This window comes from Lycium barbarum, chromosome 8, assembly GCF_019175385.1.
Source record: "Lycium barbarum isolate Lr01 chromosome 8, ASM1917538v2, whole genome shotgun sequence".
NCBI lineage: Eukaryota > Viridiplantae > Streptophyta > Magnoliopsida > Solanales > Solanaceae > Lycium > Lycium barbarum.
Window position 1 is genome coordinate 84696772 of NC_083344.1, and position 69748 is coordinate 84766519.

Below are 69748 nucleotides of genomic sequence, written 5' to 3' on the forward strand. Positions count from 1 at the left end.
CGTCAGTGAAATACTTGGCCTGGTAAATGGAAAGGCGTTAAGTTAACGTGTCTGTCATTGTTGGGTTCTTTGATGACTCTTTAATGTTGCTGAATCACTTTATTCCGGGGTTTGAACTGTTATTTTCATTAATATCATTTTATTGATCTTATTCATTATATCTTGTTTTGTTAACTATTGCCCCTTAGGCACTCACTGAGTACCCAGTACTCAGGCATACCATTGTTGTTTTGGATGGTATGTCAGGTATTATTGAGGAGCAGGTTCGCGATATGCCTATGACTTAAGAGAACTTGATGCTTTCGAGACTATTCGGTGAACCCACATGATTGTTCGTGGGCCACCATTCTGTCTTTACTTTTTATATTTCAGTTTTGGGCTGCATCCCGATGTTTTTAGACAGTCTTTATTATTTTAGAAGCTCCATAGACAGTTGTCATATTGTGGGAAGTGTGTTGGAGCCTTGTGTTACCCGTTGGGCATTTTACCACGTTTATTTACTAAATTTTTGATTTGACTTCCGCTGGATCATCTCAAAGTATGATCGTTCTTTTATTCAATTTATTAATGACTAGTTTTCGTATCTACTAAAAGATTATCAAAAGAGATTATATGTTTATTGATTTTATAAGGTGCTTCCAGTGTTGTTCATAGCATCGGATGCCTGTTACGCCTAGGGTGGTGTTACACCCCGAAAATTTTCCCGTTAAGTGCACAGTGAATAGGCTAACAAGGATATAGTGTATACGATGTTGTGGAGATGAGTGGTAACGTTCATTTGATTGGTATTGAGGTGTTGAACAATTGTTAAGAAGGTCCCGTAAGGATCGGAGATTAAACGAAGTGACAAAATAAGACTCAGTGAACTGGCGAATTATACGGTAGATTATACGGACCGTATAATGGTTTTACGGCCGTATAACGAACCGTTAAAGTGTCACAGAAAGAAGTTGAAGGAAAGTGAGTTTTACGGTAGATTATACGGACCGTATAAAATTATACGGCCCGTCAAATGAACCGTCAAGTTGACACAGAAAGGGGTGATCACTGAGTCAGTTTTACGGTCAATTATACGGACCATATAAATTTTGTATACGGAGGTGCCTACGATGATTCTTTTGTATACAGTTGTAGATGTCATCTCTTAGAGGCTCGTAGATACTCGACGTGGGTCGTGTGGTTTCATGGCATGGTCATTATTTATATATGAATATGTGTGTATATTATTTTTCTAGCCTAAGGGCTCGTATGTAAAAAAGCATTTCGTTCTAAATGAAAATGAATTTTATTATATATTAAGCATGAATCGGATAAATGCCTGCTAAATAAGCTTAATAAGTGATGGCACGAGCGGTGCTCGGTGGTTAGCCCCGGGTACCCGTCACGGCCCCTAGCTGAGTCGTGACAAAAGTGGTATCAGAGCAGTCCGGTCCTAGGAAGTGTCTACGAGCCGTGTCTAGTAGAGTCTTGTTTATGGTGTGTTGCGCGCTACATCAATAAACAGGGCTACAGGGCATTTAGAAAAAATGACCATTTTTCTTCTATGAGATCGTGCGATAGAGCCGTGTATACAATGTTATCCTCCCTAATAGTGTGTTATGATTTCAGAATGCCGCAAAAGGGAAAAGCTACCGCCGCCCAGAAGGGCAAGATTACGACAAAGAGGCGGGTAGAAAGAGAGCCTCCAGTGAATGTAGAGGAAGGCGAATCACACAACGAGGCCTTGTCAAATACTTCTTCTACCCCGCCCGATGTGGGAGAGCAAGGAGGAGCCCCAGCTCCGATCCCTTCACCGGTTGCTTCGGGTCAACAAATGACCGAGGCTATTCAGTTATTGACCCAGTTGGTTGCCGCACAAGCACAACGACAAAATGTGGGTTCCAGTGACCCGGCAGCAAGTACAAAGGTGTTATATCCCGTGTTTTCACACGTTTGGAAAAATTCGATAAATATTGGATTCTTGAGATATAAGGTCAAATTTGATAGTTTGTTGAACATAAGAGTTATGTATGAGAGAATAAAGTCATGAAAGAGCGGGACAAGGCTAAGGGTAATTTTGAAATTTTGGAAATTAGTTTCGGGAATTACAAAATGCGATCCATAACCAATTGGGCTCAAAAAAAAAATGAAACATGAATGAGGAATTAAGGCCCAAAAACGATGGGGTGGCCGGCCAAGGCCTAGCCCAAATCCATGACTTAGTCATGTGACTAAGTCATGTGATCAACTATTATAAAGGGACCAAATATTCATTAGGTTCTCTAGAAATTTCAAGACATAGTGAGAAAGAGAAAAACAAAAGAAAACAAGAAGAACAAGAGAGGAAGGGTTCGGCCTAGTCCAAGAAAAAAACCAACCTTCAAAACCTTGATCCCAAAATTATTTTCTTGTGATTTTCATACCAATTCAAGGTCCCTTAACAACTTGGTGCAATTGGTTTGGAAGAATAAGCATTGATTTCTTCAATTCAACACTTGAGACAAGTGAAGAAGTTGGAAGGAAAAGGTAAGAATTCATCCCTTCTATTTATATTATGAAGGTTTGTTTGTGTTGTAGGGTATGTAAATGAGTAGAATATATGGTAATATGGAAGTTTGCATGGTGGTAGGGTAAGAGTGCATGTGGCCGTGTGTGTGCCTTAATGTGTAGTGTGGTTATGTTGAATTTTATGTGGTATTATGGTTGTAGTTGTTGTGGAATTCACATTGGGAATGAAAGTTGAATGAAAATGGAATGTAGTTGGAATTTGGCCTATGGCCGTGTGGTATATGGTAGGAGGAAACATGTCGAATTTATTTTGTTTAATGTGTTAGTTGCGTCGTCATAATCGTTACAATGTAAAGGGAGCATGTATAGGTTAAGAGTCCATGAAAATGAGATGTAGAGAATTATGTCGCATTGCGGTGATTTTATGATATTAAGATAATGAGGTTGCTTGAGTGTAGATTATTGTTGTTGGTAATGAATTAGTGTGTAGAAAATGTGTCGGAAGGATTTGGTTGCATATATAAGAAGTTTAGATAGGATATAGAGGTATTGAATATTGGATTGTAAGATTTGAAATGTTCTTGGTTTGTGTTTGAATGATTGTAAATTAGTATGTGTGTATGGAAATATTGATATTGATTTGGAATTGTGAAGTCGGAATGGAAACCGTCGCATTATGTCGGAAAGTAAACTAGTTGTGTTATGTTGTGGCTTGTGGTGAATGCTGATGTTTTTGGTGTGGTTGTTGGGTTGTTGTTAGCTGTATTGAGCCGAGTTGAATCTCGGGGGTGTCATATTTATAGGGGAAGTGCTGCCAAAATTTCGGTAGCTAAATAGTAACCAAAGATTAAAATGTCAACTTGCATGAATAGTAACTGGTAAGGGTGACCATTTGCAGATTTCTGACGAAACGGGAAGTGAGTTTGGAAAGGCGTAAAGAGCTTGAAAGGTATGTAAAGCTACCCCGATCCTTCTTTTGGCATGTCTAAGTGTTTTAGGATCGGATTCGGGCCTCAAAAGACCTTTTTGGCCATCGGAATCCGCAAGAAAAAATCTCAGTTTTTCCTTCAGTAGAATTGAACCATTTTGATATGATTTTCCTGAAATTATGTAAACTTTCTCTAAACTCCTTGAAAAGCTATAGAATGTCCGTAGAACCCCTACAGGTGACCCCATAAGCTTAAAGGGCGTAATTTGAGCCCACCGCCTTGCTTGTTCCGAGGTGGGCCCGCTATTCCCGGTTTTGCCCTTAATGTACTAAAGTCCCCTTTTTGAACGATTTTTGAAAGAAACGTTTCGACTACCCTTTTAATTACCTAACTAATATGGTTTTAAATATTCCATTAAGTCTGATAAATTGTTTTGATACTCGAAACTCATTTACTATGATTCCTTCCGACTTCATCGGATCGGTTTGTCTTTGATATGCCTCATCGAGTCTCTGGAAACATTCATGATATTTTACTTGCATTAGTTTCTCACGACTCTATTCGTGGATGCCCCAATGTTTCCCACACTGAGCCCGGGCCAGGATATGTTGTCAAGCGTAATCCCCTGCATTGTTCGCCGTGCCTCGATGTGAGGGGGCAGGTATATGCGTACATAGGTTTGTGGAGTATGCTGTGCCATGTACGTTTGTTCTGATATGATTTACTATGGCCATCTGATATGACATATTATGTTACGGGGTTATGCCCCTATTTTGATTCTTCTGTGTTGTGGCACCAGCGTCGGGAGGGTGGCCACGTTCTGTCTGCCGAGTCCCTTGGCAGGGGCCGGATTTGATATGACATATGTTCTGTACACACTCTGCATGTTTACGAAATATGTATCTGATACTTTGGATCTTCCGTTTACTTTCTGTATGTTCTGCACCAGTTATGATTTTGTTTCTGTAACTCAGGCTTTGCATATTCAGTACATATTTCGTACTGACCCCCTTTCCCCGGGGGCTGCGTTTTCATGCCGCGCAGGTACCGACGACAGGTTTGCTGATCCGTCCGCTTAGGATCCCATTCTGCTATTTTTGGAGCGCTCTTTTATTCAGAGCCATCTTTTGGTATAGTCTGTCACTTCTATATATGTATATTCTCGTTCATGGGTACGGCGGGGCCCTGTCCCGTCATATGATTCTGTCGGTCTGTTTAGAGGTCTGTGGACATGTTTGTGGGTTGGGGTCTTTCTGTACAAATATGTGTATGTGTTGTGTTTGGGCGATCCCATTCGCCGCGGCGGCCGGTCCGCATATATTTAAATGTTGCTCTGTTGGCCCTGTGTGGCCTTTGTTGGTATTTTCTGCGTGCAGGGTATTTGGGATAGTCCGTAAAACAAAGGAAACTCTGCCAAAATTTTTCTGGAAATTATCTAAATTTAGAATAAAGCCTTGTCGGCTTCTGCCATATACTAGAATGCGTTTGAGTGCCCAGATCGGGCACTAGTCACGGCCTACGGGGTTGGGTCATGACAAAAGTGGTATCAGAGAGGTTCGTCCTCGGAATGTCTACAGACCGTGTCTAGTAGAGTCTTGTTTATCGGTGTGTCGTGCACCACACCTATAAACAGGAGGCTACAGGGCATTTAGGATACTACCCTTCTTTCTGTCTTAGATCGTGCGATAGAGCTGTGTTATCAGGATGATTCCTCCCTAACGAATTGTTACATTTGCAGTTATGCCTCCAAAAAAGGCGACAGCGGCCCAAAAGGCCAAGGCAGCAGCTGTGGGAGAGACTAGTCGGGCCCAGAGGGTTACCAGGGCCCATGCTCATATTGCTCCTGATATTTTGCCCCCGGCAGAGGGCTCTTCCACACCGCCACACGTAGAGGATATTGGAGCAGCAGCAGCTGCAGGTCGAGGGGAGGCTCCACCGCCAGCTCCCGAGATTCCAGTACCTGAGCCTCCAGCTCCACGGCCAGGGACTGAGGATCAGACTATGAGAGAGGCAGTCCAGCTATTGACCAGACTTGTGGCGGGACAGGTTCAGGGGCACGGATTGGGAGGTGACCGAGCATATAGGCGTGACAGTTCGAGAGCTCGTGAGTTCTTGACTTGTGGCCCTCCAGAGTTCTTCGGGACAAAGCCCGAGGAGGATCCTGAGGAGTTTATCAGGAAGATGCGGCGCACCTTACAGTTTATTAATGCTTCCGCGACAGAGTCAGTCACATTGGCTTCTTACCGGTTGTATGATATAGCGGCAAATTGGTACGAGTCATGGGAGTTATCCAGAGGCGACGGCGCTCCCCCAGCAGTTTGGGATGATTTTTCTCAGGCTTTTCTTAGTCATTTTCTGCCTCCGGAGTTACGGCGGGCCAAGGCTGACAGATTCTTATTGCTGAGACAGAGGGGTCACAGTGTTCGAGAGTACAGTATGGAGTTTGACTCATTGGCCCGATACGCACCTGCTGTGGTAGCTACTATGGCTGACAGGATGCACAGGTATATTATGGGGCTGGACCGTTATTTGGTCGACAACTGTTTGGTATTGGCTGCTCAGCCCGGCATGGATATTGCCCGGATTCAGGCCCATGCCCAGGGCATGGAGGACCGGCATAGGGAGCGTCAGCCTGATAGGAGCCAGGATCGGAGACAGCCCAAGAGGGCCAGATCATCTGGGTATTCTGGAGATTTTCGGGGCAGGCAGCCTCAGCAGCCGCAGCAGCCTAGCAGACATCTATCCCAGCCGGTACAGAGCGCACCTCCACAGCCTACAGGTCGCAGATTTGATAGCCCAGGCTATTCAGGAGCAGGTCAGAGCTCCAGGGCTTCAGGTTCGCGGACAGACAGAGGTTCTGGTCAGACGAGGCCACCTAGGCCTCAGTGTTCTTACTGTGGCCGATACCATCCTGGGGAGTGCTACAGAGCCACCGGTGCATGTTTTTCTTGTGGCCGTCAGGGCCATTCTGTGAGAGATTGCCCGTATAAGGGTAGTTCGGGTGGTGCAACGCAGCCTACCAGATCAGCCGCCGGGTCTTCATCTTTATCAGTGGCTATGCGCCCTACGGGGCCGAGTACTTCAGCACCAGCGGGTCGCGGCAGAGGCCGTGGTGGAGCTTCTAGTACTAGCGGTCCTTCGAACCGCATTTATGCTCTGTCCAGCCGCCAGGATCAGGAGGCATCGCCTAATGTCGTTACAGGTACATTATCGGTTTTCTCTCGGTCTGTGTATGCATTGATTGATCCAGGTTCGACCTTGTCATATATTTCGCCTCTGGTTGCTTGTAAAATTGGTATAACATCTGAACCTATAGAGCCGTTTGAGGTAGCCACACCGATTGGGGACTTTATTGTAGCAAAACAGGTATATAAGAACTGTTCCGTAATTGTATGTGGCCGTGACACTAAGGCAGATCTGGTGGAGTTAGATATGGTCGAGTTCGATGTTATTATGGGAATGGACTGGCTAGCCTCCTGTTATGCTAATGTTGATTGCCAAAATAAGGTAGTTCGTTTCCAGTTTCCTAGGGAGTCAGTTATAGAATGGGCCGGTAATACAGCATCGCCGAAAGGTAAGTTTATTTCATACCTTAAGGCAAAGAAAATGATCAGAAAGGGTTATTTTTATCATCTGGTTCGGGTACAAGACTTGACAGCAGAAACGCCGACTCTTCAGTCAGTTCCCGTGGTTAATGAATTTCCAGATGTGTTCCCAGAAGAGCTTCCAGGCCCAGGCCTTCCTCCAGAGCGGGAGATAGATTTTACTATTGATTTGCTTCCAGATACTCAGTCGATATCTATTCCCCCGTACAGAATGGCACCGGCAGAATTGAAAGAACTGAAAGAGCAGTTGAAGGATCTGTTAGAAAAAGGCTTCATTAGACCCAGCACTTCGCCTTGGGGAGCCCCGGTATTATTTGTGCGTAAGAAAGATGGGTCGTTGCGTATGTGTATTGATTACCGACAGCTGAATAAGGTAACCATAAAGAATAAATACCCCCTCCCCAGAATTGACGATTTGTTTGATCAGTTGCAGGGCGCCAAGTATTTTTCGAAGATAGATCTTTGGTCTGGCTATCATCAGGTACGGGTACGGGAGGCCGATATTCCTAAGACAGCATTCCGGACCAGATATGGGCATTATGAATTCAGAGTTATGTCTTTTGGGCTGACTAATGCTCCTACGGTATTCATGGATTTAATGAACCGGGTATTCAGGCCATTCTTAGACATGTTCGTGATTGTATTTATCGATGATATCCTGGTTTATTCTCGGTCCGAGGCAGAGCACGCAGATCATCTGAGAGAGGTATTAGGGGTACTTCGGCATCAGAAATTATATGCAAAATTTTCTAAATGTGAATTCTGGCTGGCTTCAGTGGCATTCCTGGGGCATATTATTGCAGCTGATGGTGTTCGGGTGGATACACAGAAGATTGATGCCGTGAAAAATTGGCCCAGACCCACGACGCCCACAGTGGTACGTAGTTTTCTGGGGTTAGCAGGCTATTACAGAAGATTTGTGGAAAAGTTTGCTTCGATTTCAGCGCCTTTGACAAGGCTAACTCAGAAGGGAGCCAAGTTCCAGTGGACTGATGCTTGTGAACGAAGCTTCCAGTTGCTGAAAGAGAAGCTGACTACAGCCCCAGTTCTGACTCTTCCAGAGGGACCCGATGGATATGTTATTTATTGTGACGCTTCTGGTGTGGGATTGGGCTGTGTATTGATGCAGCACGGCAGAGTTATAGCTTATGCTTCTCGGCAATTGAAAAAACATGAAAAGAATTATCCTACTCACGATCTGGAGCTTGCAGCAGTGATCCATGCCCTGAAGATATGGAGACATTATTTATATGGCGTTCATGTTGATATCTATACAGATCATAAGAGTCTCCAGTATATTTTCATACAGAAAGAGCTTAATTTGCGGCAACGGAGGTGGCTGGAGCTCCTGAAAGACTATGATGTGGATATTCGGTATCATCCGGGCAAGGCTAATGTTGTTGCAGATGCGCTTAGCCGGAAATCTATGGGCAGCTTGGTAGATTTACAGCCAGACAGGAGAGAAATAGTACGTGACATTTATCAGTTGGCTAATCTTGGGGTTCGTCTGGCCGATTCTGGAGGTACGCGGATTTCTGAATCATCTATTAAGGAAGATATGAAACGGCATCAATATGAAGATCCTGTTTTGGCACAGTACAGAGACACAGCCTATGATAAGGAGAAGACTCCGTTCGAGTTCACTCCGGACGGGACTTTATTATTCAGGGGCAGGTTGTGTGTACCTGATATTGCAGGTCTTCGGCAGCAGGTTATGAGCGAGGCACATTATGCTCGCTATTCGGTCCATCCTGGGTCTACGAAGATGTACCATGATCTCCGATGCTTATACTGGTGGGATGGCATGAAACGGGATATCGCAGAATTCGTCGCCCAGTGTCCCAATTGTCAACAGGTCAAAATTGAACACCAGAAACCGGGTGGACTGTTGCAGGAAATGAAAATCCCGACGTGGAAGTGGGAGATCATTAATATGGACTTCATTACAGGATTGCCTCGCACTCCATGGAAGTATGATTCCATCTGGGTTATTGTTGATAGGCTGACAAAATCAACCCATTTTCTCCCCGTCAGGACTACTTATTCCGCCGAGGATTATGCCAGGCTTTATATTAAAGAAATAGTGAAGCTTCATGGAGTTCCTATATGTATTATCACTGACAGAGGTGCTCAGTTCACGGCGAACTTCTGGAGATCTTTTCAGGAAGGATTAGGGACTCAGCTGAGCCTGAGCATAGCTTTCCATCCTCAGAGTGACGGACAGGCCGAGCGCGCTATCCAGACGCTTGAAGATATGTTGCGAGCCTGTGTTATTGGTTTCAGAGGTAGCTGGGAGGATCACTTGCCATTGATTGAATTTTCTTATAATAACAGCTACCATTCCAGCATCCAGATGGCTCCGTACGAGGCTTTATATGGTAGGAAATGCAGGTCACCTATTGGCTGGTTTGATAATTGCGAGATGGAATTAATCGGCCCAGATATGATCCAGCAGGCAGTTGATAAGGTGAAACTTATCCGGGAGCGACTATTGGCAGCCCAGAGTCGACAGAAATCATACGCTGATAAACGGCGTCGTCCTTTGGAATTCCAGGTTGGTGATTGGGTATTTCTGAAGGTATCGCCTATGAAAGGCGTGATGCGGTTCGGCAGAAAGGGGAAACTTAGTCCGCGTTATATTGGGCCTTATTTGATTGTGCGGAAAATTGGGAATGTCGCCTATGAGTTAGATTTGCCATCTGATTTGGGAGCAGTACATCCGGTATTCCATGTGTCTATGCTCCGCAAATGCATTGGTGACCCCTCCAGAATATTTCCTGCGGATGATATTCAGGTGACGGAGCAGTTATCTTATGAGGAGCAGCCCGTAGCTATTTTGGACCGTCAGGTACGGAGGCTCCGTAATAAGGATGTAGCCTTTGTTAAGGTACTGTGGCGGAACGAGAATAGGGAAGAAATGACATGGGAGGCCGAAGAGGAAATGAAGAAGAAATACCCTCATCTGTTCCCTATGCCCACAGGTAACCTTGAATCCCTACTTAATTTCATTTTAATACCAATCGTATGTCATATGTGTTGTCCATAATTAGAAACTCCCCCAAGGTATTTTCCAACCCTATAAGATTAATTTTACATTCGAGGACGAATGTTCTAAAGGGGGGGAGGATGTTATATCCCGTGTTTTCACACGTTTGGAAAAATTCGATAAATATTGGATTCTTGAGATATAAGGTCAAATTTGATAGTTTGTTGAACATAAGAGTTATGTATGAGAGAATAAAGTCATGAAAGAGCGGGACAAGGCTAAGGGTAATTTTGGAATTTTGGAAATTAGTTTCGGGAATTACAAAATGCGATCCATAACCAATTGGGCTAAAAAAAAAATGAAAAATGAATGAGGAATTAAGGCCCAAAAGAGATGGGGTGGCCGGCCAAGGCCTAGCCCAAATCCATGACTTAGTCATGTGACTAAGTCATGTGATCAACTATTATAAAGGGACCAAATATTCATTAGGTTCTCTAGAAATTTCAAGACATAGTGAGAAAGAGAAAAACAAAAGAAAACAAGAAGAACAAGAGAGGAAGGGTTCGGCCTAGTCCAAGAAAAAAACCAACCTTCAAAACCTTGATCCCAAAATTATTTTCTTGTGATTTTCATACCAATTCAAGGTCCCTTAACAACTTGGTGCAATTGGTTTGGAAGAATAAGCATTGATTTCTTCAATTCAACACTTGAGACAAGTGAAGAAGTTGGAAGGAAAAGGTAAGAATTCATCCCTTCTATTTATATTATGAAGGTTTGTTTGTGTTGTAGGGTATGTAAATGAGTAGAATATATGGTAATATGGAAGTTTGCATGGTGGTAGGGTAAGAGTGCATGTGGCCGTGTGTGTGCCTTAATGTGTAGTGTGGTTATGTTGAATTTTATGTGGTATTATGGTTGTAGTTGTTGTGGAATTCACATTGGGAATGAAAGTTGAATGAAAATGGAATGTAGTTGGAATTTGGCCTATGGCCGTGTGGTATATGGTAGGAGGAAACATGTCGAATTTATTTTGTTTAATGTGTTAGTTGCGTCGTCATAATCGTTACAATGTAAAGGGAGCATGTATAGGTTAAGAGTCCATGAAAATGAGATGTAGAGAATTATGTCGCATTGCGGTGATTTTATGATATTAAGATAATGAGGTTGCTTGAGTGTAGATTATTGTTGTTGGTAATGAATTAGTGTGTAGAAAATGTGTCGGAAGGATTTGGTTGCATATATAAGAAGTTTAGATAGGATATAGAGGTATTGAATATTGGATTGTAAGATTTGAAATGTTCTTAGTTTGTGTTAGAATGATTGTAAATTAGTATGTGTGTATGGAAATATTGATATTGATTTGGAATTGTGAAGTCGGAATGGAAACCGTCGCATTATGTCGGAAAGTAAACTAGTTGTGTTATGTTGTGGCTTGTGGTGAATGCTGATGTTTTTGATGTGGTTGTTGGGTTGTTGTTAGCTGTATTGAGCCGAGTTGAATCTCGGGGGTGTCATATTTATAGGGGAAGTGCTGCCAAAATTTCGGTAGCTAAATAGTAACCAAAGATTAAAATGTCAACTTGCATGAATAGTAACTGGTAAGGGTGACCATTTGCAGATTTCTGACGAAACGGGAAGTGAGTTTGGAAAGGCGTAAAGAGCTTGAAAGGTATGTAAAGCTACCCCGATCCTTCTTTTGGCATGTCTAAGTGTTTTAGGATCGGATTCGAGCCTCAAAAGACCTTTTTGGCCATCGGAATCCGCAAGAGAAAATCTCAGTTTTTCCTTCAGTAGAATTGAACCATTTTGATATGATTTTCCTGAAATTATGTAAACTTTCTCTAAACTCCTTGAAAAGCTATAGAATGTCCGTAGAACCCCTACAGGTGACCCCATAAGCTTAAAGGGCATAATTTGAGCCCACCGCCTTGCTTGTTCCGAGGTGGGCCCGCTATTCCCGGTTTTGCCCTTAATGTACTAAAGTCCCCTTTTTGAACGATTTTTGAAAGAAACGTTTCGACTACCCTTTTAATTACCTAACTAATATGGTTTTAAATATTCCATTAATTCTGATAAATTGTTTTGATACTCGAAACTCATTTACTATGATTCCTTCCGACTTCATCGGATCGGTTTGTCTTTGATATGCCTCATCGAGTCTCTGGAAGCATTCATGATATTTTACTTGCATTAGTTTCTCACGACTCTATTCGTGGATGCCCCAATGTTTCCCACACTGAGCCCGGGCCAGGATATGTTGTCAAGCGTAATCCCCTGCATTGTTCGCCGTGCCTCGATGTGAGGGGGCAGGTATATGCTTACATGGGTTTGTGGAGTATGCTGTGCCATGTACGTTTGTTCTGATATGATTTACTATGGCCATCTGATATGACATATTATGTTACGGGGTTATGCCCCTATTTTGATTCTTCTGTGTTGTGGCACCAGCGTCGGGAGGGTGGCCACGTTCTGTCTGCCGAGTCCCTTGGCAGGGGCCGGATTTGATATGACATATGTTCTGTACACACTCTGCATGTTTACGAAATATGTATCTGATACTTTGGATCTTCCGTTTACTTCATGTATGTTCTGCACCAGTTATGATTTTGTTTCTGTAACTCAGGCTTTGCATATTCAGTACATATTTCGTACTGACCCCCTTTCCCGGGGGCTGCGTTTTCATGCCGCGCAGGTACCGACGACAGGTTTGCTGATCCGTCCGCTTAGGATCCCATTCTGCTATTTTTGGAGCGCTCTTTTATTCAGAGCCATCTTTTGGTATAGTCTGTCACTTCTATATATGTATATTCTCGTTCATGGGTACGGCGGGGCCCTGTCCCGTCATATGATTCTGTCGGTCTGTTTAGAGGTCTGTGGACATGTTTGTGGGTTGGGGTCTTTCTGTACAGATATGTGTATGTGTTGTGTTTGGGCGATCCCATTCGCCGCGGCGGCCGGTCCGCATATATTTAAATGTTGCTCTGTTGGCCCTGTGTGGCCTTTGTTGGTATTTTCTGCGTGCAGGGTATTTGGGATAGTCCGTAAAACAAAGGAAACTCTGCCAAAATTTTTCTGGAAATTATCTAAATTTAGAATAAAGCCTTGTCGGCTTCTGCCATATACTAGAATGCGTTTGAGTGCCCAGATCGGGCACTAGTCACGGCCTACGGGGTTGGGTCGTGACAAAAGGCCCGTGATTTTATGAGTCTAAATCCCCCGGAATTCTTCGGGTCAAAGCCGGAGGAAGACCCCCAAAGTTATATTGATGAAATATTGAGGACGTTGATGATTGTCCATGCCTCCGAAACCGAATCCGTGGAGTTGGCATCCTATAGGCTCCGGGATGTGGCGGTGTTGTGGTACAACAATTGGTTATTATCAAAAGGAGAGAACGCGCCTCCTCCGGTTTGACAAGAGTTCGTAGATGCTTTCATTCGCCACTATTTACCACCCGAGGTCCGCCGGGCGAGAGCGGATAGATTTCTAAATTTGAGGCAAGGAAATATGAGTGCCCGGGAGTATAGCATGCAGTTCAATTCCTTGGCTAGATATGCTCCGACTATGGTGGCCGACTTCTCAGATGACAGCAGGCCGAGGCAGAGGCCGAGGGGCAGCATCTACCTCGGGTGCCACTCAGCCCCATGTATACGCTTTAGCGGGATGACAGGATCTCGAGTCCTCTCCGGATGTAGTCACAGGTATATTGTCTATATTCTCCCGTGATGTGTATGTGTTGATAGATCCGAGTTCTATATTTTCTTATATTTCTCCATATGTTGCTTGTTGTATCGGGGTAAAACCCGAGTCAATTAAACCCTTTGAGGTACTCACTCCAGTTGGTGATCCTGTGATAGCAAGACAAGTGTACAAAAATTGTGTTATTGTGATATGCGATCGTCAGACCCAAGCTGATTTGATTGAGTTAGAAATGGAAGATTTCGATGTAATCATGGGTATGGATTGGTTCGCCTCGTGTTATGCAAATGTTGATTGTCGCACAAAAGTGGTTCGATTCCAATTTCAAGGAGAGCCCGTGCTCGAATGGCAGGGTAATACAGCATCCCCGAAGGGTAGGTTTATTTCCTACCTCAAGGCAAGGAAGATGATAGCCAAGGGCTATATTTATCACTTAGTTCGGGTTCATGATACGAGGCAAAGCCACCAATTTTCCAGTCAGTTCCGGTGGTGAATGAGTTTCCAGACGTATTTACAGATGAACTTCCAGGTCTTCCACCAGAAAGGGAAATTGATTTCGCTATTGACGTATTGCCAGACACAAAGCCTATTTCTATTCCCCCTTATCGAATGGCTCGGATAGAATTAAAAGAGCTAAAGGCGCAGCTGAAAGACTTGCTCGAGAAGGGATTCATTAGACCCAGTTCATCACCGTGGGGAGCACCGGTCGGGTTTTTTTTTTAAAAAAAAAGACGGATCTCTACGAATGTGTATCGACTACAAGCAATTGAACAAAGTGACGATAAAGAACAGATATCCTCTCCCAAGGATTGATGATTTATTCGATCAATTGCAAGGTGCCAAGTGGTTTTCAAAAATATATTTGAGGTCGGGCTACCATCAAGTGAGGATTAGAGAAGCGAATATTCCAAAAATAGCCTTCAGAACGAGGTACGGCCACTATAAATTTCGAGTGATGTCATTCGGACTGACTAATGCTCCGGTTGTATTTATGAATTTGATGAACAACGTATTCAGGCCTCTCTTGGACTTGTTTGTGATAGTGTTTATTGACGATATCCTGGTGTACTCTCGCACAGAATCAGAACATGCAGATCATTTGAGAATCGTTCTTGGTATTCTTCGAGCTCGGGAGCTGTATGTAAAATTTTCAAAATGTGAATTTTGGCTGAACTCAGTGACATTCTTCGTCCATGTTATTTCCAATGACGGTATTCGAGTCGACACTCAGAAAATTGAAGCAGTGAAGACTTGGCCAAGGCCTACGACACCTACGGAAGTTCGTAGTTTTCTGGGTTTAGCAGGCTATTATATAAGGTTTGTAGAGGGTTTCTCATCCATTTCAGCCCCATTAACGAGCTAACCCAGAAGCCGGCAAAATTCCAATGGAGTGATGCTTGTGAACGTAGCTTTCAAGAGTTGAAAGACAGATTAACTTCAGCTCCAGTGTTGACACTTCCAGAAGGGCCAGATGGCTACGTTGTGTATTGTGATGCTTCCAGTGTGGGATTAGGATGCGTGTTGATGCAGCATGGTAAAGTTATTGTAAATGCTTCGCGACAATTGCGTAAACATGAAAAAAACTATCCGACGCATGATCTTGAATTGGCTGCGGTTATTCATGCCCTGAAAATGTGGAGGCATTATTTGTCTGGTGTGCATGTTGATATCTATACAGATCACAAGAGCCTCCAGTACATCCTCAAGCAAAGGGAGTTGAACCTGCGGCAGAGGCGGTGGTTAGAATTATTAAAAGATTATGATGTTAACATTTTATACCACCCCGGGAAGGCGAATGTAGTAGCCGATGGGCAGTTTATGTGAAATCCCTCCGGAAAGGAAAGAGATGATTCAAGAACTTCATCGATTGGATAATCTTGGAGTGCGTGTAATCGATTCAGGTAATACGGGTATTAGTATCAAAGATTCCGCAATTTCGTCCTTGGATATGGAAGTGAAAGAACGGCAGTGTGAAGATCCTCAGTTATGTCATTATAGAGACACATCTCATGAGAAAGAAAAGTCTCCGTTTGGAATTTCTATTGATGGAATTCTTAGATACCAAGGTAGGTTATGTGTACCAAAGGTGGCGGAATTGCGCCAACGAATCCTAGAAGAAGCGCATTGTTCCCGGTATTCTATTCATCCAGGTGCAACCAAAATGTATCATGATCTCAAGATGATGTATTGGTGGGATGGCATGAAAAGAGATATAACAAAATTCGTAGCACAATTCCCAAATTGCCAACAAGTAAAAGCAGAACATCAAAAGCCAGGAGGCTTGTTGCAAGCGATAGAAATACCCACTTGGAAATGGGAAGTGATTAACACATTTCATCGTGGGATTACCTCGTTCTCGGGGTAAATATGATTCTATATGGGTGACCGTGGATAGATTGACAAAAGCAGCCCATTTCCTTCCAGTTAGAACCACGTACTCAGCAGAAGACTATGCAAGGCTATACCTTAAGGAAATTGTGCGACTCCATGGTATTCCATTGTCTATTATCACAGATAGAGGAGCACAGTTTACAACTAAGTTCTGGAAGTCTTTTCAAGAAGGTTTGGGCACGCAAGTGAAGTTTAGCACGACATTTCATCCACAAACTGACGGGCAAGCCGAGCGTACCATTCAAACCTTAGATGATATGTTACGGGCGTGTGTGTTGGATTTCGGTGGTAGTTGGGATGATCATTTGCCACTAATTGAGTTCGCATATAACAATAGCTATCATTCCGGCATTCAGATGGCTCCATATGAGGCTTTATATGGAAGGAAGTGGAGATCTCCAATTGGATGGTTTGAAACAGGAGAAGCACAATTGATAGGCCCCGAATTGATTCAACAAGCGGTGGAAAAAGTTAAGGTGATCCGAGATCGATTACTAACAGCTCAAAGCCGCCAAAAGTCTTATGCAGACAATCGCCGACGAGACCTGGAATTTCAAGCTGGCGATTGGGTGTTTCTGAAAGTATCACCGATGAAAGGGGCGATGAGATTTTGGCAAGAAAGGGAAGCTAAGCCCTAGATACATCGGACCCTATGAAATCATTAATAAGGTGGGTCAGGCAGCTTATGAATTGAAACTGCCTTCGGAGCTTGAATCAGTCCATCCAGTATTCCATGTTTCGATGCTCCGTAAGTGTATCGGAGATCCCACAAAGATTGTCCCGATAGAGGATGTGCAAGTGACAGAGAAGCTAATATCTGAAGAGGTGCCTATTGCTATTCCAGATAGGCAAGTGCGAAGGCTTCAGAATAAAGTGGTAGCATCAGTCAAAGTTCTATGGCGGAACAACAATCGGGAAGAGATGACTTGGGAAGCGGAAAAGAAAATGAGATCCAAGTACCCCCATTTGTTCCAATCCCCGGAAGAGATTCAAGATGAAACGTCGACGATATAAGGTATGTATGCTTTATTTTTATGTTTTTGGTCGTGTGTGGCCATACATGTATTGATATTGTGATGTAGCCCTGTGAGGCGATGATATTATGGGTTGCTGTGACAGGTCAGTAGTGCCAGATTACAGGGGAAACTCTGGCGAAATTTTTATAGAATCCCGAGTGTTTAACATTCGAGGACGAATGTTCCAAAAGGGGAGAAGAATGTTACACCCCGGAAATTTTCCCGTTAAGCGCACAGTGAATAGGCTAACAAGGATATAGTGTATACGATGTTGTGGAGATGAGTGGTAACGTTCATTTGATTGGTATCGAGGTGTTGAACAATTGTTAAGAAGGTCCCGTAAGGATCGGAGATTAAACGAAGTGACAAAATAAGACTCAGTGAACTGGCGAATTATACAGTAGATTATACGGACCGTATAATTGTTTTACGACCGTATAATGAACCGTTAAAGTGTCACAGAAAGAAGTTGAAGAAAAGTGGGTTTTACGGTAGATTATACGGACCGTATAACATTATACGGCCCGTCAAATGAACCGTCAAGTTGACACAGAAAGGGGTGATCACTGAGTCAGTTTTACGGTCAATTATACGGACCATATAATAGACCGTATAATGGCATCGGGACTGGTTTTGTATTTATAAAAATATGATCCAAGTTCATTTTTATTATTTCTCCTTCTCACTACACGACCCAATCTCTCTCTAGAAACATCCAAACACTTCCAAACCAAGAATGCAAGTAAAAATCTAGATCAATAACTCCCAAATTCATGAAATCAAGAGTGTGAAACTCCTCGTAGTTCATCTAAGTCAAGGAATTCCAAAGAAGGTGGAACTAGGGTTTTGTCTAAGTGAAGTATTTCAACTCAAGACTTGTTCAACCATCATCCAAGGTAAGTTTCATGATCATTTCATGTTGTTTAAGGTATTGGAAGGCTTAGACACTTGAAATGTAGAAAAACATAGAAAGTGGGTCATTACTGAGTGAATAGTGACATAATTGAATGATAGTGGAATTGAATCATGAAAGTTGAAGAGTTGTGATTATGAATACATTATAATGATGTTTATATCACGAAACAAGTATTAAATGCGTGAAAACACAGAGACGAGTTATAAGGAGAAATATGGGAAAATTGGAGGAAAATGGTGGATTTTGCTAAATATACATAAATGATGATTGTTGATTGTGATATTGTGAGTAGTATTGTGAATGTTGGGAGTTGATATAGAACATGGGAAAAGTAGTATAAACAAAGGAAGTGCTGCCAAAATTTTCCTAGAATTAACGATGCGTTCTTGTAGTCAATTAACTAATGTTAATTCGAATTCTCTCATGAAGGTAGCGACCTGATATCGTAGGAGAACAAGTGAGAGATAGCTTAGTTAAACGACCAAGGTATGTGAGGCTTAACTCTTCTTTCAAAAGGCATGAATCCTTCAATCTTTTCATAAATTCTTCTATAAGATGAAGCTTAAGAGCCCTTCCATATATTAAATCCTCTATGAGCATGATAGTGATGACAATGAGCTAGAGTATAGAGATTCAAGAAATTGTGGCATGTTGTTCCTACAATGCTAATGATGTTATTACTGTAAACACTCGCCTTATGTTTTATTTCCTTCAAGGCGAGGCATGATACTCATAAATGTCCATAATACAATCGGGGGTTCACGACCTTACGTCACCCCGACATAGTATGGTTGTCTTAAAGCTTAATGAATGCTCTTAATGCTAATGTATGTTATGACAATAAGATGACAATTAATGCTAACTTGTAACACTATGGGGTACATGGGACACTAAGAAATGATAACATGATGCTATGGCTTGAGATGTATAATAATGACGTGTTATGATTGATGTTATGATGATATGATTCCACCGCGCCTATATGGCCGGGCATGTCACCGCTAATGCGGGCTGCGATGTTTACACCGAGCCGAGAGGGACGGGCATGATCACCACTAGTGGGCGGCATATGAGGGTTACCCGGACGCGGGTAACGATACAGATTATGATGTGATGAGGTATATAATGACGTACGTGATGATGTATGGGATGTGATAACATGGGTACTATGATTGTGTAAACTGTGAAATATGATAATAATACGATTGCCTATGATATGTGTGTAGGTTATATCTTTGTCCCATGACTCATGATCTTTCTATTATGTTTGTTTATTTCATTCCTTCCTTACATACTCAGTATAATATTCGTACTGACGTCCTTTTTCTATGGATGCTGTGTTCATGCCCGCAGGTAGACAGGGATGAGATCTTGCTCCGGATTCTTAGAGGCTGCTAGCTGACTGAAAGCCCTCCATTGTCCCGGAGGTGCCTATGATGATTCTTTTGTATACAGTTGTAGATGTCATCTCTTAGAGGCTCGTAGATACTCAACGTGGGTCTTGTGGTTTCATGGCATGGTCATTATGTATATATGTATATGTGTGTATATTATTTTGCTAGTCTAAGGGCTCGTATGTATAAAAGCATTTCGTTCTAAATGAAAATGGATTTTATTATATATTAAGCATGAATCGGATAAATGCCTGCTAAATAAGCTTAATAAGTGATGGCACGAGCGGTGCTCGGTGGTTAGCCCCGGGTACTCGTCACGGCCCCTAGCTGGGTCGTGACAGGTGGGTTTTGGGGCGTGACACTAATCGACACTGGCCCCAATGTAACTTCCCGCACTAAGAATATCGTGGTATGGGTGGCCTTGCCTGGCTTGAGTCACCTCTGTAGTGCGAACTTGAAGCTCTAAAACTCTGACTTGTCCCGGAGTGAATAGATCTATCAAATCTTTGGCCCGTAAACCGTGGAGGCGCACTAGTCATGGAATGGCTTGAATGCCTATAAAAATGCTGTCTTTGCCCTCCTCTAAACTCACTAGTCGGACCCGAAGATCTAGCCTTCTTGCTATACCCTCTATTATACTCACCTTCACTTCTTTGTTGTTGTTGGATTTCCTCCAAATTCCGGGCATGGGCTTGAATGCGAGAAATGTCCATATCATCTTGAAGTGATGCAGTCAAGCACTTATCCGTCAGGTATGGCCCTAAGCCACTCACAAACCGGTGCACTCGGTCACCCATATCCGCTGCCATAGCCGGAGCATACCTAGCCAAGGAATTGAAGCGGAGGCTATACTCTAGCGCACTCATGCTTCCTTGCCTAAGATTCAAGAACTTATCGGCTCTAGCCTGCCGAACCTCTAGAGGCAAGTAATGTCGAAAGAAAGCATCAACGAATTCTTGCCATACCAAGGCAGGTGCATTGACTCCCCTAGAAGACATCCAAACCGTATACCAATGAACCACAACATCTCGTAGTGTATATGAAGCCAATTCTACCGATTCGACATCCGAATCATGCATTAACCGAAGTGTCCTCAACATTCCATCAATAAAGCTCTCAGAGTTCTCATCCTGTTTCGACCGGAAGAATTTTGGAGGGTTCAAGCTAATAAAATCACGGGCTCTTGCACTAACCACCCTATCACCATGACCCATACCCTGCCGCTGGGCTTGAGCGGTTACCAATTGAATCAGCAAATGAATGGCCTCTTTCACATCTTGGCCCGAAGCATCTGGTGGAGGAGCTGGGGCCGAGGCTCCCTCAAGCTCCTCTGAAATAGGCAATGAATGATAGGACCGAGATGGAACCTCGTTCTGGGACTTGCCCTCCTCTATAATTGTCGGCGGTACTCTCTCAGTCCGCCTTTCTGTCACTGTCTTGTCCTTTTGGGCTGCTGTAGCTTTTCTCTTTACAGGCATCTCTGAAATACATAACACACGGTTAGGGAAAGAGAAATCCTTATATCATGGCTCTATTGGACGATCTATGAAGAAAGAAGGTCATTCATTCCTAATTGCCCACAACCTCCTGTTTATAAATGTGGCACGCAACACACCCATTGACAAGACTCAACTGGACATGGCTTGTAGACACACCCTTGGACGGAACTGCTCTGATACCACTTTTTTCACGACCCAACCGGAGGGCCATGACGGGCACCCGGAGTTAACCCGCCCAGGAACCTCTCATCATACTTTCACAAACATAACTAGGTGAGCCATAAGTCCAACTTGCAATTCATGTGCATCAATAATGCAAATCTTATCGAGCAAGAGCACTTTTATATCAACATCACCAACTACGCCCATATACATATACATAAGCTGATGAGGCTAACAAAATAATATACAAAATATTAGCCGACAAGGATAAGAGATATCTAGTTATACATAACTGTCTACGAGCCTCTAGAAAGAGTATGTAACATCATAAAGACGGGATAGGGCCCCGCCATGCCCATATGTATATACTCAAAAGAATAGTACCAACAGTTGCAGCTCTGGATCAAATGGAGCTCCTCTAAGCAGTCTCTAGATAGGCATCCTAAGGATTAAGTCTATCTCCCTGTCCACATGCGGGCATGACGCAGCGTCCACAAAATAAAAGACGTCAGTACGAACAATGCACTGAGTATGTAAGGCGTAATCAATAACATAATAAAAGCTTAAAGGATAACACAAGATATAAGAGTCATGGGATAGTACAACCAGTTATACCTCTAGAGACGTTCATCATATTTACTTACCTTTTTTCAAATGGGAGCTTTCTATTACATACACATACATATATAGTAGTACTATACCTGACCATGTAGGTTCGGTGTCATACATACTCGGCCATAACAAGGCTCGGTCTTATACGTACCTAACTGTAGTGGTGTGCGCGCAATAGATATCATACCCGGCCATGTAAGCTCGGTATTTCCAAATAGCCATACGCACATATATATATATATATATATATATATATATATATATATATATATATATACATAGCAGTACATAAGTATCATCAACATCATCATCACTATATCTTTCCTTAGAAGGCCAACTATCGTAGGCTGAGATCAACAATATCATAAGAGTATTAAGACTTAGGAGCTTTAACACTTCTATAAATGGGGGCGTCATGGAAGATATGGTGAATTTCATGAATAGGTGCACAACAATGGAATCATGCCTTAAGAAGGAAGGGTTAGCCTTACATACCTTTATATATTTTTAACTACTTAGCGTTCACCTCCAAAGCTTGAGAAATCTACATTTAAAAGGATTCATACCAAGGTTAAGTCTTAATGACACTCTTAAGTTCAAACTAGAACAATTCTTGAGCTAGCGAAAATCGGGCAGCATTTTCCCCTATTTCATCTGCTTTTACCAATTTCCAAAACAACTCCCAACAACAGCGACATTATCAACAATACCATAATCAAGAGGCTTCATTCAAGTTAAGCATCACTCAATCCCCAAAACTCCTTTTCATGATCATGCATAACAATAGCTACAACACAACACCATATATATACTTACATACAATGCTTCCCTAACATCATTAGTATCACCCACATCAAGATTATACTCATAATATGCCAAGATTTACAATTCAAGTTAACCTATAGCTCATGATATCCTCAAGTTCACTTGAACTCTATTTCCACTTTTCTTCCTTTACCCACATGGCATAACAATGAAACAACCATAACCATATGTAAAAGATGTGAAATCTTACCTTAATCACTCAAGAACAAGTCTTGGATCAACTTACTCCACTAAAGTGAAGTCTCCAACATCAACACCATAGGAAATCTTGAGTTCCACAAACCGTAGCAAGCTTCTTAGCACTTGAATCTCTTGATTCTCTTAGATTAGTTTATGGACTTGGAGAGAGGTTTGGAGAGCCCTAAGATTTATTTTGGGGAAATAATGAGCTCAAATGAGGTGAAATGAAATATATAAAACGTGAATTAAAATCCTGTCGGACAATTCTACGCTCACTTTGACGGACCGTCAAAAAGCTCCGTCAAACTTTCTAGCTAAACATGGCTCACTGTGACTGTTTTACGCTGGGAAAATACCATTTGATGGGCCGCAGAAATTTCTGCGGTCCATCAAACTGATCCGTCAAAATGTTCTGCCCTAGCAGTTTGTCTTAAAACACCCATAAATTTTACTCCGATGGCACATTGACGAACGGTTCGTTGTGTTGGAAACTAGACTCAATGAACTTCAATTTGGACAAAAGAAACACACCAAAACTCCTAATATTCTAGGAGATATACCTGTCTCAAGTTGGGCTAAAATCGTGTCCAAAATTTTGCCAAGTTTTCCCGAAGTTCCGACAAACTTAATTTCCTTAATTCGCTTGTTCTGAAATCCTTCCATAGCTTATTTCATGAACTTAAACCCCCCATAACCATAAGATAGGAACATATAATCTCATATATCCTAGAAGATAACTCCAGTTTCCACAATTAGGACAAGCAACACCTAACGAATTTCAACATACAAAATACGAGGTGTAACGGATTCATACTAAGGTTAAGTCTTGAAAACAGTCTTAAATTCAAACTAGAGTAACTAATGGGCTAGCAGAATTTGGGCAGCAGTTCCCCTATTTTATTGACTTCCACCAAAATCCAGAACAAATCCCAAACAACCATAACGACATCAACAATTCCATATTTAAGAAATTATATACAATTTTACACATAAAACAATCCAAAACTTCCTTCCAAATTCCATTCATAAACAACAACTACAACACAATGTCTCATAACTTTTCCTAGCACAGCTTCCTTCACTTTTATGACTTACTAATCGCCAGATCAACTCAATATAAGAAATAAAGCGAGAACATACCTTAATCTTGAAGAACCCTAACTCTCCCAACCTTTTTTGCAACCCAAACTATTACAACTTTAACTAAGGACAAGGATTATCACCATCTATGAGCTTGCTTAGGGTTTTAAAAGCTTGATTCTTACTTGATTTAGCTTAGGATGTGTATGGATAGCTAGGGAGAGTAGAGAGATCTTGAAGAGTCTAGAGAGTTCTGATTTTTTGGTGTAAAAACGATCCAAGTCGTGGCCCTTTTAATTTATAAGAGAGAGAAAAAATTTCACCGCCTACAGATCGACGGCAAGATTGACGGTCCGTCGACTCGCAATGTCGAATAGAGGCAGCCCCTGATTCTCAAAGAGCTATTCGACGGTGCATGTTTTTGATCCATCGACCAGTAGACGGTCCATCGACTTACAACCATCGAGTTGCTTAGCTGTCATACTCAGTTTTTCTGGTTTATTCCGCCTCTAATCTTCCCGATACTTGTTGTACGCAACTTAAAACTCCCGCATACATGGAATAATCATGTCGAATCTCTTATAACCTTGACAATAACCTCACTTACTAACTTCACGTCGTCTACCTTTTTATGATTATTCCATCGTTTAGTAGGATTTTTCATGCTAAGATTCTTGAATTAAGGGAGGTAAATTGGGGATTTGAAACCCTAGGCTTGAACTTGGTTTTTCTTCAATTAAACATGAATTAGTGGATAAATTTCACTCATTTTTGGTATATAGGCTCCATAAGTAATGGGTAAACTGATTTTGAACTAAATTTCCTATTTTGCCTTTCGTGGCTCGGATTCCTATTTTTGGAGACTTTTTGGGTTTGGATTTAAAGTATGTCAATATGGGTACCATTGGATTCGTATGACTTCCTAGATTCATAATTTGACCTCATTAAACCCAAATTTCTTATAAAATGACCATTTTCCCCCTTGAGGTTGGGAATGGGTTTTTGAACTAACTTTTTGATCCAAAATTCTTCTAAGACCATTATGGGTATGCTTTGAATTTCCTCATTTTTCTCATTCCATGAGTTAGGGTTTGGGACTTGATTAGGAATATGGTTATTTGGGTATTTTCTTATTGATTCTAATTTTATATCCGGATATGATTAGACTTTCATTATCATGATGCACAAAGGAAGGGCAAGATCAAGGTTTGACTGTTGGAGAATTGCTGTTCAGCTTTCCAGGTAGGTCATGGTTTACTTTATGGTGAGACTTCGATTAGCGAAGCGTATGTTTAGATGATATTATCGGAGAATGCATGTAAACCTTCAGGTATGAAGTTAGGTTGGATATTATCTTAGGTTGGGCCTTGTTGTGTGATTGGGGTTAACCACCCCGTTGTGTTGTGACTTATCTTGTTCTATTGTTGTTGGCTTGATGCCACGTGGAGATAGTAGATATTGGATACTATTGATATATCTTAACCATGTTATTGTAGTATCTTACTTGTCGACGTTTGATACGAGGATAATGTTCTATTATGGCTTATTGTGTAGCTTTTTCATGATATTGTTGGTGTGCCCATGTGTGGTACTTGTGATATTGATTTGATTATTGACATTGAACTCATACATTGCACGCATTCTCATCCATCATGATATACTATTGATACATTGATGATACTTGATGAAACACTGTTATGAGCTGGGCTCGGTTGGATGAGAGTGACATAAGGACCGATGTTCGATGGTTATCCCGAAATTTAGGTTGTGTGTAGCGATTGCCGATTTTGTTGCCAGAATTGTGAGGTAGCAGTTGTCGAGGTTGTTGCCGGAATCGTGAGGTACATGGACTTCACTGGTCCCCCATGGGTTATGCTATCGAGATGTGATGTTCCATCATCAGAGTACATGTGTACACAACATATGCATTGCATTCACATTTCATACATTATTGCATTGCATTGTATAATTTGGCTTCCTGTGATATTCCTGTGATTTATTGTGATACCATTGTGATATACGGATTCGGTGTGATATATTGGCACTTGGCACAGTTGGGCTTAGATGCTATAACATAGGTGATGACTCGTTGTGATACTATTGTGATGTACTATTTTGGATTGATTTTATTGAGACTTGGCACAGTTGGGTTTAGATGCTATAACATAGGAGATGTTCTGCGGATATAGATTTGTGTTGACTCGTACTTGTTAGTTCACGTACTTATCTTTCTCTGTTGTCTTTATAGACGTTAGCTAGTCTTAGTCGGCCTATGATACCTACTTGTACTTGTTGTTTGTACCGACCTGCACTTGCTGCATTCTTTGCTGCATTCTTTTATGAATGCAGAGTACCAGGTGAGATCAACTTGTACTCCTTGTGACTGATATTCAAGGATGGCTGATTCGAGTCCTTCAGGGTGAGCATGAGGACATTCGCTGCCCGATGACTCTTTCTATCATTATGTCCTTATTCCTATTCTGAGACATGATCTTTGAGACTACTTATGTTTTATTATGATTCAGACTTGTAGTAGTTAGTTAGATGCTCTTGTATGACCAGAACAAATATTGGGGTGGATTTCATTTACTTTTGCATTTTCTTATTTATATTATATTTGTGAGGCTTTCGCCATTTTACTTCTTTCGTTATTTTTTATTATTAGTGAATGTCGAGTTAAAGGTTCTCCTACCGAGGTGGGAAAGGTAAGTGCCCGTACGACTTAGTGAAATTGGGTCGTGCCATTTTCAACCTTTAAAAATGGTTTCTTTTGCAAGGTTTGTGTGCGTGAGGGACAAGCTCGCATTAAACCTTATGTGTATTATATTATATATATATCTATATGTGATTTCCCCTACAAAAGGATGATTGAAATTGAATTATAAAGCTTTGAACTTTGAACATGCTTTATTCCTTATAAGGGATGACTTAACTTGATTTTTAAAGCGATGATCTTAGAACTAAATTGCCTCTACTATGGAATGATTGAATTGATTTCTAAAGTGATGATCTTTAAACATGATTTTCCCCTATTATGGGATGATTGAACTCGATTTTTAAAACCTAGAATAAAATGTGTTTTGCCCTATGAATGGGTTTTGGCGAGTTGAAAGTTGATTAATGATTAAACATGGTCTCTAAACCGCTTAATGACTTGATCTCCCCTATTAACGGGATGATGAACATAATTCATAATGAACAATTTGGCTATCATGCTATGACTTGTGATTCGGCTTCTATGCCATGATTTGAGGTTTGACTTCCAAGCCAGGACTTGTGATTCGGCTTATATGCGATGATTTCTATTGTTTGTGTTTGGCCTAGCTACTCGGGAGGAAGGGTAGTCACTATGGATCCTAGTGTGGTTTGCCTAGCTATACGGGAGGAAGGATAGCCATCGAGGGTTCATAACCCAGATGTGGTTTTGCCTAGCTATTCGGGAGGAAGGATAGATATCGACGGTTCATAACTCTAATGTGGTTTTTCCTAGCTATTTGGGAGGAAGGATAGCCATCAAGGGTGACAAACCCCGATGTGGTGCTTCTATGAGGTTTTAGGGAACCGTAAGTGGTCATCGCTTCATTATATTGATTTGGGCCTGTATTGGCATATGTGATACTTTGGTTGCTTGTGAGTGACTTGTTGATGATCTTGGGTTCATGAGTGAGAAGACTTAATGTGATAAACAGTACAATAAGTCGAATATTGATATATTCTTGTGTTATTGGCTTTTACTGGTGATTTTAATGAGGTTACTAGCTTACTCTATCGTTGAATTTCGAATCGTTTGAAAGAACATAAGGTAACGAGAACGACTTACATATTCAAAGTGATTTTTTCTTCATCATTGTCTTATATTGGATATTCATGAGATGTTACCATTTGTGTTGAACTGTTTCTCAATACTGTTCAATTATACTTATTACTTATATATTTTTCTATTAACCATTATCTTGGAGACACTCACTGAATACCCAGTACTTAGGCACACCGTTGTTGTTTTTGATGGTATGTTAGGTAACGAAGAAGAGCAGGTTCGTGGTACGCGTACAAAATAGGAGAACTTGTTGCTTTCCAGACTTATTGGTGAGCCCACACTCTTATTCATGGGACAACCCACCTATCTAGTTTTATTGTTTTTAGTTTTCGGATTGCGTCCCGATGTGCTAGACCATGTTTATGTTCTTAGAAGCTCCATAGATGGTTGTCGGATTGTGGGTGGAGGTTGAAAGTGTCATACGACTTATTGAGGCGTCTGCCATGTTTTACAATTGATTATTCTTTTTTTTTTAAGACAATATCCACTAGGCTTGTGGGACTAGGGCTAATATTATAACTTTTTCTCAAAATCAAATCACCATAAGTCTTTACATAGTTTCCAACTTGCTAGGAAATGCTAAAAATAATCTAATGAGAAAACCAGGATTCATATATCCTAATCTACTACTACTAATGGCTAGATAATAAACTAACAAGTAACCTAATGTAACATAATCCTCAGAATGCATCCAGCAAAGCCAAAGAGTCTATTCTCTCTGATCATGAGTTATGTGTGGTGTATATCCATCTCTCATTGTATGGACTGGACTTTGTAATCCTTTGAAAATGCAATGTGTGATGAACTGTAACCTTGTATAGTCCATAGTTAACCATATCATGTCCCAAGTTTGTACCCTTGATGCATAATATGACCAACATATATGCCTTCTAGCTGCAACATCTAAATGGTGTGTCCATGATGAGCTCCAATGACTGATATCGAGAAATGTATCATCCTGTATTGGCCGTAAATAACTGTAGCCCTTAGTAAAGTCCTTAATGTCCCAAGTTTGTACCCTTGATGCATTATATGACCATACTAGAACTGTAGCCTCATGTACTGCATATGTAATGTAACAATATCCTATGCATATCAGTAGTTTAAAAACCAACTCATGTCCAATATAAATTAGATCATTGGTATTAAATGAAAGTACTGCTAATTTGTATATATTCCATCCCAGTTAATGTGTGTTGTTTGGGTGAATTGACTCCAGATCTATAAGAAAAAATGTCTCCAATATTGCAGGTTTTGCATTACACAACTTTCCTGAAAAAGAGAAAACTATATCAAGTATAAAGTGTGTCCTTCCACTTCTATGAAACAATATTTCTGCATTGATGCAAGTCTCCAGTTCTGTAAAAAACTAGAGATTGCAACTATATGCAGGCTTCAGATCCTGATCTTGACTCTCTTCTGGTTCCGAGATCTTGAGTATGAGCCAGTATAATTGTACTGCACTGCATTTTTTCCAATGTGCAGCATAACATATTCTCTTTCCTCTGTGGATTCCATCATCTGCATATTCAGTAAAATACCCTCCTCTACAAAATTATAAACACTCTCCATAGATTGTTATATCTCCTGTAGAATGAGCATGAAATACTAATACCACTAACTGAAGACAAGTCAATACATGGATCATGTTTTCCTTTGTATCAGGTGTAGATTTCCTTATCAATGAAACATCTGTATTCTTCATCATGGGCCTTGTCCTATCCATATCATATCCTATAGGACTTGGATCAATGGATGAAACAATCATCTTCCAAACTTGCATCAAATCCTATCCTGCATTAGCAAGATCATTGACACAAAGTGTGTCCACTTCTATAAGTGGACTGTGTTGACTTTGGTGCACAAGTAAGACTGGATACACATCATATCTTGTGCCATGATCAATGTACCAGTAACATGGATAAACTTTGTATCTAAGGAAAACTACATCATTTCCAAGCTACATAGATTAGTAGTGTAGACATCTATAGATAGTGAGTGTACATGGTTCTTGAGTTCCTTCATTACATGAATTCCATCAGTTGCCATAATACCTGCAAAAAAGAAAACAATAATAGTGGAAAAAACTATCACCGTACTCTTCTCCAAATGGACTTGAGTGTGATGATACAGTCCCTCCTCCTCCAACTTCATCATTTGTATCTCCTCTGAGTTCTAATCTTTATGGACATTGTAGTTTGTCACTATTAAGGATTTTCCTTGCTGTTGAATCTGCAAAATTATACACTTGTACTTAACCATGATCAAGAACATAGTTGGCTAGGTGGTTAGCCAATTGATTACCCTCTCTCAAGATATGCAGAACCTGAACATTTGAATGATCCACGATATCCCATAGTTCCTCAACCATAAATACAATGTGCCAAGGGGGTTTCCACTCCCTCTCCAATATCATCTTCATGAGCATGGAATCAGTCTCAAGAGTGAATGAGTACACATGTTGAGACAATTAATACCTAGCAGCTTTAAGTAAAGCTCTTGCCTCTAATTCTGTATTTGTACTTTCTTCCATTTCCTTAGCAAATGCATGAACCAAATCACCCTTATGATCCCTTACACAGAATGCAAATGAACTCCTACCAGGGTTACCCCTAGTAGCACCATCTGCGTTACACTTCCATGCACTTTCCATAGGAAAACTCCACACCACCTTAGTTACTTTCAACTTAGGCACAAATGATTCCAAAATATGCAGAATCTCAGGCCACCTATGAGGAACTTTCTGTATACATGGTTTCCTTAATTTCACTAGTTGTTGTATCAAGGTTGAAGCTTGATATATAACTCTTTCATCTGTCACCTTATTGTCATGCTTATCCCCATTTATTTTCTTCCATAACTCCTACACAACAATAGAAGGAACAACATTTTAAATAGCTTGCATTCTAGGCCTCACATCAACAGACCACCACTTTAAAATAATTTGCTGCAAGTGCATACTAGTGATTTCAATACCTGCAGCAACACTGAAATAAGACCAGGTTCTTTTTGCAGTAGCGCATCTTAAGAAAATATGAGAGATGGTTCTTCTTTTGGATCTGCAGGACAACATAAATACTTAGAGGGTAAGTTATAACCCCAACTCCTAACCACTTCATCCAAAGAGACATTAAAGTGCCATACTCTCCACATAGTTAAAGCAACTTTGTAAGGCAATCCCTTTACCCACATCTTCTTATAGATATCTCTCTTTTCTACTTTCCTTCTAACATATTCCCATGTTGTTTTCACACTGAATTGACCATTAGTTGATAACCTCTAATATGGAACATCGAGATCATTTCCCCTACTTGGAGGCTGTACCTCAGTCAATATAAATTCTGCATGTTCCTCTGGCAAACTGTTTCTAATTACAGCCTCATTCCATCTTCCCTCAGTAACAACATCATAAACATTGTATCACAATAGAAATCAGGGTCAGTGAGAAAATACAATGGACTTAAACCAGTCCAATTATCAAACAAAAAAAATGAAGATCCCATCCTCAGCTGCCACCATATTTCATGATCAATGAGATCTCTAGCTTCTAACATCTTCCTCCAAATATATGATCCTTTCTTCCATGGAACAAGAATAGGATTGTTCTTCTTCAAATACTTATTGCTCATGAATGCACCCCACAAAGTAGGCTTGGTTCTGAAATTCCACTATAATTTGGCAAATCAAGCCAATGAGATGTCCATCAAGCATCTGAATCCCAAACCACCTTCTTCATGAGGCAAACAAACAGTGTCCCAACCTGTCCAATGCATTTTCATTCCCCAACTTTGTTACTCCAGAAGAATTGTGCAAAAATCTTATGAAGTTTCTTGATAACAAAATCAAGTGGATCAATAGCAGAAATCAAATGCATAGGCATAGCTTGTAGAACATGCTTGAGTAACACAACTCTTCCACCAAAGGATAACAATTTACACTTCTAACTTTGAAGCCTGTTCTTGACTTTAGATATCAAATCCGAGTAGAATGCCATACAACCTCTAGCATAGTAACTAGGACAACCAAGATACATTAAAGGAAAATCCTTTCTTTTAAAGCCAGTTACCCTCTCCACTTTAAGAAACACATCCTCATCCACTCTATCATGCAGATAACTGGAACTTTTTGCTTTGTTAATCAATTGACCTGAAGCAGCTTCATAATTTTTCAAAACATCCATGATCAACTTCAAAGAGATCTCACATGCTGAAGAGAAGATGATAGTATCATCAACATAGGCTAAGTGGTTAATTTTGGAACTCCACTTAGGCAATCAAAAACCACAAAACCAAGGATTTTCATGTAACACATTCAATGCTCTAGACAGTGCTACAGCAGCAAGGATAAATAAAGTAGAGGACAAAAGATCCCCTTGTTTAACTCCCCTAGTTGAATAAAAGAATCCATGAGCCTGTCCGTTAATGAGCACTGAATACCAATTATTCCTTATTAGTTCATAGATCAGACTGATGAACCATTCTCCAAATACTAACTTCCTTAGAACCTTTGTGAGAAAGCTCCATGAAAGTCTATCATATGATTTTGTCATATCAAGCTTCATTACGACATTTTGGACAATCTAATTACCATTCTTCTTCCCTTTGTTAGTTCTTAGTCTGATATCAGTGATGATTTCTTGAGTCAACAAAATGTTTTCCACTATACTCCTACCTCTAACAAAGCCAGCTTGGTTATGAGAGATTAAGTCAGATAAAAAAGTAGCCAACCTCTCATGAGTCACCCTAGAAAAAACCTTATTAAAAAAATTACTTAAGCTTATAGGCCGCATATTCCCAAAGTTCTGAACTTCATCCCTTTTAGGCAGCAGAACAAGGTTTGTATGAGTAATGTACCTTGGAAGCTCTGAACCATGAATAAAATCACCTACCATGTTAAAAATGTCATTACCAACAATTTCCCAGCAAGTTTGAAAAAATAAACCTGTGAAGCCATCAGGACCTGCTGCACTAGCACTGTTAAGCCCAAAAACTGCATTTTTAACTTCTTCTTTAGTAGGCCTTGCTACCAAAGCTTCATTCTGTTCCACAGTAAAAAGTCTTGGAATATGTTCCAAAATATCAAACTGGACTGGTGGTGTAACTTCATGGAACTGAGCCTAAAAGAATCTAATGGCTTCATAAGCAATTTCTGCATCAATTTCAAGCCAGCCTTTTGCTTCCAAAAGTCTTCCTCTATACTTAATAGCCTAGTCAATTCTGCATTAACTTTGTTGAGCTTCTCTTTATTTGCATATGAAGGATCAGCTTCAAAAATAGTCTCATGAGCCTTAATCACCCCTTTCATGTTGGTTATTTGCTGAAATATATCCCCATAAGTTGATCTACTCCAAGCTGTTAATACCTTCTTCAAATTCTTTAACTTAGAATTGAAAACATAGAATGAATTAACATTCATATCTGTCTCCCAATTGGCTTGGACCACCTCCAAAAATGTCTCATGTTTGACCCAAAGGTTAAGAAATTTGAAAGGTTTCTTAAAATGTTGGACCTGCTGCTTCAATTCAACTAACAAAGGAGAGTAATCTAAGCCATTTTTAATCAGGTAAGTAATCTCAAGGCCTGGATAAAGCTGTTGAAACTCAAAGTTACTAAGGCACCTATCAAGTCTCTTAAAGATACAATGTTCTGCACTCCTTCCTGTCACGACCCGGCTAAGGCCATGACGGGTACCCGGGGCTAACCACCGAGCACCACTCGTTCTATTACTCATTCTGCGTACAGTCGTATTTCTTATGCTCATAATTGTAGGAAGACCATTTTCATTTGAAACATATTTACCTTTATATATACATAAGCCCTTTGACTATCAAAATAATACATATATACACGTGGGAAATCACGAGACCATACTACCCACACATACGTATCTACGAGCCTCTACTAGAGTACTAGACAAATGGACGGGACAGGACCCTGTCGTGCCCAAAACATATATGTACACAAAATAATAAATCAATGGCACCTCCGGAACAATGGAGTGCCCTCAAAGTCTACTAGAAGCTCCTATGAATCTGGCCTCCCTGTCTACCTGTTACACCTCGGAAAATTTTTCGTTGGTACGCAAGTGAATGAACTAGTGAGAAGTATGGGTGTATGATGTCCATGAGCAAGAAACGACATTTGATGACCTTAAGTGAGATTTCAAAGGTATCCGACGTAAGATGAGAAAGTTGGCTAAGATAAGGCAAGGTATGAGGTGAGCAATGCATGCAAATGGATGTGGATGATTGGAATGAAAAGCCTAAGAAATATGAAAAGTTGCAAATTTGCAATCTGCCCAGTGGTCGTAAAGTGCAAATACGGACCGTAAAATGGTATACGGTCCGTAAACTGCCAGGTCGTAAACTGGCATGCAAAACTTCAACTTTCTGCCAGTTGAGGAAATGGTAAAATACGACCTGGTTTACGGACCGTAAAGTGATTTACGGCCCGTAAACCATGGTCGTAAATCACCATGGTTGCAGTCTAAAGTTTCTGGTTCTGGAAATAGTTAAAGACGACAGCGAGGGACGAACCGTAAAATGGAATACGTGGTCGTAAACTAAGTTTACGACCACTGTTCACCGCAACACAGATTTTACAATTCATTAAATAAAGGGACCAACACTTGTTTTATTTCATTTCCACATTACACACCTTCTCTCTAAAACCTCTCTCTACATTTATTATCTAAGTTTTCAAGGATCATAAGTCATCAACAACATAAAACAAAGTGAATCAATAGTAAGAACATCATCAAAGGTCATCCAAGTCAAGAAATCCAAATGGAGAAAAACTAGGGTTTTGCTCAAAGTGGAGTATTATCAACTAAAGCTTGTTCCTACAACTTCTAAGGTAAGATTCATGATATTTATATGATGTTTAAGATATTGGAGAGTTGAAATGCATGAATTGTAGAAAATATGGTCAACTAGGTCATGAATGATGAATAGTGACATTTTGAGGAATAGTTTGAATTGAATCACGAATGTTGTTGTGTTGTGATATGAATGTGTTATAAATGGTATTAAGATCATGAACTAGACACTTTAGACGGATGGATGAAGTTGGGTGTTATGACCTTGAATATGGATGAATTAGAAGCAAGTTGAGAAATCTAGATAATGTGGATAATGTGAATGACTAATGGCCATTGTTATGATATTAATGAAGGTAGAAACGCTAACATTGGAAGGGGAGTGCAAGTGTAGAATAGTCCGACGAAAAGGTATGTAAGGCTAACCCTTCTTTCATAAGGCATGGTTCTTTGGCCAATTCTCTAAATCCTCTATACGCGTATGTTGCCTTCAATTGATAAATTTTCCGAGCTTGTAAGCTCACGATCCTTGATACATACTACGATTGCACTACGCTCCTCGTATGACGAGTAGGCCCATGATCAAGATGTAACGATAATGAAGAGGATAGTAATGATGACGATAATTATGATGATGCTAAAGGTGCCTATGGGCTATTATACGTATGTGTGTCTATACAAGGCTATAATGAACCCCGAGATTATAATGCCGGGTAGAATATATGTATATGGATGTATATATATGTATGTATATGATTACGTAACGTGCGCACACATCTGCAGATGGTACGGATAACCCTGAAGCCTTGGTAGGGCCAGGTAGATATAACATTGAGCCTTGTTGGCCAAGTATGTATGAAACACCGAACCTTATGGTCGGGTACGCTATGTATGTATATAAGTGTATGGCTATGTATATAATATGAATATGAATGTGAAAAGACTATGTATATGAATGCGAATAGGGGCATGTATACGAATACGAGCACTATTATGAAATACGCATGAGAAATGGAAAGTTCCTATGAAAGGCAGGTAAGTGCCATGATGATTGTATTATTGTCTTCCCTCCTATGACACTTCATATATTGTCTATGATGCTTCTATATTGATGTTGATCATTCTTTACATACTCAGTACATTCTTCGTACTGACGTCCTTTTGTTTGTGGACGCTGCATCATGCCCGCAGGTGCACAGGGAGACAGACTTGATCCATAGCTGCTTATTCAGAGATTACATAGTGGAGCTCCATTCCCTTCGGAGCCATAGCTTTTATGTACTTATTCTTTTGTGTATATAATTATGGGCATAGCGGGGTCCTGTCCCGCTCATGTGATATGTTTTACTGTTCTTAGAGGCTCGTAGTCACGTGTATATGGTTAGATATGTCTGGCCTTGTCGGCCTATATTTTGTATATCATTTTGTTGGCCTCGTCGGCCCATGTACATTGTTGTGGCATAGATGCCTATGATGATTGAAGATGTTGTCGTCCAATGGGACTAGCATGGTCGATGCTTAGAAATGTATGATTAATGATGTGGCTCACCTAGATGCAAGTCTAAGTGTAAGCTAAGGGGTGCCTGGGTGGGCTAGCACCGGGTGCTCATCGCGGCCCCCTAGTCGGGTCGTGACAAAAGTGGTATCAGAGCAGTTCAGTCCTAGGGTGTGTCTACGAGCTGTGTCTAGTAGAGTCTTGGTTATGGGTGTGTTGCGCGCCACACTTATAAACAGGAAGCTGCAGATATTTTAGGAATAAATGACCTTTCTTCATAAGAATCGTGCGATAGAGCTATGATGTAAGAAATTCTTGTTCCTTAATCGTGTGTTGTGTATTTCAGAGATGCCTAAAAAGAAAAAAGGCTACAACGGCCCAAAAGGGCAAGACGGTGGCAGAAAAGCGGGCTACAAGAGCATCGTCACCGGTAGTAGAGGAAAGTGAGTCCCAGAGTGCGGCTCAATCTCAGTCCTCCAAGACAGTGCTTGTTTCTAAGGAGCGTGAGGGAGCCTCAGCACCAGCTCCAGCACCTCCAGCTCCTCCACCGGATGCTTCTGGCCAAGATGTGAAAGAGGCCATTAATTTGTTGACTCAGTTGGTTGCGGCCCAGACTTAGAGGCAAAGTTTAGGGCGTGGTGATAGGGCTGTTAGTGCGAGGGCCTGTGATTTCATTACTTTGAACCCTCCAGAATTCTTTGGGTCAAAGCCGGAGGAGGACCCTCAGGACTTTATTGACGGTATGTTGAGGACACTCCGATTGATACATGCTTCAGACACCGAGTCGGTGGAGTTAGCGTCATATAGATTGGGAGATGTCTCGATCCAGTGGTATACGGTGTGGATGGCTTCACGGGGGGCCAATGCACCTCCCCCGGTATGGCAAGAGTTTGTTGATGCCTTTCTCCGTCATTATATGCCTCCGGAAGTTCGGCGAACTAGGGCCGATAAATTCTTGAACTTGAGGCAAGGTAGTATGAGTGCCCTAGAGTATAGCCTCTGCTTTAAGTCCCTGGCTAGGTATGCTTCGGCCATAGTAGCGGATATGGGGGACCGGGTACACCGATTTGTAAAGGGCCTAGGGCCACACTTGATGGATAAATGCTTGATTGCGTCCCTTCAGGACGGTATGGATATTGCACGCATTCAGGCACATGCTCAGAACTTAGAAGAAAGCCTACAACAGCGAAGAAGTGAGCGTGAGCAAGATCGGGGACATAGCAAGAGAGCTAGATCTTCGGGTCTGACAAATGAGTATAGAGGCGGACACAGGCAGTAGTTCCCTAGACATTCAGGCTATTCTATGACCAGTGCATCTCCACGGTTTCCAGGCCAGAGCCTTGATAGATCTGCTCGTTCAGGGCCGAGTCCCAGTTATTCAGGACCTTAGTTCAGAGATGATTCAGGCCAGTCAAGGCCACCTGTATCACGATGTTCCCAGTGTGGGAAGTTGCATTGGGGTCGATGCCGATTGGGCTCGGATGGTTGCTATTTATGTGGTCAACCAGGCCATATCATGCGTGATTGCCCATCAGTACAGGGTAGAGGTAGGACCCAGCCATCAGGGTCGGCAGCCGGATCATCAGCATCTGTACGCCCTACGGGGCCAGGTTCACATGCGCCAGTCGGCCATGGTAGAGGTAGAGGGAGAGCTCCCACTTCTAGCGGTCCTCAGCATCGTATTTATGCATTGGCGGGACGCCAAGATCTTGAGTCTTCTCCTGACGTGGTCACAGGTATATTATCGGTATTCTCTCATGATGTATATGCTTTGATTGATCCGGGCTCCACATTATCATATGTTACTCCATATATTGCGGGTCGATTTATAATTGAGCCGGAGTCTATCAAACCTTTTGAGGTGTCTACACCCGTGGGTGAATCGGTAATAGCTAGCCGAGTATATAGAAATTGTGTGATTGTGATTTGTGATCGTCGTACTATGATTGATTTGCATAAGCTAGAAATGGTAGATTTTGATGTCATTATGGGTATGGATTGGTTGGCTTCTTGTTATGCCAACGTTGATTGCCGGATGAAGGTGGTTCGTTTCCAGTTTCCGGGAGAACCAGTGTTAGAATGGAAAGAAAATACGGCATCACCAAAAGGTAGGTTTATTTCCTATCTAAAGGCAAGGAAAATGATCACAAAAGGGTGCATTTATCATCTAGTACGAGTTCAAGATGTAGAAGCTGAGTCGCCGACTCTTCAGTCAGTTCCCGTAGTGAATGAATTTCCGGATGTGTTCCCGGAAGAGCTTCCAGGCCTTCCTCCCGAGCGGGAGATTGACTTTGCTATTGATGTGTTGCCAGACACTAAACCTATATCTATTCCTCCTTATAGAACGGCACCCGCCGAACTGAAGGAATTGAAAGAGCAATTGAAAGACTTGCTTGAGAAAGGCATTATTAGGCCTAGTTCATCCCCGTGGGGAGCTCCCGCATTGTTTGTCTGAAAGAAAGATGGCTCTTTGAGAATGTGCATTGATTATAGGCAATTGAATAAGGTGACGATTAAGAATAAATATCCCCTCCCGAGGATTGATGACTTGTTTGATCAATTGCAAGGTGCCAAATGGTTTTCAAAGATTTATTTGAGGTCCGGGTATCATCAAGTGAGAGTTAGGGAAAAATATATCCCTAAGACAGCTTTTAGAACAAGATATGGTCATTTTGAATTCCGGGTAATGTCATTTGGGCTAACTAATGCGCCAGCGGTATTTATGGATTTGATGAATAATGTGTTCAGACCCTTCCTGGATTTATTTGTGATAGTATTTATCGATTACATCTTGGTGTATTCTAGATCCGAGGCGGAGCATGCGGATCATTTTCTTACTGTCCTTGGAGTTTTTCGAACTCGAGAGTTATTTGCAAAGTTTTCCAAATGCGAGTTTTGGTTGAACTCGGTATCATTTTTAGGGCATATCGTTGCAGCCGATGGCATTCGAGTGGATAGCCAAAAGATTGAGGCCATGAAAACTTGGCCAAGGCCCATAACTCTTACAGAGGTTCGTAGCTTTCTGGGCTTAGCAGGTTAGTACAGGAGGTTCGTTGAAGGTTTTTCTTCTATTTTTGCACCACTCACAAAATTGACCCAGAAATCGGCAGAGTTTAAATGGACAGATGCTTGCGAACGTAGTTTCCAAGAATTAAAGGGTAGATTGACTTCTGCCCCAGTTCTGACACTTCCAGAGGGATTGGAAGGATATGTCGTTTATTACGATGCTTCAGGTGTTGGGCTAGGCTGTGTATTGATGCAGCATGGAAAAGTGATTGCGTATGCTTCAAGGCAATTACGAAAACATGAGCAGAATTATCCTACCTATGATCTAGAATTGGCCGCGGTGGTTCATGCATTAAAGATATGGAGACATTATTTATATGGTGTCCACGTGGATATTTATACAGATCATAAGAGTCTTCAATACATCTTCAAGCAGAAAGAGTTGAATTTGCGGCAACGACGATGGCTAGAGTTGCTAAAAGACTATGATGTCGAGATTTTGTATCACCCCGGAAAGACAAATGTTGTGGCTGATGCTCTTAGCCGTAGATCGATGGGAAGTCTAAGTGATGTACGACCAGAGAAGAGGGAAATGGCCCGTGAGCTCCAGCAGTTAGCTAGCCTAGGAGTCCGGGTAGTAGACTCAGGTAGCAGCGGAGCTACTATCCAGAATACAGCAGTCTCGTCGCTAGTAGCAGAAGTGAAAGAGCGACAATATGAGGATCCCATGCTAATGCAGTATAGAGATACACTCCCTCAGAAAGAGGAGTCATCATTTGACATTTCAGGATACGGAGTTCTCCGGTGTAGAGGAAGATTATGTGTTCCCGATGTGGCAAGTTTACGCCACCAGATTTTGAGAAAAGCTCATAGTTCCCGTTATTCTATTCACCCCGGAGCGACGAAGATGTATCATGATCTTAAGTCTATATATTGGTGGAACGGGATGAAGAAAGATATAGCGGAATTCCTAGCTCAGTGTCCTAATTGTCAACAAGTGAAAATTGAGCACCAAAAGTCGGGTGGATTGTTGCAAGCTATAGAAATCCCAACTTGGAAGTGGGAAGTGATTAACATGGACTTTGTTTCAGGGTTACCCCATTCTCGACGTAAGTATGATTCCATATGGGTGATTGTGGATAGACTCACCAAGTGAGCTAATTTCTTACCGGTTAGAACGACCTATGTGGCGGAAGACTATGCAAGGCTTTACTTTAAAGAGATAGTGAGACTCCATGGCGTTCCAGTATCTATTATCTCCGATAGAGGGACTCAGTTTACAGCTAAATTTTGGGAGTCTTTCCAAGAGGGTTTAGGGACCTGAGTTAGCCTTAGCACGGCATTTCATCCACAGACCGATGGACAAGCTGAACGTACTATTCAGACTCTTGAGGACATGTTACGGGCATGTATGATAGACTTTAGAGGAAACTGGGATGACCATTTGCCACTCATTGAGTTTGCTTACAATAATAGTTATCAGTCTAGCATTCAAATGGCACCGTATGAAGCTTTATATGGGCGAAAGTGTAGATCCCCGATTGGGTGGTTCGAATCAGGAGAGACTAAATTGATAGGGCCAAACTTGGTTCAGCAAGCTATAGAGAAAGTTAAGCTCATACAAGATCGGTTGCTAGCGACTCAAAGTCGTCAAAAGTCCTATGCGGATAATCGTCGAAGGGACTTAGAGTTCGAAGTGAAAGATTGGGTATTCTTGAAAGTGTCGCTAATGAAGGGCGTAATGAGATTTGGCAAAAAGGGGAAGCTTAGTCCCCCGGTATATTGGGCCATATGAAATTGTACGAAAAATAGGCAAGGTGGCCTATGAGTTAGATTTACCTCCAGATTTGGAGTCAGTCCATCCAGTTTTTCCATGTCTCGATACTTCGGAAATGTGTTGGAGATCCTACGAGGATCGTCCCAGTAAATGATGTTCAAGTGACAGAAAAGTTAACTTATGATGAAATACCCATTGCCATATTAGATAGGCAAGTACGGAGGCTTAGAAATAAAGAAGTAGCCTCAGTTAAGGTTCTATGGAGAGATAGCAAACGGGAGGAAATGACGTGGGAAGCAGAAGAGAGTATGCGGTCCAAATACCCACATTTATTTCAGCCCTTGGAAGAAGTCCAAGACGAGACGTCAAGATTCTAAGGTATGTATGCTTTCCTTTTATGCTTTTGGGTTGTGTGTGGCCAAACTTTGTATGCTATTGTGTTGTAGCCCTGTGTGGCATCGATATTATAGGTTGTTGTGGCAGGATGGTAATGCCATATTACAGGGGAAACTCTGGCGAAATTTTTATAGAATCCCCGAAGACTTTAACATTCGAGGACGAATGTTCTTAAGGGGGGAAAATGTTATACCTCGGAAAATTTTCCGTTGGTACGCAAGTGAATGAACTAGTGATAAGTATGGGTGTATGATGTCTATGAGCAAGAAACGACGTTTGATGACCTTAAGTGAGATTTCAAAGGTATCCGACGTAAGATGAGAAAGTTGGATAAGATAATGCAAGGTATGAGGTGAGCAATGCATGCAAATGGATGTGGATGATTGGAATGAAAAGCCTACGAAATATGAAAAGTTGCAGATTTGCAATCTGCCCAGTGGTCGTAAAGTGCAAATACGGACCGTAAAATGGTATACGGTCCGTAAACTGCCAAGTCGTAAACTGGCATGCAAAACTTCAACTTTCTGCCAGTTGAGGAAATGGTAAAATACGACCTGGTTTACGGACCGTAAAGTGATTTACGGCCCGTAAACCATGGTCGTAAATCACCATGGTTGCAGTCTAAAGTTTCTGGTTCTGGAAATGGTTAAAGACGAAAGCGAGGGACGAACCGTAAAATGGAATACGTGGTCGTAAACTCAGTTTACGACCACTGTTCACCGCAACACAGATTTTACAATTCATTAAATAAAGGGACCAACACTTGTTTTATTTCATTTCCACATTACACACCTTCTCTCTAAAACCTCTCTCTACATTTATTATCCAAGTTTTCAAGGATCATAAGTCATCAACAACATAAAACAAAGTGAATCAATAGTAAGAACATCATCAAAGGTCATCCAAGTCAAGAAATCCAAATGGAGAAAAACTAGGGTTTTGCTCAAAGTGGAGAATTATCAACTAAAGCTTGTTCCTACAACTTCTAAGGTAAGATTCATGATATTTATATGATGTTTAAGATATTGGAGAGTTGAAATGCATGGATTGTAGAAAATATGGTCAACTAGGTCATGAATGATGAATAGTGACATTTTGAGGAATAGTTTGAATTGAATCACGAATGTTGTTGTGTTGTGATATGAATGTGTTATAAATGGTATTAAGATCATGAACTAGACACTTTAGACAGATGGATGAAGTTGGGTGTTACGACCTTGAACATGGATGAATTGGAAACAAGTTGAGAAATCTAGATAATGTGGATAATGTGAATGACTAATGGCCATTGTTATGATATTAATGAAGGTAGAAACGCTAACATTGGAAGGGGACATGCAAGTGTAGAATAGTCTGACGAAAAGGTATGTAAGGCTAACCCTTCTTTCATAAGGCATGGTTCTTTGGCCAATTCTCTAAATCCTCTATACGCGTATGTTGCCTTCAATTGATAAATTTTCCGAGCTTGTAAGCTCACGATCCTTGATACATACTACGATTGCACTACGCTCCTCGTATGACGAGTAGGCATATGATCTAGATGCAACAATAATGAAGAGGATAGTAATGATGACGATAATAATGATGATGCTAAAGGTGCCTATGGGCTATTATACGTATGTGTGCCTATACAGGGCTATAATGAACCCCGAGCTTATAATGCCGGGTAGAATATATGTATATGGATGTATATGATTACGTAACGCGCGCACACATCTGCAGAAGGTACGGATAACCCTGAAGCCTTGGTAGGGCCAGGTAGATATAACATTGAGCCTTGGTTGGCCAAGTATGTATGAAACACCGAACCTTATGGTCGGGTACGCTATGTATGTATATAAGTGTATGGCTATGTATATAATATGAATATGAATGTGAAAAGACTATGTATATGAATGCGAATAGGGGCATGTATACGAATACAAACACTATTATGAAATACGCATGAGAAATGGAAAGTTCCTATGAAAGCCAGGTAAGTGCCATAATGATGGTATTATTGTCTTCCCTCCTATGCCACTTCATATATTGTCTATGATGCTTCTATATTTATGTTGATAATGCTTTACATACTCAGTACATTCTTCGTACTGACGTCCTTTTGTTTGTGGACGCTGCGTCATGCCCGTAGGTGCACAGGGAGACAGACTTGATCCATAGGTGCTTATTCAGAGATTACATATCGAAGCTCCATTTCCTTCGGAGCTATAGCTTTTGGGTACTTATTATTTTGTGTATATAATTATGGGCATAGCGGGGTCCTATCCCTCTCATGTGATATGTTTTACTCTTCTTAGAGGCTCGTAGTCACGTGTATATGGTTAGATATGTCTTGCCTTGTCGGCCTATATTTTGTATATCATTTTGTTGGCCTCGTCGGTCCATGTACATTGTTGTGGCATAGATGCCTATGATGATTGAAGATGTTGTCGTCCAATGGGACTAGCATGGTCGATGCTTAGAAATGTATGATTAATGATGTGGCTCACCTAGATGCAAGTCTAAGTATAAGCTAAGGGGTGCCCGGGTGGGCTAGCACCGGGTGCTCGTCGCGGCCCCCTAGTCGGGTCGTGACACTACCTGTGGGCATGAACATATCGTCCAAAGAAAACGGACGTCAGTACGAGCAATGTACTGAGTATGTAAGGTGTGGATAATAACATGATAAGAGCGTGAGGGATAGCATAAGATAAAAGAACCGTTCATTTCTCATAATATTTTTTAAATATTCGTCATACGTACTTACCCCTTTATTCTCCTAGAGATACACTTGTTACATCCACATGCTTACATATATAATAACTTACAATGCAGTACAGCCACGTACCCGGCTATATAGGCTTGGTATCACCCGTACTCGGCCCTCCCGGGACTCGATAGTATCCGTACTCGGCCCTCCCGGGACTCGATGCTATCCGTACTCGACCCTCCCGGGACTCGATGCTATCCGTACTCGACTCTCCCGGGACTCAATGCTATCCGTACTCGGCCCTCCCGGGACTCGATGCTATTCTTACTCGGCCCTCTCGGGACTCGATGCTATCCGTACTCGGCCCTCCCTGGACTCAATGCTATCCATACTCGGCCCTTCCGGGACTCGATGCTATATGTAACTGAGCAGTGGGAGTGCTATGCATACATACATACATACATATACATAAAAAAATACATAAATGAAATCAACATCATCCTTAGAATTACCATACATCCATCATTAAAGCATACATTAGAACATTGAAGGCAACTATGGCGATGTCGGGGTGACATGAGGTCATGGACCCCCGATTACATTATGGAGCAATCATAATCATCATATCTCACCTTGAAGGGACTAACGTTTTAAGGTGAGTGTACACAAGAAAAAACATCAATGGAACCATACTTAGAATCATTAACTTCATGGGCATCATATCTCACTTTAGGATTCGTTATACTTACTCATCGTCATCATTATCATCGTATTCATGACATATTTCTCATCTTTATCTCATAAGAAGCTCTTTATCAATGTTGACTCATAGTTCCCGGAATGTAAGAAAGTCATGGAGAGCTAGGGAAAATAATATCATAGGAATCATATAAGGACCATTAGCTTCATAGGAATGTCATATCATGAGCTTTAGGACTTCTAGACTTAGATTCATCATCAGTATTGTCATGCTCGTAACGTATCTCTTTTCTTTATCTTGTATGAAGCTCTTTATAATCGTAGACTCATAATTTCCGATATGTAGGAAAATCATGGAAAGATAGGACGATTCATGCCATAGGAGTCATGCCTTAGAAAGAAGGGACTAGCCTTACATACCTCTTTCGTTTTGACAATTCCATCGCTTGATTGTTCTCCTTTAATGCTCACGTTTCTACCTTCAAGAGAATTCGCATTAACATTAGCTAACCGATTATATGAACGTGCTTACTAAAGCTAGAGAAAATTGGGCAGCATTTCCTTAGTTTATACAACTTTCCTCATATCATATATCAATTCCCAAACGTCTGTAGTAATATTCACAACATTATAACCAATAATCTTCATTCATCTACATTACCCACATTCCACAATTTCACTTCAATTCATCCATAATAATGGTCGTAGTATACTAGTACGTTTTCTTGCATATAATACCTATCCCATGTCCTAAATGTCATTTATAACATACTTACAATCACAACATATCAATATTCATGACTCATTCCAAACTACTACTAAAATCTCGTTACTCTCATCTTTGTGACCCATTTTCTATATCCTTCTACAATCCAAGTGTTTCAACTTCTCAATACCTTAAACAACATAGAGTGATCATAAAACTTACCTTAGATAGTGTAGGAATAAGCCTTGAGCGGAAATACCCCTCTTACACCAAAACCCTAGTTCACTTCCATTGGAATTTCTTGACTTGGATGAACTCTAATAAGTTTCTTACACTTGATTTCCTTGGTTTGATGAAGTTGATCCTTACTCTCTCTTGGATTCTTGTAGATGAAGTGTGGAGAAATGTTTTAGAGAGTTCTAGAGAGAAGGGGAAATGAAATGAAATGAACTTGATCCCCTTATTAATAATACACAATCTGTCCCGTCTTGTTTCTACGGACCAACATACGGTCCGTATAAATTATACTGACAGCATGTCTGGCCGTAGATTTGGTCCAGTGAATGCTGCCAATCTGGGCTAAATATATGGCCTAACATACGGCCAATATAATTTATACGGCCAGTATGTTGGGCCGTATAATGCCCAGCTATTCCGATTTCGTTCTCGTCGACTCATTTGATCTCTAATCCTTATGGAACCTTCTTAACACTTGTTTAACACCTCATTAACAATATAAGGGACATTATAGCTCTTCTTCAAAACATCATTAAGTCATCATTAATTCGTTACTGATAAATCCTTTCCGATACATAACGTATGCCTTGCCTTTTTTGGCAAACTTTCTTCTATTACCTCGAATGCCTTCGAAATCTCAATTAGGATCATCCAATGCTATTTATTACTTATTGAAACATCGTATACTTTGTGCCTCTCATTAGTCTATCCACTGTGCATCAATGAAAATTTTTCCGAGGTGTAACACTTCCATTCCACCATGTGAATACACTTCCTTTGTAGCCTAAATCCGTGAGATTACATGTGGTAATACAATGTCTGAAGTATTCCACCTCATTCAATGATACTGGATTGCCACCATACTTCTCATTTTCATCAGTTACGACATTGAAATCCCCAGCAACAAGCCAAGGCCTAGTCATATCATTTTCCAAATAATCCATAGCATCCGACAATTCAATTCTATCCACTCTATCACATTTTGCATAAACTAAGGTAACAATCATCTCAGTATCCACTTCCAAATTGGATAACCTTAGAGTTAAATGTTGTTCACTGTCAATAAGGATAGTAACTTTCCATGATTCATCTAAAAATGCCCATATTTTGTTATTGACATTATGCAAAGCTGTCTCCAAACCAAGTCTCATTCTATAGCTTTCCAACTTATAAGGTTTCTGAAAATGTTCCATCAACCCAATAAGGAAGAAACTATACCTATTATGCATTGTTAAAAGCCTCTTGAAGGCTTTCTTTGTATTTACTGATCTCACATTCCAAATAAGTGCATTCATCATGATCATATACTGGATTTAGAGACAGTTCTCCTTGTTTGCACCTTTGTTGAATAAGGTACAACATTTTCTTTAGATTGCTTCTTCCTTGTTTTCCCTATAGCCTTAGAGATTAGAGTAGGTGACAAATCTCCATCCTTAGCTGCATTCTGAAAATTCTGAGCTATAGATTTTTCATCAAGATCTATTTTGGCATTAACATCCTGTGGTAGAACAACCTGCAAACTTCCCTTAGCTTTAGGATCAACCACCTGATTGCTATACTTGTTAGAAGAATGTTGCTGATGTTTATATTTTACTACTGATGTTTCCTGCCTCTGCTGAGAAACAGTGCCCTTGACTCCATTTTTTCCCTTGCTAGCATTATTCACACCATTTTTGGCATTGTCATAAGATTGAGGAATACCACGTGCCTTGATACTTATAGGTGGAGTAAGTTCCAAGTTCAAAATAGCTGGCATATCTTGACCACCCACTAGTTGTTGTAATTGAGACTGTGCATCATTCTTCTCTTCACTAACACCTTTAGCTTCATCTACATCCATCATATTCACAAGAAACAGGATCCTACACACCAAATAATAACTCCAAAGCATTTTCTGAAGGGTCAGTAGAGCCTATAGATTGATCATGATTCTCATTCTTATAAAAAATTTCACCCTCCTCCACTTGCTCACTCCACAGTACTCTTTCCACACCTTTAGTACCAACATTAACACCAGTACCAATAGTATTAACATTAACAAAAGTATTTGAAGGAGCCTCTTGATAAGACTGATTAGTAGGACTAATAATGGGACGATGAAAACCTTTTTCTACCCAGGCTTTTGTATCCCCAGGTGACATGATATTCTTCTTTGGAGTAAACACATTTGCATTCACATTAAGCTGCTTCATATTGATGTTCTCTTCACTGTGGACTGCAGCCTCAACATTATTTGCAGTCTTACTAATTACTAGAGCACCTTGAACATCTATATGATCACCACTTCCATTAGTAACATCCTTAGTCACTATGTGTTTTCCACTTCCACTAGCCAAATCATGAGAAGCATCCTTTATGACTGCTACAACATTACCATGCACATCATGCATTGCATTTGCATGCACCACAACTGCATTTGCAAGCACCTCTTCATCGACTTCCACCACCTCCGCCTCCTCCCTTTCCACTAAAGCTGCATATCTATTAACAAAATTAGGGTTAGGGTTTATAGTTTTGGTAGCTTTAAAAGCTTTAGGATTTTCATTATTATTCTTCTGCATAATCTTTTGCTGATCATGTTCACCATTTCCATTTTTATTATTTTTGCCCTTCTGAATTTGCCATTGTTGCTTGCCAACCACCAAACCACTATCAAGAATCTCGATATCTCCTTTACGATAATTTGGATTTGCATGACCTTTATTATTTTGTTCCACATTGTTTGTCATTTTCTACCTTGTCATCACCTTGAGCTTTATTAGCATTATTCACCGTGTCACGACCCGACTAGGGGCCGCGACGGGTACCCGGGGTTACCCACCAAGCACCGCTCGTTCTATTACTCATCATACTCATTAAAGGCTCTTTTATCAAATTTATACTCAATTCATCAGAAAATCATCTTTCGTTTGAAAACATAAATATTTTCATATACACAAGCCTTTCGGCCTTCAAAATAATATATATACATGATAGCAATCCCGTGAGACCATATTACCCACACTGCGTATCTACGAGCCTCTACTGAAGTGCTAGACATAATGACGGGACAAGACCCCGTCGTTCCCAAAATACATATACATGAATATACACAAAAGAATGAACTAAGTAGCACCTCCGGAACAATGGAGTGCTCTCAAATCAGCTGACAGCTACTATGATTCTGGATCAAGCTCACCTCCCTGTCTACTTGTGGGCATGAACATAGCGTCCAAGGAAAACGGACATCAGTACGAACATTGTACGGAGTATGAGAGGCATAGACAATGAAATATGTCAATGAGATAAAGGAAATATCAATATGGAACATCTATGTCTGACTGTCAATTATAAAGGAAATAAATCATACTGTCTTACTCATACTCATCATCATATCATATATGCATATGTATATAGGTATAAGCAGCTCGTCCATATAGGTACGGTGTGATAGTAATTAACCTGCGTCCAGGCCTCCCGCGTCCAGGGTATAAGCTGCTCACTATAGTGGTGTGTATGTCTGCCCGTCCATATAGGTACGGTGTAATATCATCATCATATGCTCATCATAATATGCTCGTCATAATATTCTCATCATAATATGCTCGTCATAATATGCTCATCATAATATGCTCGTCATAATATATGCATGAAGACTCTAGGACAATTATACTTTATCGGGGTGACGTAAGGTCGTGATCCCCCGATTTCATTATGGAGCATTCACAAGCATTCTGCCTCATCTTGAAGGAAGTAGCATATAAGGTGAGTGTTTACATGCATAACATCATCGACTTTATGGCTGCCTCACCTTGAAGGGACAATACAATAAGGTGAGTGTATACAATACATGACATACTTAACTTAATGGTATTCTGCCTCACCTCGAAGGAAATAATGTATGAGGTGAGTGTATACAACATACGACATCATTAGCGTTATAGGAACATCATATCATGAACTCTAGAGTCTTTAGACTCAAGATTACCATCATCATCATAGGACTCATAACATATCTTTTATCTCATATATCTATTCATGGAGAGAAAGGAGAATCATACCATCGGATTCATGCCATAGAAAGAAAGGACTAGCCTCACATACCTTTGTCTCTTAACTATTTTATTTCTTGCTCGTTCTCCTTTAATGCACTTGTTCTACCTTCAAGAGAATTTTGTATCGACATTAGCTAAACGGTTACAAGAACGTGCTTGCTAAAGCTACAGAAAAATTGGACGGCATTTCCTTCGTTTGTACAACTTTTCCCATATTCTATATCAACTCCCAAACATTCATAACAACATTCACAATATCATAAACGACAATCATCATTCATTTATATTATCCACATTTCACAATTTCACTTTAATTCATCCATAATCATGACCATAGTTCACTATCGTGTTCTTTCACATATAAAACTCATTCCATGTTCTACATGTCATTCATAACCTATTTACAATCTCAACATATCCATTTTCATGATTCAATCCAAACTTGTACCCAACAATGTCACTATTCACACATGCATAACCCATTTACTATATATTCCTACAATCCAAGTGTTTCAACATTTCCATACCTTAAATAACATGTAAATACCATAAAACTGACCTTAGATGGTGTAGGAATAAGCCTTGAGCGGTATTACTCTTCTTGCACCAAAACCCTAGTTCACTTCTCTTGGAATTTCTTAGCTTGGATGAACTTTGATGAATTTAATACACTTGATTCACTTGAATTCTTGATATTGATCTTTGATTTCCTTTGTTTTCTTGTGGATGAAGAGTGGGAACTATTCTAGAGGTTTCTAGAGAGAAGTGGTGTGAAAGTGAAATGAATTAATTAACTTGGGTCTCTTTTTTAATGACTTAAAATCTGAACCGTCGGGCCATTATACGGACAATTATACGGTCCGTATAAATTTATACGGTCCGTATAATTGACCGTAAAACTGCTCCAGAGACCATCCATTCTTGTGTCAATTTGACGGCCGATTATACGGGCCGTATAATTTTATACGGTCCGTATAATTGACCGTGAAATTGACCCTTCAGGAACTTCATTCTGTGACAATCCTACGGTCCATTATACGGGCCGTATAAAATTATACGGTCCGTATAATCGACCGTATAGCCCACTTTTCACTGATCTTTCTCTTGTCACTTTGTTTGATCTCCGATCCTTATGGAACCTTCTTGACACTTGTTTAGCACTTCATTAACAATCTAAGGGTCGTCATAACTCTTCTTCAAGGCACCATTTAGTTATCATTAACTCGTTACTCGTAATTTCTACCCGACGCATAACATATCCTTTACTTTCTTTGATAAACTTCTTCCTTTTAGTCAAATGTCTTTGAATCTCGATTAGGATCGTCAAATGCTATTTCCTACTTATCAAATCATCGTATACGTCATGCTCTTCGCTAACCTATTCACTATATGTTAACGGGGAATTATTCCAAGGTGTAACATTCTTCCCCCCTTTTGGAACATTCGTCCTCGAATGTTAAATACTTGGGAATTCTACGAAAATTTCGCCAGAGTTTCCCCTGTAATATGGCACTACCATCCTATCACAACAGCCCATAATATCATTTCCTCACAGGGCCATAATATAATAGCAACATATCTATGGCCACATACGACCAAAAGCATGAAAAGTAAGTGTACATACCTCATAGTGTTAGTGTTTCATCTTGAATCTCTTCTGGTGGTTGGAATAAGTGTGGATATTTGGATTTCATTTTATCTTCCGCTTCCCAAGTCATTTCTTCTCGATTATTGTTCCGTCATAAAACTTTGACTGAAGTTACTTCCTTATTTTGAAGTCTTCGTACTTGCCGGTCTAAGATGGCAATGGGCACTTCTTCATATGCTAGCTTCTCTGTCACCTGTACATCATCTATTGGAACAATTTTTGTAGGATCTCCAATACACTTACGGAGCATTGAGACATGAAAAACTGGGTGAACTGACTCGAGCTCTGAAGGCAAGTCCAACTCGTAGGCTACATGACCCACCTTGCGGATAATTTTATAGGGTCCAATGTATCGAGGACTTAACTTCCCCTTTTTGCCAAATCTTATCACCCCTTTCATTGGCGACACTTTCAAAAATATCCAATCATCAAGCTGAAATTCCAAGTCTCGTCGGCGGTTGTCCGCATAAGACTTTTGGTGACTTTGGGCTATCAACAGTTGATCTCGGATCACTTTAACTTTTTCTACCGCTTGCTGAATCAATTCAGGGCCTATTAGCTGCACTTCTCCTGTTTCAAATCACCCAATTGGGGACCTACATTTCCTTCCATATAAGGCTTCATACGGAGCCATTTGGATACTGGAATGATAACTATTGTTGTATGCAAACTCAATCAGAGGTAAATGATCACCCCAACTACCACCAAAGTCCAAAACATACGCTATTAGCATATCTTCCAAGGTATGGATAGTACGTTCGGCTTGTCCATCGATCTGCGGATGAAATGTCGTACTAAGCTTCACTTGAGTACCTAGACCTTTTTTAAAAGACCTCCAGAACTTGGCTGTAAATTGTGCTCCTCTATCTGTAATAATGGATAGTGGAATACCATGAAGCCGCACAATTTCTTTGAGATACAACCTCGCATAATCTTCTGCTATGTAGGTAGTTCTAACCGGAAGAAAATGAGCTGCTTTCATGAGTCTGTCCACAATCACCCATATGGAATCATACTTGCCTCGAGAACGAGGTAACCCCACAATAAAATCCATGTTGATTACTTCCCATTTCCAAGTACGAATTTCCATCGCTTGAAATAATCCTCCTGGCTTTTAATGTTCGATCTTTACTTGTTGGCAATTTGGACACTGAGCTACAAATTCTGCTATGTCTCTTTTCATGCCGTCCCACCAATATATCAACTTGAGATCGTGATGCATCATTGTTGCACCTGGGTGAATGAAATACCGAGAGTAATGGGCTTCTTCTAGAATTCGTTGGCGTAATTCTGTCACATTCGGCACACATAGCCTGCCTCGGTATCTAAGAATTCCATCCATAGAAACTTCAAATGGAGACTTCTCTTTTCCTTGAGATATGTCTCTGTAGTGGCATAAATCGGGATCTTCATACTGACGCTTTTTCACTTCCATATTCAGAGAAGAGGCTGTGGGATCATTAATACTAATCCATGCACTACCTGAATCAATTACACGTACCCCAAGATTGGCTAACTAGTGGAGCTCATGAACCAGATCCTTCTTTCCCGGAGGAACTTCACATAGGCTACCCATTGATCGGCGGCTAAGCGCATCAGCTACCACATTTGCTTTTCCGGGGTGGTATAAAATATTCACATCATAAACTTTCAATAATTCTAACCACCATTACTGCCGCAAATTCAACTCCTTCTGTTTGAAAATGTATTGGAGACTCTTGTGATCTGTATAGATATCAACATGCACACCATACAAGTAATGTCTCCACATTTTTAACGCATGAATAACTGCAGCCAATTCAAGATCATGAGTTGGGTAGTTCTTTTCATATTTCCGTAGTTGTCTCGAAGCATAAGCAATCACTCTACCATGCTACATTAGTACACACCCTAACCCAACGCCAGAAGCATCACAATATACAACATAACCATCTAGCCCTTCTGGGAATGTCAAGACTGGAGCTAAGGTCAACCTGTTCTTCAGCTCTTGGAAGCTACGCTCACAAGCATCATTCCACTGAAATTTTGCTAACTTCTGGGTTAGCTTCATCAAGGGGGCTGAAATAGATGAAAAACCCTCTACGAATCTTCTATAATAACCTGCCAATCCTAGAAAACTATGAACTTCTGTAGGCGTCGTAGGCCTTGGCCAAGTCTTCACAGCTTCAATTTTTTGGGTATCAACTCGAATGCCATCATCTGAAATAACATGACCCAGAAATGTCACAGAATCCAACCAAAACTCGCACTTTGAAAATTTTGCATACAACTCCCGAGTCCGAAGAATTCCAAGAACAATACGTAAATGATCTGCATGTTCTAATTCTGTGCGAGAGTAAACCAGAATACCATAGATGAATACTATTACGAATAGATCCAAGAGAGGCCTGAATAAATTATTCATTAAATTCATGAACACTGCCGGGGCATTAGTTAGCCCAAATGACATCACCCGAAATTCATAATGGCCATATCTGGTTCTGAAAGCTGTCTTGGGGACATCTTCTTCTCTATCTCTCACTTGATGATAACCCGATCTCAAATCTATTTTGGAGAACCACTTGGCGCCTTGTAATTGATCAAATAAATCATCAATTCTTGGAAGAGGATATTTGTTCTTTATCGTCACCTTATTCAACTGCCTATTATCGATGCACATTCGTAGGGAACCGTCTTTCTTTCTTACAAATAAGACAGGTGCTCCCCACGGTGACGAACTCGGTATAATAAACCCCTTCTCAAGCAAATCCTTCAATTGTGCCTTTAGCTCTTTCAATTCTGCTGGAGCCATTTGATACGGAGGAATAGAAATAGGCTTGGTGTCCGGCAACACATCAATAGCCAAGTCAATCTCTCTTTCTGGAGGAAGGCCTGGAAGTTCATCTAGGAATACATCTGGAAATTCATTCACTACCAGAACAGTTTGGAAAGTTGGCGACGTTGCTTCGCTGTTATGAACTCGGACTAGATGATAAATATAGCCTTTAGCTATCATATTTCTTGCCTTAAGGTAGGAAATAAACCTACCCTTTGGAGATGCTGTATTACCCTTCCATTCAAGCACGGGCTCTCCCAAAAATTGAAATCGAACCACTTTCATTCGACAATCAACATTAGCATAACATGAAGCCAACCAATCCATACCCATAATCACATCGAAATCTAACATTTCCAGCTCGATTAAATCAACTTTAGTCTGGCGATTACACACAACAAGTACACAATCTTTGTATACTTGTCTAGCTATCACGGGACCACCAACCGGAGTAGATACCTCAAAAGGTTTAATTGTCTCGGGTTTCACCCCAATACAATTAGCACCATATGGAGTAATATAGGATAGCGTAGAACCCGGATCTATCAATGCATACACATCATAAGAAATACGAACAATGTACCTGTAACCACATCTGGGGAGGACTTAAGATCCTGTCGTCCGGCTAAAGCATACACACGGGGCTGAGTGGCACCCGCAGCAGATGCTACCCCCTGCCTCTACCTCGACCTGCTGGAATCTGGGAAGTCTGCCCTACCAGGCGCATTGAAGATGAACCAGCCACTGATCCTGTGGACAGAACCCCAACTCTACCACTCATCGACGGGCAATCTCGCATCATGTGCCCGATCCGGCCACAGGCATAGCAAGCATCCGATCCCTGGAGACACCGTCCGAAATGTAACCTACCACACTGGCTTCACTGCGGTACTGGGTCTCCTCTGGCTATGGTCTCCCCAAACTGAGAATCTGGGGCCCTCGAACTCTGACCCTATCCTGAACGAAAGGAGTGATCAAATCTCCTTCCTGCAAATCAGGGAGGTGCACTGGTCACTGACTGGCCTGAGTGTCTGGAATCAGTCTGCCTCGATCCCCCCTATAATCACTACCTGTCCCCATAGATCTGGCCCCCTTGCTTCGCCTTCTCTCAATGTCACGATCACCCCTTTGTGGATGTCGTTGTTCCTTTAAATTCTGGGCATGAGCTTGTATTCGAGAAATATTCATCCCATCTTGCAATGAAGCCGTTAAGAAATCTTTAAATAAATGTGGTCCCAAGCCACTCACAAAGCGATGCACTCTATCTCCCATATCAGCCACCATAGTTGGAGCATACCTCGCCAACGAATTAAATTGAAGACTATACTCTCCGGCACTCATGTTCCCTTACCTTAGATTTAAGAACCTATCCGCTCTAGCTCGGTGGACCTCGGGTGGCAAATAGTGACGGGAGAAAGCATCTACGAATTCTTGCCAAACAGGAGGAGGCGCATTCTCTTTTCTCGATGCTATCCAATTATTGTACCACAATACCGCCACATCTCGGAGTCTATAAGATACCAACTCCACGGATTCAGTCTCGAAGGCGTGAATAATATTTAATGTCCTCAGCATCTCATCAATAAAGCCTTGCGGATCTTCATCCGGCTTTGACCCGCAAAACTCCGGAGGATTTAGACTCATAAAATCACGGGCTTTGGTACTAGCTGCCCGATCACTTGGACTCACATTTTTCCGTTGTGCCTGGGCGGCAACCAATTGTGTCAATAAATGAATGGCCTCGGTCACTTGTTGACCCGAAGCGGCCGGTGGAGGAATTGGATCTGAAGCTCCTCCTTGTTCTTCTACATTAGGCGGGGTGGAGGAAGTATTAGATAGGGCCTCAATATGTGACTCGCCCTCTTCTACATTCATCAGAGGCTCTCTTTCCACCCGCCTTTTTGTTATAGTCTTGCCCTTCTGGGCGGCTGTAGCTTTTCCCTTTGGCAGCATTTCTGAAATCACAACACACTATTAAAAGGGGAATTCTTATAACACAGCTCTATCGCACGATTTCTTAAGATGAAAGATGGTCATTTTTCCTAAATGCCCTGTAGCCTCTTGTTTATTAGTGTGGCTCGCAACACACCATAAACAAGACTCTACTAGACACGGCTCGTAGACACTTCCTAGGACTGAACTGCTCTGATACCACTTTTTTCACGACCCATCTAGGAGCCGCGACGGGTACCCGAGGCTACCCACCGAGCACCGCTCGTTCTATTACTCATTATACTCATTAACGGCTCTTTTATCAAATTTATACTCAATTCATCAGAAAATCATCTTTCGTTTGAAAACATAAATACTTTTATATACATAAGCCTTTCATCCATCAAAATAATATATATACATGATAGCAATCTCGTGAGACCATATAACCCACAATGCGTATCTACGAGCCTCTATTGAAGTGCTAGACATAAGGATGGGACAAGACCCCGTCGTGCCCAAAATACATATACATGAATATACACAAAAGAATGAACTAAGTAGCACCTCCGGAACAATGGAGTGCTCTCAAATCAGCTGACAGCTACTATGAGTCTGGATCAAGCTCACCTCCCTGTCTACCTGTGGGCATGAACACAGCGTCTAAAGAAAACGGACGTCAGTACGAACATTGTACTGAGTATGAGAGGCATAGACAATGAAATATGTCAATGAGATAAAGGAAATATCAATATGGAACATCTATGTCTGACTGTCAATTATAAAGGAAATAAATCATACTGTCTTACTCATACTCATCATCATATTATATATGCATATGTATATAGGTATAAGCTACCCATCCATATAGGTACGGTGTGATAGTAATTAACCTGCGTCCAGGCCTCCCGCGTCCGGGGTATAAGCTGCTCACTATAGTGGTGTGAATGTCTGCCCGTCCATATAGGTACGGTGTAATATCATCATCATATGCTCATCATAATATGCTCGTCAAAATATATGCATGAAGACTCTAGGACAATTATACTTTATCGGGGTGACGTAAGGTCGTGATCCCCCGATTTCATTATGGAGCATTCACAAGCATTCTGCCTCATCTTGAAGGAACTAGTATATAAGGTGAGTGTTTACATGCATAACATCATCGACTTTATGGTACTCTGCCGCACCTTAAAGGGAAAATACATAAGGTGAGTGTATACAATTCATGTCATACTTAACTTAATGGTATTCTGCCTCACCTCGAAGAAAATAATGTATGAGGTGAGTGTATACAACATACGACATCATTAGCGTTATAGGAACGTCATATCATGAACTCTAGAGTCTTTAGACTCAAGCTTACCATCATCATCATTGGACTCATAACATATCTTTTATCTCATATAGCTATTCATGGAGAGAAAGTACAATTATACCATCGGATTCATGCCATAGAAAGAAAGGACTAGCCTCACATACCTTTGTCGCTTAACTATTTCATTACTTGCTCTTTCTCCTTTAATGCACTCGTTCTACCTTCAAGAGAATTTTGTATCGACATTAGCTAAACGGTTACAAGAATGTGCTTGCTAAAGCTAGAGAAAAATTGGACGGCATTTCCTTCGTTTGTACAACTTTTCCCATATTCTATATCAACTCCCTAACATTCATAACAACATTCAAAATATCATAAACGACAATCATCATTCATTTATATTATCCACATTTCACAATTTCACTTTAATTCATCCATAATCATGACCATAGTTCACTATCGTGTTCTTTCACATATAAAACTCATTCCATGTTCTACATGTCATTCATAACCTATTTATAATCTCAACATATCCATTTTCATGATTCAATCCAAACTTGTACCGAACAATGTCACTATTCACACATTCATAACCCATTTACTATATCTTCCTACAATCCAAGGGTTTCAACTTTTCCATACCTTAAATAACATGTAAATAACATAAAAATTACCTTAGATGGTGTAGTAATAAGCCTTGAGTGGTATTACTCTTCTTGCACCAAAACCCTAGTTCACTTCTCTTGGAATTTCTTGGTTTGGATGAACTTTGATGAATTTCATACACTTCATTCACTTGAATTCTTGATATTGATCTTTGATTTCCTTTGTTTTCTAGTGGATGAAGAGTGGGGAATATTCTAGAGGTTTCTAGAGAGAAGTGGTGTGAAATTGAAATGAATTAATTAACTTGGGTCTCCTTTTTAATGACTTAAAATCTGATCCGTCGGGCCATTATACGAACAATTATACGGTCTGTATAAATTTATGCGGTCCGTATAATTTACCATAAAACTGCTCCAGAGACCATCCATTCCTGTGTCAATTTGACGGCACATTATACGGGCCGTATAATTTTATATGGTCCGTATAATTGACCGTGAAATTGACCCTTCAGGAACTTCATTCTGTGACAATCCTATGGTCCATTATACGGGCCGTATAACATTATACGGTCCGTATAATCGATCGTATAACCCATCTTTTCACTGATCTTTCTCTTGTCACTTCGTTTGATCTCCGATCCTTATGGAACCTTCTTGACACTTGTTTAGCACTTCATTAAAAATATAAGGGTAGTCATAACTCTTCTTCAAGGCACCATTTAGTTATCATTAACTCGTTACTCGTAAGTTCTACCCGGCGCATAATATATCCTTTACTTTCTTTGATAAACTTCTTCCTTTTAGTCAAATGTCTTTGAATCTCGATTAGGATCGTCAAATGCTATTTCTGACTTATCAAATCATCGTATACGTCATGCTCTTCGCTAACCTATTCACTATACGTTAACGGGGAATTTTTCCAAGGTGTAACACACCGCCTCTTTCTTTTCATTCACAACTGCTTCACTGCCTTCATTCCTTGGATACAACTCAGGATGGACCTTCCAACACGATTCAATATCTTGACCTTGAATACAACACTCATTACAATATTTTGGCATGTAATCGTATTGAATCTTTACCTAGCGAGATTTCACACCTCCATTAGGAGTCTCAACATCAATTTTCAATCTTGTAGGGTGGTCTTCCAATAAGTCAACTTCCACCTTCACCCTCACACAACTAGGTCGCGTCTAATTCTTTATATTTAAGTCCACAGTGAGTGGCTTACCCACTGTCGCCGCTAAAGAAAAAAGAACTTCTTTAACAAAAAAAATTCTTACTAAGGTTGGAATGTTATCCATGCAATAGCAATGCTTGTTTCTTCTGCTGGGGTGAACCATGAATCCCACTTCAAGGTTCACATAGGATAAGAGAAGTTCTTATCTTTAATCCAAAACTAGGGCTTGGACATCAATGTAACATAATCTTCTAGTAAGTTACATCTAATAAGAACGTGGCGATTACATAGAAAACCAATCATAAGCTCTCTTTTTAACTCACATTGTTCAGGAATGGCAGTACATAATGCATTAAAATCATTTCAACCATTAGTAAACTTCCCAACAACTGCATATTAAAGATTTTCACGTAAAATCATTGCTTCAATCTCATTCTCATCAAATTGCAGCGGAGGTTCTCCTTGTTGATGGATTAAAGGACAAAAAGGTATTTTTTGAAGTGGTTGTTTTGATATGGTAGGGTTCTGCATGGATTGTTGAATAATTGTGGCATAGTTATTGGTAGTTGTAGGTGTAGAAGTGGTTAAGGGTGGCTGGACAACCTCTAGAGGAGGTTGTCCAGTGGCGTTGGCCGCCATAAATGGCTTGATTGAAGGTTTCTCTCACTAGAACCAGGTCACCTAGAGAGAGAGGCTAGGGTCAATTTATTATTCATATTAGACTTCCGCTGATTTTTTTAAAATAAGTATGAGTATGCTTTCAGTTAGCCATAAATGACCATTTTAAATAAATATTAAAAGATGATTGAAAGAGAATAGATGTTTATTGATTTTATACGGTGCTTTTGGTGTTGTTTGCCTGTTGCGTCCAGGGTGGGTTTTGGGGCGTGACATCCACTTCTCGGATGCATCGAACAAATGTGTCCGGGGAGTGGATAAAGACTTATCCCAAATTCAAAATGATCAAGGCTGGCAACTAATTTTTAGGCGGGATAGCATAACATTTCTATCTTCCTTTGATTTTATGTGCGTCCATTCAACTCTGCCACCCTGGACACGTGTCCTTACTTAACTAGATGTTGCAAGCGGTGTGATTATCGAACCGTCTCTGTAAAGATGACAAATTTCCTTATAAAAGACACCAAACTTCTTTCATTTTTCTTTTACACTCTTTAATCTTGCTTTATTTTCTTTCTAAAAATCTTCATTTATTTTATAGCTTTCATCCTTCTTCCTCTTTAACTTCTCATTAACAAACCCTTTATCAAGCTATGGCTAAAGCTGATGCTGGTGAAGCTGCGAACCCCATCGTAGAAACAACTTTTCCATTTATTCTGGGTACATTTAATTTCTCAGATGACTTTGTCGTCATGCAGGCAAATACCAAAGTTGATCACGGGGAGATGGTAAAACATTACCCTTTTTCTATCACCGCTACTTCCCTTCAAACAGTCCGTGATGACTATAACTGCGAAAAAATCTCTCTCATCACTATTCCTGGTCCGAATTATGACATCACCACTCCAAGACCGGATATGTCAAATGTATATCCGTTCACGTTGGGTTTAAGACCACCAATTGATCAAGTGATCATAGATTTATGCAAACGTTGCAACGTTTGTCTTGCTCAAGTCGGCCCTTCTGTATGGAGGATTGTTTCCAGTATTCGTTTCTTGGCCGTCAAGGCCACATTACCTTTTACATTGGATGAGTTCATCCGGATTTATAGTCCCAGACTCTTCCGGGGTGGAATTATTACCATCTCAAAGAGGGGAAAGTATTCTTTCATCACCAGTCTTGATAAAGATCATGACAAAGGGTTAATGGAAAGATTTGTTGCCGCCCCCAATGCGAAGATCATCGAGGCTAAGGATATGCCTTTTTCAGAGGCATGGAACCTCTCTTGTATGTACGAAATTTTGTATTTTTTATATTGACAAACTTCTCGTTGCATGGCTCCGAAAAATTCCTTTTTTTTGCAGCTAATCGATATACCCCTCCTACTAACATGCACTTCCCTGATTAGGTTCAATGCTTTTGAATGTTTCCAACCGTGACATTCAAACATGGAAGCGAATTTTCGCCGGTCAGTGGAAAGCAAAGAACCTTGGTAAGTCGAAGTACTCATTTTTTTTTCATTTCACCTTTTTGTCTTTTTTCTCTTTTCTTCTAAATTCTTTAGTTCGACCAGGTTGGCCCAAAGGTACTGTTCGCCCAGGGATGATAATGGAGGACCCGGTCCTTGATCCGGAGCCTTCTGTTAACCAGATCAATCAAGAGACTAAGAAGTTTAAGAAAACACGACCAACTGGTTCTTCTTCTAAGAAACCGGTGGCCCTGCCACCATTCCTGCCGCATCAAGACCTCTCAGAAGAAAGAGGCATTCTAGAGAAGACAGTTCCTCCAGTATAAATAATGAGAATGAAGCTAGAGGTGCATCGAATCAAAATCTTCACCTCCATGAAACCGTCATCGTTGAAGATAACGAGGATACTAATGATGACCTTATGATCAGAAACATCAAAATCAAATCGGCTCTAGAGACTCTTCCCCACTATCCTCGATAGAGTCAAACTTTCACCGAAGGCCCTTGAGCAGTTGTTTATTGATGCTGAAATTAGTAATTCCAAAGTCCCATAGTTTGCATCAAGGGCCTCTCAAACTGCTCTAAGTATTCCTACGAGGCTTTTTCTACATGATCAGCCACAAGAGATCTAAGAGATCATGCCTCCTCCAGGGCTAGATTATTGAATGTTTATCCGGCTCCGAGCGTAACTACAAATCACCTTAGGATTGTTACTATATCAGTCCCCGAATATACCAACTTCCTATCAAGTCCCGTTGGTGTTTCCAATTACTTGAAGCCATTGATAGTGGAGTCTGATAGAGAGAAGATGAGCGGAGTTTCCTGGATGTGTCTCATCAATGAAAGCATGCACGCTTCTGCTCAAGTAAGAGTTTTTCCCTTTTTTTTTAATATAAATTTGTATTCCTTCCGGTTGTCATTAAAATTTACACATTTAATATTTTCTCAGTCCGGAGTACTTGCTGTCGAAGGTCTTAAACTTGGTCTTGAGGATGTTGAATCATTGACGGCTCAATTGGGTGATCGTGATCGAGAACTTGAGTTCTTGCAGGCTGAATTAAACCGAAGGGAATCCCAGCTGATTGGAGATTCCCCAGCCCCGGAAGCTGAACTTGAAAAGGTTAAAAATGACATTAATAAAGCTAACCAAGACCTTGAACTGGCCAATTGGGATAAAGAAGCTTCTCGTTAGCAAGCCGACCGTCTCCAAACTCAGCTTCAAACCTTTCAGGTCGAGTTCGATAACCAGGAAAATGCCTTGCACTTCTGGGTTCAAAGGGATTGTACCCTTGATTCAGAAGTCAGAAGGCTTAATTCTGAACTTTCAGCAATTGATGAAGAACGTGCAGCCGCAGATCATAACTACAACCACCACTTTACGATTTGGAAAGAGCAAGACTTTCAAAAGTCTTTAGAAATTGGTAGGTTGGAAACAAGTTTAGCGACATTAACAGCAGAAAACCAAGCTCTTAGGGTTTAACGGGACGAGGCTTAAGTTCAAAGAGATGAAGCTCGAGCAAATCTCAAGGTTGAGGAATCTCGGTTGATTTTTCATGCCGAGTATACCAAATGGAATGTTTGGAGATTTACTCTTAAACAAGCTCGTGATGGTATTAAGGATCTAGCTAGGAAAATTAAACAAGCCAGGAAATTGGAGATTGATGCCTTCAATGTGTTACCTCCATCCCCTCAACAAGATGATAAAAACCTCGAGGTTGATTCCGAGAAAGGTTCGGGGGGTGAAGAGGACACCGATGCTGATGATGAAGAAGAATCTTTGAGCCCAAATTTGTCTTTTGCCCCTATTAAGTTTCCAAACATTGATCCTATCGGGGGTAATTTACCCCCACACAACTAAGCCATTTCCAGACTTTAGCGGACCATGGAATCGGCCATCCCGGTTCCTTTTGCTGGCTTTGAAATTTTTCCTTTCGATCAAAAATGTTTGTCTGTTTTGAAGCATTCTACTTATCTTTTATTCTTCTCTAATGAGTAATATATGCTTTCTGCACGATGAATTTTCAAGTTGCTATGCAATCGTTATTCGAAGTCTTCGAGACTTATAAAATCTTAGTCTAAGCATTATGCTGGTGGGATAACCAAACTTACTTGTACTTAAAAATTTTTGAAGTTCATATAAGCGTGAACACCTCGCATAAATTATTTCGAAATTCGAACAAATTCAAGTCAGTCTTACCTTGGTGTAAGATTCTAGTTTACTTTAGTGCGTTACTCACTTTGAAGCTAAGTTCATTTTTTTGCCTTAGCAGTTCATATGATTTTTAATCATGAATAGGTTTCGTACTTTTGGTCACGTAACCTTAATATATGGGTGTTAAAATTATACTAATTAACCCTCAATTTATTCAGGCAAAATTCTTCCGAATAGTTATCTGAACCGGTTCTCAGTATGTTCGGGTGTGATTCATCCAAAACAAATTAAAAAATGGGCCTTATATTTGTGCTATTTGAATGGGACGTCTCTGATTCAATTTTGGCATTTTTAGTTGGAATCAATGCGTATTCTCAACAATTAGCTTTGGCGAAGCTTATAGCTCAACAACCAAACATATGTCTTGTTTATTTTTGAGATGAAATGAGTAACTCGGAGGAAATTCCTCCCTTTATTAATTTAAAAAACACACGTCATATTGACAAAATGTATAATTGGAGAAAATTTCTTCCTTTATTGACATGGGAATTTGTCTTTGTACTACAATCGCGAATACATCACTGAGTTTACAAACTTGCATTTGAATATCCAAAGCAAATTCCTTGAATATCTCAAAATAAATTCATTTTGGTCCATTCCAGTTTTGGCGATAGTCTCCAGTAATATGGACGACAGTCCCTACAATCTTTTATTATCGAAGAGTATTTCCCGGGGTGTTGGATTTTAAAGAATGAAGGCTCGAACACTTGATTAAGTCCTTCTCATGCCTGTCCCAAGTTTTTGGGTAACTTACTCGAAATAATTCTTCTCCAATTGCAACTTCCATGTGTTCACACTTGAAGAAGCCACACTTTATGTTGCTACCTCATTAAAAACCTTACCGGAAAAACCCATCTTTGAGATAAAACCCGGTCTAAGGGAAAAAGAGTGTAGCACATGATTTCATCGAATCGTGAACGGTCTTCAAGTACTTGTTCTTCATGAATCTTCTTGCCCTTCAGCATCCTTTTGTTTTGTATAACTCCTCGTTTCATAGTTTATGCAAAAAGTGTTAGTGCATAATATACAAACCATTTTAAAGAGAACATACCTCTCAACAGTAATACCGCTTTAGATGACTAACATTCCAATTATTAGGAACCTCAGTTACATTTTCCTTCTCGAGTTGATATGGCCCTTTTCCTGCTATACTTACTATCTGGTAAGGCCCTTCCTAGTTTGGACCTAACTTTCCAACGTTTACATCTTTGATATTGAAGGTTACCTTCTGTAGGACTAAGTCCCCTACTTGAAAGTGTTGGAGATTGGTTTGACGATTGTAGTATTTTCCCATTTGTTGTTGTCATGCTACAATTCAGAGCAATGCCATTTCTCTGTGCTCTTCGGCTAAATTCAAGTCGACCAGAATTGCTTTGTTATTTTCTTCCTCATTTGCATGCTTGTATCGTAAGCTAGACTCCCCACACTTCTACCAGTATCAAAGCCTCAGCTCCTTATACAAGTGAAAAAGGAGTTTCATCGGTTTTTAGTTTTGTTGTCGTATGGTATGCCATAGCACTTCTGGCAGTACATCTCCCCATTTTCCTTTTGATGATTCTAATCTTTTCCTTAACTTTCGTAAAATCGTTTTATTCATTGACTCCGTTTGTCCGTTTGTGCTTGGTTGATACGGCGTGGATGTATTTCTCTTAATTTTCATATTCTCAAAAAATGCAGTGACTTTCCTTCCCACGAACTGCGGACCATTATCACAAACAATATCCTTTGGGATTCCAAATCGACAAATTATGTGGTCGTAAATGAAGTCGATAACTTCTTTTTCATGTATATTTTTTATAAGCTCCTGCTTCCACTTATTTAGAAAAATAATTAGTCATTATTAACAAAAACTTTACCTGTCCCATTGCCACTGGTAATGGTCCGACAATGTCCACCCCTCATTTCATAAATGGCCACGAGGAGATCACCGGATGAAGTAACTCTGCCAGTTGATTTACCAGTGGGGCATGCCTCTGACATTTGTCGCATTTTTTAACAAATTCCCTGCATCTTTGATAGTTCTAAGTGCATTCGTGTTTTGATGATTGTAAGCTGTTTCAGAACCAGAAAGAGACCTGGTCTGTAATCTGTTGTCTGTGCACCTTGTACTATCGGCAGAGACAACTGCAAAGCCGAGCCACTTGCTGCATACAAATATAGCTGTGAATTGGCCTATGCTTTAGGTCAAAATTGAAGAGTGGTCTCTTTTCACCCCACATGCTCCCACTATATATACAACATGGTAGCAGCATATTTGGTAGATTTGAAAAACCTAATTCAAATTGTGCAAAATCTGCCGATGCAAGTTTCTCAAGATTTCTCATGAACAAAGTCATCTACAAGCTGAAGAACCTGATCCAGACACAAGATATTGTCTATGTTCTTTAGGATGTTGTGAGTCCTTGTTTACTTCTGCTTAAACTGTAAACCTACTCATCAAAAAAATAAACATGTTTATCGGTGTTCTATATTCTCAAGGTTTCTTCCACAAGCTCTTGAGTGGTACACTAGGATAGAGTTAGCTTAGTTGTATTAGTTGAATTCTCAAAGGTTGCTTGTTGGATGAGTGTCTTCACAAGAACTTTTAGTGGTACACTAGGCTAGAGTTAGTTTAGGTGTATTAGTTTCCTTGGCTAGAGTTAGTCAAGTGGAGGTGTTTGCAATCAGTGTGTTATAAAGGTTGAGGGACTATGGGAGTTAGTTCCTAGGTTGCTACTACTATAAGGGTAGAGGGATTATGAGAGTAAGTTCCTCGTTTACAATAGGTTGTAATCTAAAGTTGTTCGTGTAGTGGAGTTGAAATCCTACTGGGGTAGGTCGTGAATTTTAATCCTTTGAGCAAGGAGTTTTCCACAGTAAAAACAGTGCCTTTTTTAACTTACTGCATTGCATAAGGGAGTGGGTACAAAACCAGGTCCTCATACATTATTTGGTGGATGCACAGCCTTCGACAAGTGGTTTTAGAGCGGGTGCTTTCTAAAAGGTTAACACCTATAAAGAATCTGTAAAATGGCAGCCCTACCAAATATGGAAGAATGATAGCCTTTCATCAGGCCACCTATATTTAACGGAAAATATTATGGGTGGAGGAAGACTAGAATGCACGACTTCATCATAGCTAAAGACTCAGAGCTGTGGGATATCATTTGTGATGGCCCCTATATTCCAGTACGCACAAGTGGAGATGGTGTAAAATCTATTGCCAAAACTAGGAAAGAATAAAATGAAGCTGACAGGGAGGCAGTGGAGAAAAATTATAAAGCCAAGAAGATCCTTGTGTGTGGAATAGGACCTGATGAATATAATAGAGTCTCAGCGTGCTCAATTGCTAAAGAGATATGGGAAGCTCTTCAAGCTGCTCATGAATGAACAACACAGTTGAAGAACTCCAAGATTGACATGCTCACCACAGAGAGTGAAATGTTCAAAATGAAAAAGGGAGAATCTATTCATGATATGTACACTAGATTCACCTCTATAATCAATGAGCTTCATTCTGTAGGAGAGGACATCACAACTACTAAACTGGTGAGGAAGCTGCTTGGTGTTTTGTCGGATTCTTTGGACAGCAAGGTAAATGCTATTTCTGAAGCCCAAGACCTCACCAAGCTGACAGTCGATGAACTCATTGGAAACCTTAAAACCTATGAGATGAAGATGACCTTGAAAAAGGATGAAAATATTGAAGCAAAAAGAGAAATAAGTCTTGCTCTCAAAGCTACCAGAGAAGACTCAAGTGATGATGAATCTACGCTGGCATATCTCACACGAAGATTTATTAAAATGATCCAAAGAAGTGGTGGAATCCTGAAGGTAGGAAGTTCCAGCAGAAACTCCATAGGAAATGACTATCTCTGCCATAGGTGTGGTAGGCCTGGTCACTTCGCTAAAGAGTGTTCTCTGAATAAATAGGACAATTATGATAGAACTACATGGAGAATTAGCTTCCTGATAAAAGGTTAAGAAGAAAGGAAGTTCCTGATGAAATAGTAAAGCAGGCACTTGTTGCATTAAAAGACTCTTCCAGTCAGTCTGAAGATGAGGATGAATAGGGGATACAACTATTATGGAAATTGAAAATGAAGCCTCCAAGTACAAGTCTATCCTTGCCCTCATGTCAAAGTCAGATTCAGACGATAGTGATAAAGTGGAAGAAGTAAATTTCTTGGAGGAAAAGAAAAACCTGAAAACGTACTCTCTAAATAAACTCATGTCACTATCAGGTATGTTAATTGATGCCTATTATGCCCTTATTTCAGAAAAGGATGCACTAGCTCTTGAAATCTGTAATACCGAACTTGAAAGAGACAATTTGTTGGTGTCAATTGGAGAGATGAGAGAGCAGGTTGATGAGACTAATCAATAGAATGTTATCCTGGAAAGTCAAATAAAAGGGGATACAGGAGCTTCTCTTAAAGGGAAGGGTGAATCTAGTAAAATTTACTTGGAGGTTGAATATTAGATTAAAAAGGAAAAACTAAGTCTCATTACTGAAGTTGAGAGGAGCAAGGAATTGGAGGAAGACTTGAATAAAATTAAGCTTGATCTTGATAAAACTCTCAAGTGGACTTGGTCCTCTAATGCAATTACCTCCATGTACAAGAGTAAAGGAAGTGGTAGGGAAGGGATTGGTTACAAGTAGACACCGTAAATCCCCACTGCAAGTATGTCTCCACCACTGAGAATTAGCTTTGCACTCACTGCGGGAAAGCAGGTCACTACAAGGAGTCATGCAAAGCAAGAATTGAATCTTTTCAGAGGAACAAAGACTTCATCAAAAGGAAAGCAAGTTTGGGCACGAAAGAAACTGGTTCTCAAAATAAAGGACCTCAGAAGAAGAAAGGTAATGTGTTGCCTATTTGGGTGAAGAGGAACTTGATACATCCCTTCTATAACTATAAGGGACCCAAGCTGGTTTGGATTCCCAAATCCAAAAACTGACATCATATGAACAAAGTACAGAACTGCTGCTCAGCACGGTCAAAACTATCAGAGACCCGGTCTCTTTGTGACTCAGGTTAGTAGTTCTTTCAATACCTTCATATGTTCTTAATTATTTAAGTGCCAAGTCAGTCAAGCATCTTCTAATTCAAATTTCAAACCTTAAGTCTTCCAATCGATGCTGCACTTCTGATCTAACTTGTCCCGTCCTAAAATGTCATCTCATACACCTTAAATGCATCTCTATTGTCCTTCTCTCTCTTCACTTACCAAAATTGCCAGACCGTTGAAACTTCTCATTCTCTCTTCTGTCCTATACAAGTTCATTTGAACCAACTCCTATCTCATCACTCTTACCAAGTACAAATATCTCAAAATACTCCTTCAAGCCAAATCAAAATGAACTCCCAATCGTCATCCTCAGAGCACTCAATCTCCTCTAACCAAAGTACATCTACATCTCTATCTGGTGTCTTCAAACTAAGAGGACCCTTGAATCTTAAGGAAAGATCATCAAAATCCTCTTCAAAAGAATCGGACGAAACAAGTGGAGAGGTTGAAATGGGAAGAGGTAAGATTGACAACTCTGAAGGAAAACAGGTAGGAAATCTTAACAGAAAGAAAAGGCTGCAGATGTCGTACCCGTCTCTCACTATGAGAAGAAAACTTGGTGTCCCATATGTGCAAAAGCACCTGGTCCCTCAAAAGAAAATTCAGGAGAAAATGTTGACTCTGATGGTGATATCATACTTCGCTCAGTGCGCAATCAAATCTCTGGGGGAATGAAGGAAAACAAGAAAAGGAAATCAAAGGGAATGACAGGAAGAGAGGAGGAGATAGGAGGAGAAGAAAATGATACTCAATCTGCCTCACAAAATAAATGGAGGACAAGTGCCGTTGGGATACATGAAATTGAACTAAGAAAGGAACATCTCAAAATGCAGAAGATTCTCTTTGGGATGATGATTGACATAAACCTGAAAGAGGAGACTGGGATGAAAGAACTGTGGGAGATGGTGGAATTTCAAAAGTGGACTCATCTTCTTATTCTCCCAGCTCCTTGTGTGTATGAAGCTGAAGTAATGGGACTGTACACAAATCTACTTCATCTTGATGGCAGTGTGTTGGCCCTAACAATGAATGTGACAGACTTTGTGCTGACTGATGAGGTACTAGCCAATATCTTGGGAGTACCAACTGAAGGGTTGTGGGATATGACTATAAGGGCTTCCACCTACTTCAAAAATGTGATTTTTAAGGAAGGAAGATCAGTCCGTCCAGGAAAGCTCATCAAACAGGATCTCGAGCCCACTTGTCAACTGGTTTTCAAGTTTATGGACAAGGTGCTCATACCAAGAAGTGAAAGGGAGGGCCATGTCACTTCAAAACATATGGTACCCATGGAAGCTTTGTCAACTCTTGAACTGATCAATCTACCAACAATCATGATCAATCACATGATCAATGCCGTGAGCACTAGTGAAAATGATCCTGGTCTTCCTTATGGATTTTTTCTGACAAAGGTCCTTGGGCATTTTAATGTAAGAATTGGCATAGCCAC

The 69748-nt window shown here is 40.6% G+C and overlaps 1 protein-coding gene across 1 annotated transcript; it reads right to left on the reverse strand.

Moving 5' to 3' along the window:
* Nucleotides 1-30065: 30065 nt before the first annotated feature.
* Nucleotides 30066-46711, reverse strand: LOC132607916 (uncharacterized). The gene is made up of 9 exons (XM_060321997.1): nucleotides 46219-46711; nucleotides 32822-33174; nucleotides 32449-32711; nucleotides 32183-32337; nucleotides 31877-32023; nucleotides 31662-31801; nucleotides 31049-31263; nucleotides 30920-30983; nucleotides 30066-30458 (listed from the first exon to the last, which is right to left on the reverse strand). Exons 1-9 carry the CDS (start codon nucleotides 46709-46711, stop codon nucleotides 30066-30068), a joined length of 2223 nt encoding a protein of 740 aa, XP_060177980.1.
* Nucleotides 46712-69748: the final 23037 nt, after the last annotated feature.

Excerpts from the sequence above, each read along its gene's own strand:
- LOC132607916 (XM_060321997.1), bottom strand. The coding sequence starts at position 46,711 with ATGAATGCACTTATTTGGAATGTGAGATCAGTAAATACAAAGAAAGCC. Across the intron at positions 32,338-32,448 it reads CATGGTTCAGAGCTTCCAAG|GGTGACTCATGAGAGGTTGG; the intron begins GTACATTACTCA and ends GGTTTTTTCTAG. Across the intron at positions 30,984-31,048 it reads TGGACTGGTTTAAGTCCATT|ATGGAATGAGGCTGTAATTA; the intron begins GTATTTTCTCAC and ends TACTGAGGGAAG.